Source organism: Haemaphysalis longicornis, unplaced genomic scaffold (assembly GCF_048455015.1).
Source record: "Haemaphysalis longicornis isolate Haplotype H1 unplaced genomic scaffold, Haemaphysalis longicornis Haplotype H1 scaffold_2, whole genome shotgun sequence".
In the NCBI taxonomy this organism is placed as follows: Eukaryota; Metazoa; Arthropoda; class Arachnida; order Ixodida; family Ixodidae; genus Haemaphysalis; species Haemaphysalis longicornis.
In genome coordinates this window covers 270,340,143-270,403,502 of record NW_027526295.1, presented here as the reverse complement: position 1 = coordinate 270,403,502, position 63,360 = coordinate 270,340,143, and the positions used below count along the sequence as shown (strand labels likewise).

The window sequence follows — 63,360 nt, the reverse complement described above, 5'->3', positions numbered from 1 at the left end:
GTGCTCCTCACCACGTGGGATCAACGAAACAATATTGCCCTACCTAATTTTCCAGCCCCAATACCCCCCTTGCAGCGGCCCCACTTCACTCAGTCCATCACCTCGCAACCCGTCGCACGTAGGAAGCCCAAGCTTTGACAGCAATGCTGCCGACGCCTTGCCTCAACTGAACGACCGGGTGAAATTGATGTCTACACCGACGCTAGCCACATAAACCCACGCGTCGGCACAACATGGATCAGCCCGGACAATTTATTCATCATGGGAGCCCAATATCACCGTATTCCCAATATTTCTTCAACGGACTCATCGCTATCCACAATTCTCTCGAATACTTCATGTACGATTGCCATCTCCCCATTCCCCCCAACCTTCGCATCCTAACAGGCTCATATGAAGCTGTCCAAAAACTTTGTCCCAGTTCCACCCACCCTTCTGTCCACCACATTAATCATCAAATCACTGTTCTCCAAGCATCAGGCTGCCAAGTATGAATCGACTGTACCCCCGGTCATGAACGAGCCGCTCCTGGGAACCAACAGCTCACGTGGCTGCACAGAAGGCCCTTCTCCCAATAGCCTCCGATGGACCCCCGGCGCCGCCCTTCTCGGACCACCCCTCACCCAACTGCCCTGAAGATGACCCCACTCTCGCTCCCGCAATCAGGCTTCGTAGATTCTGGTAACTGAAACAACAACACCTCAACGCACTCACCCCTTCAGGCCACCTCACCTCCTTCCCCACCCTGACCCGACCACAAGAAATCTTCTTGAACAAGTTCCTCACCAACACCTGTACGGCACCAGAGACCATTCGACAATGGTATTAACCCCAGCACGCCCCCCGATGTCCGTACTGCCACCACTCCATCGCAGCTGATCTCCACCACCTCATCTGGCACTGCCCCAAGTTTTCTCACTTTCGTACATTCACTCCCCCTCACCACGACACCTCAACTTACATGGACCAAACATCCCTCTCACGCGACACACTTTTCGAAGTCATCATTTATGCCATAAAATGCCATAAAAAGCGGCCTAGTACGGGCAATTTAGCACTGGTCTCCACGACTTCTGAAGAGGTCCCTTGAAGACGGCTTCATAAGGAATGTGTTCCGCCCTCCCCATTCCCTTCCTCCCCCCAACCTGGCCTTTGCCCTTCCTTTATAATAAAGTTTACAACAACAACAACAGTGGAGCGCGGTAAATTTAAATTGTCTTGAGCAAACCTCCAGCGTGTTATCTTGGAAGGAACGAGACGGGAGAGGAACAGCATGAGAGGTGAGCGGGAAAGAGATAGGATGCGTTCACTTGCCAAGGGCTCCAGTCGGCTATCGTCTTGCGTCGACATTTGCAACGAAAGGAGCAGATACGCGGACAATTGTTTTACTGCGGTGCCTCATGTCCCTAATCACGGAGAGCGCAACCTATTCGAAGCGCATGTCCAGTCTGCATGTCGATATCTTGATTTGGACTCGGTTGGTTGTACGGTCACGAACGTAAAACAGTGTGAAATAAGCGCCATCGGCGGACTTAAATGATTGATAGTAGACACTTCAGACGGAATGCTCCTCACTCGCTATCAGCGTTTGTTTCCAATCCATGAGTGTGGACAGTTGCTTGCAGTCACGGTGGTTCTTTCTGTGACAGTGGTGGACCGCTACGTCAAGCAATCTGCTTTGAGAAACAAGCAACGCCGTTCTTTTCATTGAGCCAGGGTGCAAAAAATACTTCGTCAGCGTGGGCGAAGTTCGTTTTCCACGCTGCAAAAGGAAGCCAACCTCTCACTGTGCCAGTATCAGGTCTAAACGAGGCGACAGTAGAATTCATTTGTACCTGACGTATTTGGATGTGACAGGGGTGATATGTTGCTACCGTCGCCGACGCCCGGAAGAGCGGCGACGAAGCGCGCAGAACCGCGTACCCGGGTAGCTCTTGCAGGCGATCGCGTACTATACGAAGATGCAGCTGCTTTTCAAGTGACCTAAACGTACTCTTTGCTTATAGACGTCACAAAAAGAAGTTTTTTTAGGGCGCGGAAAGGCGAAAAGAAGCGGAACAGAACTAAAACGCTGCACGAGCCCCTATCAGCCACGCAGCGCAAATCCCGTCAACGCTGCGGAGAAGCGGCGGCAGGCGGCGCAGGGATCGCGAAGCTCGAGGCGTATAATGACAATAGCGGGCAAATACGGTGCCATGGAAAAAAGAGAAGCTGTTTCGCAAACCGCAAATTTTCGTGTCCGCAGTTAAAAATACCAAGAAAGGGCCGAGCGCGCTCATGTAAGCGCGGGCCTCGCGGCGACCGCCAAGCAGTTAACAAAACCGAGAAATTGCCGAGCGCTCGTTTTTGCGTGCCTCGCGATGACTGCCCAGCGTCGCCGCGCACGTTCGTCAAGCCAAGCATACTCACTTACGGAGATTGGCCAAAAAAAATTTAGAGTTCACCGTATTCGCGAAAACATTAGCTGGGGAACGAGAAAGACTCCCGCGTTCGCCGTAATAATGGCAACGGTTACCAGGGACGAGGAAGACACGCTATAGCGCACGCCCCTCCAAGGCGACATCCAATGACTATTACTTCCAAAAAAACGATAGCTCACACATTTAGCAACAATGTTGAAGCATAGGTCAATGCGGCAGCAAAAAAAATTATCCCATCTTCCCGAGGGGAACACTGGGGTGATGCAAAACATCGCGGAGTTCCCTTTAATTTCTTTTGCGTTGGTTACCCACATCGCGTGAACGTTGTTGGAAACTTCGCGATGCTTCCCATCACCTCAGAGTTCCCCTCTGACAAACGGCTCTGTTAACTGGTTGGCTGATGCTGGCTGAACTTGTGTCAGCCAATCCGCTAGGACTGTCGGTACTCATCAGACGCCGGAGCGAGACTCACCCGATGAAGCAACTGAGGCAGCGGCGCGTGTACGCGGTTATATATGGCGCTGGCGTGGAGAGGGGGACGGAGGGAGAGGCGCGCACGCGCGCTATCGCGCAGCTGGCGTGGAGAGGAGGACGGAGGGAGCAGCGCACTATCGTACAGCTGGCGTGGAGAGGGGGATGAGGAGGAGAGGTGCGGACGCCAACGGACAACGGACATAGCCCCGAGCAAAAGGTGCTCTGCATCTAAAAATGCAAATTGGCTTCAATCGGGGACTTAAACCTCCGTGATAGTCGTGAAGGTTGCGTACAGCTTCCCTTCCTTCAAGCCTTACGGGTTAGTGTGAAAAAGAGTCGCCATTTTAACAAATTTACGGAAAATTTGGTGGATTCGGCGCTCGAAGAAGTGCTTGAAAACCATAAAAAACCAGCCGTGACACTCCTTTATGGCAGGAGTAGGCATTCTGTCGCCCGCGTGCCGCATGCGGCCCGCGGGTAAGGATTATGCGGCCCCCAACACGACATCAGAACCCCCTCTCTTGTCGCTTACAAGCTGAAGTCTGACATGGCAATTTTGACCTCAAATGGGGTTATATAGTAACAAAGCTAGATGGCCTCCAGTTGGCGTTGCCCCCCATCTTCACACTTCGCCAGATAACGTCCTTACTTCCTTTCTTTACACCAATAAGAAAAGCCGTCCCCTCCTCCCCCTATTTCCTCCGCCGTTGCCGTTTCGGCTTCATTACACTCGGATCTCCACCTCGCAAGGTTGCTGAGCCCTGCTTTACGGCATGAAGTTGTACCTCCTTTTAGTCGATATTTAGGTGACAAAAATGACTCTCAACGTCCACTGAAGTTAGCGGAGCATACTTTTACCTTGGAACGCTCCTTGATTTAATTCCATCTGGAATATCAATTTCCGCCGCTCAGAACGTTTGAGAGCTTTTTTTTAGTACAGAGCAATAAGAAACTTTTTGTGCTATGTCCGAGACAAATTATGATTTTGAATGGCTCTGTCAGCAATCCGTCTTTCAGGGAATGCGACGGACCTGTCCTGTATCTTCGAAATTAGCTCAGAATTAAGATTTAGAGTGGTTTCCAAGTTATCCGCTGCTGAATGCTTTCTTCTAAGAATGTGAAGTAAGCACACGAATGGGCCAAGTTAAGCTCAAATGTAGCGTGGTATAGAACAGCCTGGGTACTTTATTGGCACTCTTGTCTGCTGCAAAGCTGTGCATAACATAGAGGTGTTTGTTGTAGAAGTCTTGCACCCTTAACCGTGTTCCCAGGCGGTATTACCAGGCTCTGGTAGATGGGGCACAGTCGCTAACTGCCCCTTGACGACAACACCGATTAATCCCACGGATACAGTCCCACAACACGGACGAAGCCCATGGACAGCGCAACAGACGGCAATAGCTCCGGATAAAAAATTGAGTCTTCCTGCCCTGCAGAATTGGATGCCCAACAAGGATGCTTGGAAGAATATCACTCAATATTCACTCTTTTTATACCGATTAAAATTAGACAGCACGCGAGGATATTTTCAACTAATTCTTAGAGCTAGATTGTACACGACTTTGAAAGTTACCCTCTCTTGCAGATGACGGTTGTTGCGACCAGACTTAAGTGCCGAAATGCTCGTTCTGTGACATGTTTCTCTCGTTCCTTCTTTCTGCTACACGAGCTGCGTCTTCACGGATGGCGATGTCCCCGTGTTCGGCTGCTGGTTGTGCACGTGTTTGTAGCGTCACCTTGAAACTTTCGAGTGTCAGATGTTCACGTGTTCTTGGTCGGCATCTTTGACCTTGAGCGGGACATGCGCGGTTGTGTCGCATTCATTCCCTTCGTTGCGTGCTTTTTATTGCATTAGGAACGAATAGGGCGCACGTCGACAAAGGTCTTCACCATTGATACCCGGACACAGCGCGACAGAATAGCATAGAACGAAAGCTCATGCTGCCACCCGGCGGCGACGTTGGCCGCAATGTCGTTGCGTTCGGGCCTGTGGCGGCCTATAGTTGCTCACGGTAACCTCAGGACGAGGGGGTGGTGGCTGGGGCACGTGTGTCTCTGTCTTGGCGCGTTTGGCACGGCACGCGGATTCTCCTCGAATACAACCTGAGACAAACGCCTAGTCGCGGGATTGTGAAGCGAGAATAGTTTTAGCGGAACATGGATGCGGAGAACACCAAAAATGAACAGATATCCCTAAACACTAATCCGTGAATTTTTAAATACACTGTCTTTGCGTAATCATTTTCAGAAAATTAACTTTAACGGGACAGTCTTTCCTCAGCCATCCGACGTTGCTAATGCTTTCAGCAACTTTTTTTAGTTATCAACCCCATGCATTGACACTAGTGATCAGCAATCTTTACCATGCTCCCCACACCCGTTTTATCTGTACCCCGTTACTGCCAATGAAGTGTTCTTAACGATTTGTAACCTCAAAAATACCAGTCTTGGTTTGGATAACATTTCGATGCGTCATTAGAAACTTGTTCTCATATCGTTTCGGAAACAATAAGTATTATAACTAATGCAATTTTTAAGTCTGGCATTTTTCCTAAAAACTTAAAGAGGGCCAAGCTTGTTCCAGTGTTTAAGAAAGAGAACAAGGAGTTAATTAGCAACTATAGACCAATGTCAATCCTTTCCAGTTTGAGCAAGGTCATCGAACAGTTACTTGCTAAACGCTTAACTAAGAAAATTTAACGTAATAGGTAATTCACAGCTCGGTTTTCGTACGGACAGTTCCTCTAGCTTGGCTTTACTAACCTTATCTGGTTTTATTAAAAATCAATTGACTCAGGTAATTATGTTGGCTCAGTATTCTTAGACTTCACAAAAGCTTTCGATACCATAAATCACAAAATTTTATTTATGAAACTCGAAGCATACGGTATAGCCGGTCTAGCACTTACTCTATTAAACGATTACTTGGTTGATAGGCAATACGTGGTTGCTGCAGCTGGCTCGTTCTCCGACTATAAAACTAATAACGAAGGTGTCCTGCAGGGTTTCATTCTCGATCCCTTATTGTTAAATATTCATATCAATGACTTACCCAACTTTTTACGCCCCTAAAACTGTTTTATATATATATATATATATATATATATATATATATATATATATATATATAAATATGCTGTTTTATATATAAGTAGTTTTATATGCTGAAAATACCACAATGACATTATCAGACACATGTATAGTATCCCTAACTCATAAATTCAACGATGCTTTAACGAATGTGACTGAGTGATGCTGGAGAAATAAATAATTATTAGTCCCACTAAGACTAAATTTATGATCTTTAGAAGCAGCCAGAAAGTGTTAGGTATGTTGCCAGAATTGAAAATTGGCTCCAATCTTATCGTATCATGCGACTGCGTCGAATTTCTCGGTATAATTCTTGACACTAACCTTCAGTTCACTACTCACGTAGATCCCGTCAGAAAATAAATAGCATCTGGCATCCGTGCATTGCTCAAGGCACGACCGTTCTTTCCAAAAAGGGCTTTGTTATCATTTTACTTCGCTTTCATGCACAGTCATATCACCAATAGAATCACTGTTTGGGGTAACACATATCACACCCACCTATCATCCATTCAGCACATTCAAAAGCAAGCTATCCGTATCATTAGTAGCAGCCCTCGCCATTGAAGTGCATCACCTCTACTTCGCGAAAGTTCAGTTTTATCTGTCACAGCATTGTTCGATTATAACTTAAGCATTTTTTCAAACTACTCAAAAACAAATTATGTTTTGAATTTCTTGATGTGGCTACTTTAGTGATACATAACATAACTAGATTTGCCTTAAATAACAACTTGTTGTTACCTAAGGTAAGAGCTAATTATGGCCAGCAAACATCTCATTTTGCCGCCATTAATCTGTGGAACCGCCTATCACTTATTATTAAGTCTTCATATTTTATCACAGCTTTTAAAAAATCTGAAAAATCTTCTTCTAACCTGATATGTTTCCTGATTTTTTTGCTTCGCTGGTTTGACTTTAGTCATTTGCTTGTGCCGTAGTTTTTTGGGTTCTTTTGTAAACCGTTAGTATTTAATTGTGTATAATCATAATTTGCTTCTCGAATGCTTTTGTTATGCACATAACTTCATATTTTAGTAAACTCTATATGGAAACCATGCACTACATATTTTTCTTATTTGTTTCCTTAACTAATGTTTTATTGTACTTGTTTTTGCTTTTACTGCTGCTTCCGCATCCTTTTTCGTGTACTTCACCATCGAGGGTCCCAGTGCAGTCACTCACTTCGGGACCCTTTTCTGTAAACTTTCTTTGTAACCATTTACTTTTGATGAATAAATTTCAACTTGACTTGAAAAATAAAGGTATTTTTAGGCGCTAAAAAGTTCATTAGACCCGAAACTCAAAAGAGGCACTTGTAGGCACAATAAAGTACTGCTTAAAGTGTTTCATTTCTCTTAATACATGCTTATATGTCGAATAGGCTTGATACCGACTAAAGAAAATAGCCATTTTGCCTAAAGTTCAACTCTATGCTAATGACAACCACCATACCGAACAATAGGCGGCAGCTTCCCGATCTTCAGGCAGCCACATCTTCATAGAATGAACATCTGTGTACCATGGCGTCACAGACAATGAAGTGGTTGACAACATGGCATGATCAGCCATTGCCTTCCTCCATAGCACGTGCACTTTTACCTATCCCTATGAATGTCTACGAAGATGCTATAGTGAGGAGAATTTGTATAAAAAGCATGCCACGGACACCCATATAAAGCCCCCCAAGGCCCTACTGACTCATCCGTTCTGACATCCTGTGTGGCCTTCAAGTTCGTCTTACAAATAACGGACTGACTACGACACCACGTTTGGCAATAGACGTAGGCGGTAATGGCTTCGACGATTGGACATAAAAAGGACTGCACGGCACTGCGCCCGCAGTTCGGCAGTGGTGCACGCCTGAACAGCAACTAAATACTGCGCTTGCTCTTACAGCCCGCACCCCCGCCTGCGTTAAGATTTGTTGCAACCGGTGGACGACGCATGTGCGAGACGAGCTCGGAGCATCGCCCGCAACATCTGTGATTGTGGCAGGAAGTACGAGGCGATAACCCCTTTTTTTTGAGTACCGGGAAAAGCGAGGACAGCATGAGAAGACCAGCGCGACGGGGATTCCGTGCAGTTCGGCAGCGGTGCACGCCCGAACAGCAACTAAATACTGCGCTTGCTCTTACAGCCCGCCATCCCGCCTGCGTGAAGATTTGTAGCAACCTGTGAACTACGCATGTGCGAAACGAGCTCGTAGCATCGCCTGCAACATCTGTGATTGTGGCAGGGAGTACGAGGCAACACCCCCTTTTTTGAGGACCGGGAAAAGTGATGACGGCTTAAGAAGACCAGCGCAACGAGGATTCCGTGCAGTTCGGCAGCGGTGCACGCCCGAACAGCAACTAAATACTGCGCTTGCTCTTACAGGTAAGCAGCATACTTGAAAAATCCCATTCCCTTGTATGGTAGAGGAGTGTGCACTGCTGCCGAACGATATGCTACTGCTTTTGCTTGTACAGTTGTACTCTTGCGTGTTGCTGAAATGTCCAAAGACGCGCGTGATATGTCTAAAGCCTTTGAAGATTTCAAGCGTGAGCTCCGGCTAGAAATTAGAGGTCTAAAAGAAACGTTTGGCGGAATAGGTAATTTTACGAAGCAGCTACACGAAATACTAAAAGAGAATCGCGAACTTCGTTCACAGAACATAAAGCTGACAAATAAACTAGAAAAGCTAGAACAGTACCAACGCTCTAACAATGTTGAGATTAAGGGCATTCCTCTCGAAGGTGAACCGGTAGCTATAATCAAACAAATTGGCGTAGTCATACAGGAGGAAGTTATCGATGCCGACATTGATATTTGCCATCGTGTGCCTACTGCTCGGCACGATGAGTCAAACATAATCGTTCGGTTCATTCGTAGAACGAAGAGGAATGCCTTTCTCAGCAAAGCAAAGAAATCAATACTGGATGCAAAGAATTTCGGGTTTCAGTCTTCTTCTACGGTTTATGTGAACGAACACCTAACACGGCATGGCAAACACCTGCTCTCCCCCACAGTGCAAAAAAAAAAGAAAGAATTTGGTAGGAAATTTGTGTGGACTGCAGGAGGAAAGGTGTTTGCAAGGAAAGAAGAAGGCTCACCTGCGCTGAAAATTTTTAACATAAGCGACATTGAAAAGATGAACGAAGCAATGTAGTGTGTTGTCTTTCGCAAGCCTAGTACTGAGTTTGTGTTGTGGAAAAATGGACAGCCAGAATTATTATGTAGCTACTACGATGTGGCGACTTTTAATACATCTTTTCCATGTATGCCGAAGTTGTTCAAAATATTACACATAAATACGCGTGGCATCCGAAATAAACAGGAACAGCTTAGTGACTTGTATGCATCCATATCCCATAGCTTCAACGTTTTAATGTACAGGTGCCGTCAGAAGTAATTGGAGCACGGTAGCTGTGGCCTAACCGCACCGGAGCGTCGTGTAGCTTCACCGGCGGTAAACGAAAGGAGCACAGCACGCACGCGCACCTGCCGTCGGTGATAGCCCCACCGTACTTCTCAACCCACTTTTTTAAACGCGGCTTCGAGCATTATTCGCAGCATTCTGGTCTTGGCAATGGCGCTGACAGCAGAGGCGGTATCTGGCAGCGTCGCTCACAAACTTTTAGCGCACGCGAGCTGCTGGAGAAGCGTCTCAATCGCGGGGATCTGAAGTAACAATTTTTCGTTGCTAACATTTTTAGGTGGGTCTGCTATCAGCGCCATGGCCGAGGCCCAAGTTTCGAATAATGCTCTAAGCCGCGTTTTAAAAAGTCTGTTGGGAAGTATGGAGGGGCTATCACCGTCGGCAGGCGCGCATTCGTGTTCTGCTCCTTCTGTTTACCGCCGCTGCAGCTACACGGCGCTCCTCTGGGGTTCGGCCACAGCTCCCGTGCTCCAATTACTTCTGACGGCACCTGTACACGGAAACATGGCTAACAGAAACGGAAAAACCGCCGTATTTTCATGGTTACTCGTACAACGGCCTTGTGCGGCCAAGTGGCCGGGGCGGTGGCGTAGCCGTTTATGAACAGTCAATGAGGCATGAAGTAATTTCGGAGTTTTCAGTAATAAATTATAGCGTTGAGTGCGTGTTGGTACGTTTACAGAAAGTAATAGTGACGGTTATGTATCGACCACCTATGGGTAACAAACGAGAATTCTTTGACTATTTTGAGCGTGTACTTGCTATGTTCAGCCGATTGTCTATGCCTTTCGTCATCATGGGGGATGTCAACATAAATATCAGGTGACACTTCAGCTATAAATTTTGTTGAAATCATGCACTCATTCGCATGCAGAAACCTTGTTACGGAAGCTACGAGATTAACTGAAAAACGTGCCACCTCAATCTACATATGTTTAACGAACGTCTACTCACCTGACTGTTTTTCTGGACTGCTAACTGTTGACGTAAGCGATCATCTACCAGTTTTTTGTATGCTGCCAAATGCGCATGTCAAACATAAAACGAAAGTGGATACCTTATCTCGCAGCATCACTGCCGCAGCCCTGCAAGCACTTCGATCACATAGTCAATCAACCGATTGGGCATGCGTATTCCAGCAAAAAAAAAAAAAAAAAACCAATGCGGCATACGAGGCGTTTTCTTGATTGATTGATTGTGGGGTTTAACGCGCCGACGCAACGCAGGCGATGAGGCGCGCCGTAGTAGAGGGCTCCGGATTAATTTCGACCACCTGGGGATCTTTAACGTGCGCCGAAATCTCGTACACACGGGCGTTTTTGCTTTTCGCCTCCATCAGAAAAGCGGCCGCCGCGGCCGGGAATCGAACCCGCGACCTCGTGCTCAGCAGCGCAACGCCTTAGCCACTGAGCCACCGCGGCGGGTACGAGGAGTTTTCTGAAAAATTTATGGCGTGCTATAATCGAGCAGTTCCAATCACTTCGCGAAATCGTAAATCACAACGAGCTAGGAAGCCCTGGATTGATGGAAGGCTATTGAAAATGGTCGAGACTGTTAAGATGTTTCACGCTTTTGTTAAGTCAAGAAATTCCGGGGCCTTGTCTGAGTATAAAAAATATAGGAATAAATTGACCACAGAACTGAGGCATGCGAAGGAAGCGTGTTATGGTAAGCTGTTTACTACGATAAAAAATGACCCTAGGAAGGTCTGGGAAGAAGCGAAGAACCTAATGTCTGGGAAGGAACAACCTCCACAAATTTCCATTCAGACTAGTGCAGGTATCCTATGCGACACTGCAGCGGCCAATCAGATGAATGAGTACTTTGTGACAAGTGCGGTATACAAAAATGATAGCAATGTAGTTCCTTGTTTTGTGTCAAACGAGTTCAGCCTTGCAAACTCTGTACAACTAACCCTTGTGACATCGGATGAAGTATTCAAACTGATACAGCAGATCAAGAATAACGTAGCTGCAGGTTATGATGAGATAAAGTCGACTCCGTTAAAAAATTACGCCCACCTCCCCTCGCGGGAACCCTGGTGTGATGCGACGCTGAGGGGGTTCCAGAGTACAAGCGCAAGCGGAGAGTGACCGTCGACCAAAAGGTCGCCGGAGCGCGGCACACCGGTGATATGCGCAGCGCCGAAAGAGAGGAGATCGCGGAGAGAGAGGGCGTTGCACATGCGCACAGCGCGCGCTCCGCCGAGTGCAGCACCGCCAACCGTCGCGCTACGCCGCACGCAGCAGATGTTTGGGTGAGAGTGTGCGCTATCGCGGAGAGGGGAGGAGAGGCGCGACAGCACGGACAACGGACGCCGCGACGCAGGAGGGACAGAGCCGAGAGCAAGAGATGCTCTCAGCGTCGCATCTAATACGTAGCTGATATTATAGCCCCAATAATTGCCCACATAATCAATGCAGTGTTCGAAACTGGCATTTTCTCCGACCGCCTAAAGATAGCGCGTGTGTGTCCTGTTTTTAAAGGCGGTGATAAACGTCAGTTCACTAATTACAGGCCTATATCCGTTCCTCCGGTTGTGTCAAAAATATTTGAGAATGCAATAAACACGCGGTGGTACAAGTTCTTTAGCAAGTACAATGTGATAAATGAGGCTCAGTATGGATTTCAGAAAAATAAATCTTGTGAAAAAGCTCTGCTAAATATCAAACATGACCTCATTAAAAACATCGAACAGAGGCTATACTCTTTTGGTTTGTTCATTGATTTTAGAAAGGCATTTGATTCAGTATACCATGAAGTCTTAACGCATAAACTTAGCACGTATGGTGTGCGTGGTGTGGTTCTTGACCTAACGAAAAACTACTTACTAAACCGTCGTCAATATGTCTGCCGTCAATATGTCTGCACGAACAACACTGCATCGGCTTATGCAAACATAACTAGAGGAGTACCGCAGGGGTCAATATTCGGTCCGCTACTATTTATACTTTGCTAAATGATCTCTGTGATATCACATGTTCTCCCAAGCTAATTATGTACGCAGACGATACGAACATTTTCTTTAGCGGTGCATCTATTCTAGAATTTGAGCACCATGTTAATAACTACTCCACCAGCGGTCTGGGTGGCTTTGTGTAAACAAACTACAAACGTCAGTAAAACCAAATACATTGTATTTGCTTCTATTAATAAGCCGCGTTTATATAATTCAACCATTGTGTTTGAGGGCATAAAAATTGAACAGGTAGCCAGTCAGACGTTTTTAGGCGTATGGTTTACCGAAGGCTTGGCATGGAACACACGTATACAAAAACTAACTATGGAGCTTAGTAGAACTGCTGAGTGTTTATACAAACTCAGCCCAGTTGTACCAAAATGGCTACACATGGAGTTGTATTATGCACTGTTTTATTCGAAAATGATATATCGTATCATGGTATGGGGTACTACAACACAAACGAACTATCAAGAACTACTGGTTATGCAAAAAAGAGTCCTCTGAGCCTTCGAGCAATATCATGGCCTCATCAGGGACTTAAAAACTAAGCCACTTTTCGAAAAATACTCCATGTTAAAAATAACCCATATTATTTGAGGCTTTTACAATGGGTTCAGCAAAATTATCCTCATAGTTTTCAGAACACACCAGAAAATAAGAATTTTAAATACAACATGCGCCATCTGTACAGGAAAACCCCAACAGTGAGGACAAATCACGGTAAACAGCACGTCGAGTATCAAGTACCTGCCTTATTAAATCGTTTACATGGTCTCATAGACACCAGTCATATTCATTCTAAAACCCAAATAAAGTCCATCCTTTTATGCCATTTCATTGAATATATATAATAAAGTATGTGTACTTAAAATGCTTTACTGATTAATGTGAATTGTGTGATAAAACTGTTATGTGAACGCGTATGTTGTGTTTGTTGTGAAGTTCTACTCTGCAATTGTGCGAGTTTTTAAAAGTATATCAGTGACGTTTTTCTCTTTTTTAAGTGAAAGCCTATGTTTTCTAAGCTCTACTGTGTAATTCTGTGAATTTTTATTCTGTGTGTTATTGAGTGAAAGGCTTGAGTGTCCAATGCAGTTACGTGCAGAGGCCCTTGTCAGGCTGCAAAGCCTATAGCCTCTGCTCCAGTGCCTGTAAAGACTCAGGACAAATAAATTCTTTCTTTCATTCTTTCACCACACAACTCCGCCTGTGCACCCAGGGCCTCAAGAATCGATCCAGCATTGAACGTGCCATATGGGACGGTAGCAAGCGAGGAGAAGAAAAAAGAACACAGAAATCACATTTCATGCATTCGTATACGAAGAATGGATCAAGTCGCAAAAAAACCAAAGCGCAACTAACATTTCACGTTCTTCTGGTGTTCAAAAAAGATGTGGACCTCTTCAGATGACCTCAAGTTGTCTTTGTTGAACAAGCTGGACAACCTAAGCCGTCGTAAACACATCGTGCAATCTATATACTCGTTAACCCTTCTGGAAAGTTACTTTTAACCAAAACGACCGAAATAAGGTGGTCCATGCACGGGGCGGACTTGCAAATTGCTTAAACCCCGCCAGCTGACCAGTTTTTAATGCGTAGCATTTTTCGCCGAGTACCCCCACAGCCAGGACCACGCAACGCCCTGCATTTCCACAAAAATACAGATTTCGCGAAAGTTCAAAATGTAATCGTTAGAATAACGTAAATTGACATAATTTATTGAACAAAATTTTGGAAAACTAAAAAAATAAGAAAGTATAAAATATTTACGGGAAATGGCGAACCGTGTAACGACCTGCATTTCCAGAATAATGCAAATTTCGGAAAAGTTCCAAATATAATCGATGTAATAACGTAAATGGAGATAATTGGCCGGACAAAATTCTGAAAAACTAGAAAATGAGAACTAAGAAGGTAAGCTGGCCGAAGATGGTTACTAACTAAGGAATTCATCGTACTAGCGAACATAAAACAGAGACAAAGGTACTTCTTCTCTTCTAGGGTGTGTTTCCTCTCCTCTTTACCTTTGTCTCTGTTTAATGTTCGCTACTACGATGAATTCCTTAGTTAAAAAATGAGAACAATATTAAAAAATGACGAGAAATGGCAACACGTATACGCATGGCATTTACACAATATTGAAGATTTCACGGAAGTTGCACCGGTTATCGTTATAATAGCGTAGTTGGAGATAATTGGTCGGACAGGATTTAGAAAAAACGAAACGTTTGGCTAAAAAAAGACTCACACTTAAGACAGGCGGAATAAGAATGCTACGCATTAGGAGATAATTCTACGAATTTCTGCAGAATTTTTTCTTTGTCCCTCCCCCGCAAATTAGGCCTGTGACCACTGCCCTCAAAATAAATTCATTCATTCATTCATTCATTCATTCACTCAAAGGGTTGCTTTTAAAGCTGTTCGAAAATTTGTTTTGCAATGGCAACCATGCCGGAATATGCATGATCTGGGCAGTGAAGCGGTTGACACCCGTCGGTGTGAGCGTGTCAGGTAACTTGCGTGTCCTGGAAGGCAGAACGGGTGGCGGAAATAGGTGCATTAAGCGCCCATCTGATGCAACGACCCGCCTTTTTTAAGCGAACCATCATCACGCCATCGAAAGGGGGAGAGAGAAAGAAAAAAACTTATTTTAGAACCAATTGCAGTTCAGACTACAGCGACAGACTCCGCCTGGGACATAGTGCGGCTGGTACTCCAGTTTTTAAAGGGCACGAACCTATATAGAACTCATGCGGTGATTGGACACATGTAATTTTGTTCTGCTAGGGTGGAGCGATTGCCGGCATTCTCTGCACCGCCAGGATCGCCTACTCATTAACACCACTTCACTTCACTTCCCGCCTTTCTTTCCTACCCTTAACCATTAGTGACCGGAATGCCCTCCAAAAGCACATTGTCATTAGCACTAACCCCGGAAAATTTGCCGAGGAAGTTGAACCGTTTCAGTGTGTGTAATAAAAAAAATGGAATACTTCCGGTTGCTGCATATGCTCTATTTTTGGGCAGGCCTATTTCCTGTTTTTAGTTTGGCATTATTAGAATTGTTATAACCAGTGTGACGAACCGAAAAATATACCGGTTCGGTTACGGTTCTGGTTCAGGCGAAATCATTTGGCAAAAGCACGTTCCGAACCGGTTCGCGAACCGGTTCGATTGGTTGAATTATCACAGAAATTAGAAAAAAACAGTTAGTAGTTTAAAGCGACAGTCAAATCAAAATACAAACAGAAAATTGGCCGCGTATCTGCTCCTTTCGTTGCAAATGTCGTCAAAAGACGATAGTCTTTGTAGACATTTGCCAAGGAAATGCCCCCCTTTGCTTTCCCGCTCACCTCTCATGCTTTTCCTGTAACGTCGCGCTCATCCCAAGGAAAACACACTGAACGTTTGCTCAAGGCGATTTGAATTTACCGCGTTCCACTGCTACAGACGGGGTTCCTCGATGCCAGCGCTGCAGTACGGTGGCGACGCGCGTGAATCGAGGCAGCCGACTTCAAGGTTTATAGAACCGTGTTGCCGTGCTCCACGTGCGTTCCAAGAATAAAGTGAAACCTAGCTAGTGGAACCTTTCATTGCTGTTGCCGCGTGATTTCTCATATGCCGCCAGGAGGCGGCGGTTTTCTGCAGTAGATGTAGAATATCATTTGCTATCGAAAAACCAAGCATCCATAATTTTTTTTATTAAAGGAACACTGTAAATACCCCTTGTGTACTAATTTCCTGTCTTATGCTTGCGTAATGTATTGTTCTTGTTCAAAGAAGTTGACAAGTATGAACATATAAACCGGGCTTAGACGTTTACATTTGGCTATGAGTATATAAGACTATTGCGCAATATCAATTTTGCTTTGGCCGGGTGGATGAATCCAGTCACAGACGGACAGACAGACAGACAGACCAAAATTTGTAGGTTTAAGTAGCCCAAGAAAGACCATCGTCTTTGAAATACAAAATGCTGCGCTTCCCCAATGCCAGTAGCGCAATTACAAACCAAACTAAAAAATTACGAGATATTAGAAAAACAGATGAAGTGGAGACAATTTACCACCTACTTTCTCGCCCAGACTTTAAGTTGTCCCAGCGACTATTCATAAAGCCACCGCCAAGAATATGACGGTGGAATATATTTTCTGCCCTTTCCTTTTTTGTTGAAATCCCAATCGTCGCTATGGAATCGCCCATCACGCTAACCTTGAAGCCTTACATTTAGGCCTGCGTACTGGCGCTTTCAAAATACCAGCGCTTAATACCAATGGCGCACATTGTTTATATGTGTAACAAAACAGCAAAATGCTACAATAGGCACATAAATACTACCAATGAATTAGATTATTTGGTCACCCTGAATAATTTATTACCTGTCCCCTTATCAAATATGCTAGCCACGCTTTTGTTAAAAGTAAGCTTTAGTTAACGCTCAGTCACAGCATTATTGCTTTGACTACTGCAATTCCTTTTGCGATAGCTATACCGGACGTGTGCCTTACAATCAGTACGTCATCGCACCGCCTGACCCCCGGCCATCGTTCCGTGTGCTACATTGCCGAATATTATAACAGATTATGCTGTTACAAAGTGAAAGGGAAATTTGACGCGTGGAGCATTGAGATGAGACTTTTTTGGGTAGACGCTCTTTAATTCGTTCACAGCAGCACTCCCCTCCGGAACGAGTAGCAGTAGAAGTAATGTAGCGATTTGGGCAGTCAGTGCATCCTCCAAATTTTTAATAATACAGCGGGAGCGACGAGCGATCGGCTTGTCAGCGCCTTATCACGGTGTTTAGCAGCGGTATAGGCTAGAGTACGCGCACGCGCATAGGACTATCTGCAGCATGCGTGTCGTCTGCTACGCTGTTTCCTTGAGAGTGGTACACCCCCTGCCACTGCATCTGCATAAGTTTGTTCACAAGAAACCGTGGGTATTTGAAGCTCATGCGCATATCAAATGCGCGTTTCAGATTTCTTTCAGATCACTTGACCAGCAGAGCGTGAGGAATGCCACTGTAAAGATAAATAAAAGTAGAACAGGGCGTGTTTTTGTGCCGATTGGCATCAGGCCGCTGCGTGATATAATGCGATAAATAAAAAAAGCTTATAAAAATAAAACTTGTGTCCCACGCTGCTTGGCTACCATTGGCGGTAGTGAAAGGGTCTTGCAAGATAAACACAGGGAGTGTGTTGCCCTGAAAAGAACAGCGGAGCAGACGACGCTCCACACAGCAGATAGTTCTATGCGCGTGCACGTACTCTCGCCTATTACGCCGGTGAACTCCGTGATAAGGCGCTGATATGCCGATCGGAAGTCGCTCCCGCTATATTATTAAAAATTTGGGAGGCTGTACAAGTGCACCTTCGAAAAAAAGCAGATGTGAAAGAGACAAAACTGCAGAACAAGCAGAAAAGATTATCGGTGGGCGAATGGGACAGTGTGAAGTACCGGAGTGCCTTTCTGCACGTGTCATCTGCTTTATTATTCTTCTGCTTCCAAGACAAGGTCGAGGGCTGCAGTTTCTTGCCAAAGGATTAAGTGCGCACCTTAACAGTTTTCTGTGACATATCTGTTGTTATTTGTATCTGTAAAAAAACGTAACTTGTACAATGTACTGTCCTCAAAAACTGACCACGGAACTCACTTCCTTCGCATTGATGACACGTTTGGTTGTGAAATGCCGGGCAAAGAAAAGTATAGAGCAATATCTACGTTTTGATGCTTTTTTTACTTATTCGGTTTTACTTACTTTTCCCGTAATATTTTAAAACAACGTGATTCGGCTTTTATTTTTTGTTCTTTTCCGTGTAAACACATTAAAAAACGTGCGCATTATTTGATTCCCCATGCTATATCTCTGCTCCGAGGCGCAGCTTATGTTGCAGGCCGGCAGACTTATTTTAACCAGCTGGTGATAATAAACGTGGATCAAAATCTCATTACACGGACGTTCTCGATTTCCATCTACTTTCATTTATTCTCCAGATCAACAGCTGGACGGCCTCCTGGACTATACGCTGCGAGCTGCAGCTTGACTAGGCAGAAAAACTGACTTCAGAAAAACTGCCGTAGCTCCTGCGGTCGCACTGGTCAGGTATTAACAGTTTGCAGGTGTTGGACCATTTAAACAAAGGCTGAAATGCAAAAAGTTTGCAGACATCGGGTGTGGGCTTTCGATGTTGCGCAGTGGAGCACTCCTGCAGCCTGATTGCTCCAATGAAGTCGCAGCTAGGAAAGGGCAAAGTCGTTTTATATCCCCTACAATCTGCCGAGAATGACATTTCGTTTCGTTAGCTTGCTCTACGCTCGCGCTTCCAGCAATAACAGACTATTGCTACATTGGTGCTCATTCATTTTCCCTGTTGTTACATAGAGCGTGAGAGTGTTCAATTGTCTGGAGGGGAAAGTGCGCGAGCGGGTACGACGTTCATGGTACGTGAAAGGAAAAAAAGTCCTGAATTGCATTGACTGTGCAATATCAACAACGGAAGGTCGAACCGTTCCGGCATGAACCGGTAACCGTTCTTTCTTTTTTCGGCTCAATTCCGGTTCGGGTTCAGCGTGCTCAAAAAGTAACGGTTCGGTTTCGGGTTCAGTTTCGGCAACAACACTGGTTCAGTTTCGGGTTTCGGTTTGGTTTGGTTCCGGTTCGACACCCTGGTTATAACACATCCTCCTTGTCTTGTACCTACACATGGCTTTTGTATGCGCAGCTTCCTGTTCCAATGTACTGTTTTATGTAACCACTTTGCGGACTGTTTGCCTTCCCTTGCGGAAAGGGAAACTTATGTGAACGGTCTTTGGTTAGCAAAAGAAAAAAGTTCGGCAAATGGTTAAGCGACTAGAACTGTGCATTATGAACATTGGATGCATGCAAACAATTTCTGAGCAGTTTACCGAAATTTTGTATTCATAATGGGAAGACGAATCGCAGTTCATACGAATGCAGCTGTTATAAGAACTAACAGTACCAGTTAACTTTCCCCAGCTTGGTTGTCGCTGATTTTTTTTTAACTTTAATTAACTTTTTTACGCGGCGTTGCTGCTTCTGAGTCTGATGGTCGGCCGTAAAAATTACGTGGAGCCGAACTATATAAATTTGAGCCGTCTTCTTGTGTGGGTACAATGACAATGTATACATGCGCATGGGACGCTGCCCCCGTGGGAAACTGAATCAAGAGTGTCTGAAAGAGTGCCTCTTTGCATGCGTACTCGTGTTTGTGTGAACGTGAAAAGGTGCTCAGATAATCTAGCGACTTCGCAGGATCTTGACAACATAGACGTTATGGATTCCGGTGAAAGCTGGAGGCGCCCCTCGGAGGCGATAAGCGCCCATGGACCTGAAAGCCGGCAGTCTGTCGCAACAGAGAGAGGACCCTCAGTGGTGGCTCTGTCAACTTCATCGGCTGCTTCAGACGCTGCGGATACCATCCAAAAGAACTTCCTCGCTCAAGAGATTGAGGATCCCTATCAGGATGAATGCGCCATTGAAGCCGTAAGCAGAAACTGCTTATGGTTGAGTGTTCGCTTGCGGGATGCCGGTTCCTATTCTGCGAACACGCGTTCTCGTTTCACACGCCTACTTGCTCGTTTCCCATTGTTCGCTAAATTCGCAGGTTACGTTCACTCCTTTCTTTCAGCTCAAACATATTCTTTCCTTTTGTACTAACAAAACGAACTTTATATCGCTAGGGTTCCATGAATTCTTTATGTGCGCGAGCAAAAACTACTTGTGGAAAAGCCATTTTTATCCCAAATGCTCAGCAGAAAACGACTGTAACTTTCGTGTTGTTGAAACCTTCCCAGGAAAATTATACGTCAATTAGATGCTGAAACGACTATTTCATTACACCAAACATTTCACACGGAAATTTTAAGCGTTCCACTGTGCTGTCAATACACCGGAGTATGCGACAGGACAATAATGGCTTCGTAAGCCGTGAACAATGTCGAAATAAATGCTTCGAACAAACCGGCCGCACTACTAGTTTTCTTAAGCTTTCCCCACAAACAATATATAACAAATGGCTGGTAAGCCAACTCTATCTTTAATCCCAATTTTATTTACTTGTCACAACTGGTTAGTTGCGTGATTTTGTACGTTTGTTCGAAATCTTGTGTAACCTCGGTGTCGTGAGGTAAACAGCTTTCCTAGTCATCCAACTCATGGTTACGTAGTGTTTGCTCCATAGCTTCTCCGCAACCTTTCTCGAAAATCGCAACCTTTTCTTAGGAGCATTCGGGATGGGGTGGCCATCGCATTTTTAGTAATGTGGGCTTTGGGATGCGCAGATGTAGTGGAATAGTCACAAGCGTCTACCTTTAATGGCTGAAGTGGAGAGATTGAGAAGAAGAAAAAAAAAACTTTTTAAAGAGCCTGAAAGTGACAGTGGAACCCGAGTCTGAAAATACTCAACGCAATGTGGCTGTTCTCCAGGGGTCGGGTGCAAAGTTGCCCTGACGTGAGGCAAGTCTTACATTGGACGAACCGGACGTTGCGTCAGTGAAACGTCCGCTGAGCACCAAGAAGGATAATTTTGGAGGGGGTGTTTGTGAGCCGCAATTCATTAGAGTCAAGATTACAGAGGCAAACTGGTGCTAGACACCACATGACTTGATGAAGCATTCTGCATCTCAAATAGGGGCAATCATTGTGTGACAGTAACGGCTGGCATTTTAAGCAGGTTCGTAGTACTTTCGTGCCTTGGTGAAATTGCAGTATGAAAGTGTGCGTTATATGTGTATAAAAAGAACTTCAAAGTCAGGGCTCATCGTACGTGACATGTCTCGCCAAAAGTGGCATTTATGCTTTTAGTATGTGCGTTTGCTTCTCTCCCTGAAGTTCTTTATTACTATGCTTTCCCGCAGCAACCATTGCAGCCATTAGCGACATCTGGCGCCCTCGTTACAGCCAACGGTACATCCGAGCCTGACGACACCTTCGCGCTGTCTTTCAAAAATAAACTTTGCCGTTGGCAACGACACCTGCCATTCATAGCCAAAGCGGCGGCTGTGTTGATTTTCCACGTCTACCTGGCATTTGGAATCTCGCAAACGTGGAACACTGCACCAGACTTCTGCTCCGGCGTGAAGTTCCTCACAGCGGTCACGTGTCTTGCCTATATCGTTGCTGGGGGCTGTGCCGTGGGCATGATACTTGACTGGTTGGTCAGCAAGAATGTGATCGACGTCCGACAAGCCATTCACGACACCACCCGAAAGATAGGCAACAAGCACCGTTGGCTGTGAGTCGTAGTTACTTCCGTTAACCTACTCATTTGCTGAATAAATTATTCGTATAGGGGATAGCTGGAGCTACCATTAGAATAGTACGATCTCAATGACAGAAGGTGCTTCGCCAGTTCTACCGCTATTCTCTGAGATCACGTTCGTTCCCTTATCTGTACCGGCGTATTTCGGGCACTGAAAGCGACGGATGTTGCACCAAGCCCCTATCAGGTTTTCTGAAGTGCCGGTCGCATTTCGTTCCGTCATCTATTCGCACAGAATGCAATGCGAGTTGTATGCTGGTGTAATACCTTCGGGAGAGAATAACCAAGCGTAACCCTGGTTTGCCCTTATCTTCCAACAAAAACGTAATGGTGCACAGGGTACCGGGCCCTTTACAACGGTCTTCGCCTTAACATGGGACTTCAGACGTTCAGAGAGAGAGAGAGAGAGAACATCTTTATTGGCCGGCTAAATTAGTCGCAGATACCAGCCTCCTGTAGGGGAGGCAGCATCTATGACTGCTGGCGTTGAAGGGCCTCCATCGCGAACTGGACGGCTCCCCGTTGAGAGTCTAAGTCTTCCTTGCCCACCGCACGAGCAAGATGGGGTGGAAGCGCGTCTGTTGGGTCCGGAGTCACAGCACATGTCCATAGCATGTGCGCCATAGTAGCGCGACTAGCACTGCACAGCACACACACGTCACTCGGCTGTAGTTCGGGGTGGACGTGTTTCGCCCATACAGGGGTCCACGTCGCACGCACTTGTAATTGTCTGAACAGTACTGCCTCTTGCCTAGAGAGGTTCGAGTGAGGCCCAGGGTATCGTCTCCGAGAGTCCCGGAAGCACTTCAGTACCTCCCTGTACGTAGTAATCGGGTTGAAGTCTTCACCTTCGTTGTCGTGATCGTCCACTGGAGCGCAACGCCGGCTCGGTCTTCAGACGTTCAGAGTCGTCTCTAGGGGTACGGCCGATTAAATGCTCCGAAAAGCGGACTTTTGCGACAGCATGTAAACACAAAGGAGCAATTTCCGCATTCTGAGCGGGTAAAGACGTAATAACTAGGTGTAAAAAAGTAAGAACGTTTAGTTAGTATCCGCCGTTGTTTAAGTTCCTGTGCCTTCGATGAGTCGTTACTCCCTCGAGATTACCAAAGTTCATGTCGCGGAGGGGCAGGATATGTGTTGGGGTGTAGTAATTAAATATCTAGCCCTGCTGCATTGATGTCTATGCACATTGCATAATCCCGGAGGCTTCTCTCCTCTGTGCCATTTATCCTTCATATCTCAGTGGGCAAGTCGGAGTGCTAGATCCAAGGCAAAGAAATAGTCGCGGAAGTGGAAACATTTTTGCCTTTACGAGTTGAAGGTACTAGTAAGCTGTAATTGGTAAATTGCTGCACTACGTCATCTTTCTTTATTATTATATGTTCCTCATTTACTGCATCCCATTGGTCACAGTCACCAACTATAGTGTCAGAAGGCTGTATGACTGCTGTGGAATTAGGACGCATCATTGCGGGGATACATTATGTCGCATGTGTGATATGGACACCCTCAATGAGGGGGTCCCACAACCAGTGCGCATAAAGGCTTTTCATGCTGTGAATATTCCGTTTCTGTCGCAGGCGGCCGTGCCTATGGCTCCTGGTGTGGACGTGCCTGATCTCGCTTCTGGTATACGACTCCCTCGACGACAGCCATCGACTCATTTCGCTCTCCGGGATACTTGTGTTCATTTTCCTCGGTTTCATCTTCTCCAACAACCGCCTTCGTGTGAGCTGTTTAACATTCCTCTCCGCCAGTAGAAAACGCTCACGTCGGCACAGACTACAGCTTTTGGACACGCAGTCACCGCAGGGCGCGTGATGCCAACTATTACCACGGCTCACGCTTTGGGGTTCGAATGGTATCGTAAATGTTGTTCTTGATTTTAGAATGCTTTCTCCACTACCCTGACATGCCTGGAACGCTATGGATCCATTAGTGTTACGCCCTCAGTCAACATCAGTCAACATCACCGATGAAATTTTAAGGGTAATAGCATTAACCGGCACGTTCCGCGAAAATCCGGCGTCGGCGTTGTAAATGGCATTGCTGTAGCTAAAATGGTAGGAAAAATCCAATTGGCTGAAACGCCGACATACCCACCCACAATTCTTATCTCATTGGCTGCAACGGCAGCACGCCCATCCACAATTCCTGCATACCCACTCAGGTAGATTGGCCATTAGCGATTCGACTTAACTGGACTAGACTTATATGGATTGCTATTGTACTTAGCTCGCGATTGACAGCTATATCCAACAGCAAAGGTGAGGGCAGTTCGACCACTTTGTGATGCGGGCTGATTACCCTATTAAGGAAGCAATTAGGCTATATCATATGCATGAAGGAACGAATAAGATTATATAAAAAGTTAATTAATTATTGTTTAACTGTGTATATAATAAATAAAGACAAGGCAGATGATGACCATGCTAAGAAATTAAGAAACGAAGTAGAGTCGTACTTTTTCAGTGCGCAGCAGTTTGGCCGCCGGTACTGCAGTTTCCCGGCGGCAATGGCGACGGTCACGGGCACGGGCACGGCGACGGCGATGCAACCGAGGGAGGGACGACAGAAAAAAAAACTGCGGAGGAAAGTGTGGCGAAAGGGTTCGGGGAAGGGCAGTATGCTGTGTCCCAACACCGTGTGTCCGCACAAGACACTGGTGTGTACGACGCTTGGCGAAAGTGTGAGCGGGAGGCGTGCGCGTGACGATGATGTGCATTCACTTCCTAAGACGCAGTTCGCGGTCCCTTCCTGATATGCATTTTGCGACGCCTGCGCAGAGGCTCACCATCGCTGCCATCGAGAAAATCCGCGAGTGAGTGCTGCTTCAGCGATGATGTGCGTTGGCTTCCTAAGACACAGTTTAGCTGCGCACAAACTTCGCAGTAGGAAGTGTCGTAATCGCCAGCCAGAATTTTTATCCACGGTGGATTTGAGTCTTACGGCGCGCGTTCGCCCTGAGCACGGGCCACAAGGTTAAGCCAATATCGTATGAAAAAAATTGGCCGCGTATCTGCTCCTTTCGTTGCAAATGTCGGCGAAAGACGAGTCTTTGTCGACATTGGCAAAGTCAATACCTCCATTCACTTTCACGCTCACCTTTCATGCCGTTGCTCTCCCGTCTCGTTCCTCCCAAGATAACACTCTAGAGGTTTCCTCAAGTCGATTTAAATTTACCGCGTTCCACTCCTCCAGGCAGGGTGCCTCGATGCCAGCGCTGCCGCACGGTGGAGACGCGCGTAAATCGAGGCGCCCTACTTCAACGTTTACAGAACCACGTTGCTCTACTCCACGTGCGTTCCAAGCAGACCGTGGAACCTATCTAGTGGAACTGTTGCTGCTTTATTTCGTAAATGTCGCCAGAAGCTATCTGGTGCGGGTTACAGCAGGCGACAGCGGAGTGAATTTTTTTTCGGCAGTCGACGTAGTATTTCATTTCGCAAAAATCAAGCATCTATGATTTTTTTATAAAGGAGCACTGCAAATATCACTTACATATTAATTTGTGGTCTTATATTTGCGTAATGCCTTGTTATTGTTCAAGGATGTTGACAAGTATGAAAATTGACACCCGACTTAGACGTTCAGATTTGGCTGTGACTATTGCGCAGACTCTTGCGCAGACCTTGTATTCCTTTGGACAAGTGGCTGAATCGAGTCAGACAGACAGACAGATCAAAATTTCAGGGTTTGAGTAGCCCAAGAAAGGCCCCTGTCTTTAAGATTTAAAGGGTAAGCATGGTGGCGTTCCCGTCACGAGTAGTGGTGATCCACTGTTGTATTGTGGGGACGTAAGGAATGAAAACCGACTCCCGTGCAATACCATGGAAAGACATGGTACTAAGAAGGGCTGCAGGGAAGAGCATAGGGATTGGGTGGGGTACCGAGGGGCGATTTGTTGCTTTAGCTGAAATACCTAATAAGCTAGAACCAGGTACCCACAGGAGCCACGTGGAGGCTCTGTGCTACAAGATGTGGACACCGTAGATCTATTGAACGGTACTGCCGTCGTCTGCTGGCGGCGAGGAATATTGTAACAGAACTAACAAAAACGGAGGATTCAGGTCACGATAGATGAGTTCACCAGAGCGACAGAGCGATTGTAGGACAAAAAATGTAGAAAATCCGCATTAACAGCCCTCGTACACGTTAAAGCTGCCCGCATTTTACCCTGACTTCGGAACTACATTTTTTCTAGGTTTGTTTTGTTTCCTATGTTTTTTTTTCCTCATCTGCCGTCCACGTGGCTTGTATAGCACTGTTCAGGGATGCCACATTGCATTTTATTTATTTTTTTTCTCTCGTTTTTCTGGAAGGGATTGGACGTCGATGGCAAGATCCAATCCTTCCTCCCAATTTCAACATATACTCGCCCGGAATACTAACATAAGGATCATTCACGCACATTTTGCAATAAATAAAACTTTTCGCTCCGCAAACTTCGAAGGAAGTGACTATAGATGATGTGCGGTTTTTTATCTCCAGCGAACATGTTACAGTCTCTGAGGAGAACTTGCTGGGCTTGTTGGTTACGCGCTTGTTGGCTGCAGTTACTCTTGTGCGGGATTTTTAGCTTTAAGACGTGAGAACATGATCAGCACCCACCTAGAACACCGTTTTGCCCCTGTTTTTCATGAAAATTGTGCGTAAACGCCTGGTATGTCTTTTGTGATCATTTATAGGCCTACCAATAAATCCACGACCGACGTGTTTTAATTGTGCGCGTTCTACCTTGTACGTTTCAGGTGAACTGGTACCAGGTAATGTGGGGCCTGGTTCTCCAGTTCCTGCTCGGGCTGTGCGTGCTGCGCTGGATCCCCGGCCGGGCGGCACTGCAGTGCATCGCCGACAAAGTCACCCACTTTCTCAACTACACCAACAGCGGCACCTACTTCGTCTTCGGACACCTGGCCTCGGGATGGAACCTCACAGCTGCCCTTGGCACTCTCGCCGCACTCGCGCCGGCGGGTGACGCCGGCCACAACGATACCAACTCCACTTCCATAGGCGGCAATGGAAACATCCAATCTCTTCTTCCAATTTTTACATTTAGTGTAAGCCCCAACAATTTTTGTAAATTCTATTGTGCAAAAAAAATCGTGCCGGTTTTTTTTATTTCTTTGCGCTACATGTCGCTAGAACGCTGTCGGGATTTTCTCAAAAAAAAGAGGGGGGGGGGGGGCTTGATTTCGGGGAACGTTTAAATGTGTCCAAGTGGTCTAATTATGTAACCCTATACAGTGCTGTCCATTTTAACAAAGCACAGCCTGGGCGCCTCAGAAATTGAGTAGTATCTTTTTGTTATGGTTACATGGGGTTTGTCGAAATTGTTTTGTGGTAGTAATTTGTACAAGAGCACATAAAAAATGTGTTTCGGCCACAGCAGCATATTCGGCTCTCTACAAGGGCCAAGATGGGGCGGAGAACGGCCAAGTAAACGGTCGTGCCAGACAAGTTTTCTTTTCATTGGCATATTTCGATTAAGACGCAATCAATTTTTCCATTGTAGGGTATGTTTTACCACATAGTGATGCGGCTATAAGTGCACCAACCATTGCCTATAGCTTTCCAGAGCAGTATCTCTGCCTCTGCACCATCGCCTCCGGTCGGGCGATAGGCCACGTGCGCTATTCCTGTTCACAAGTTTCTTGCTTACAACGCCCGGGATCCCTATCGCGTTCAAGAGAAGTGCACTTCTAGCGGCTGGGGTCAGTGAGTGGTGTTCTTAGCGACTGCTGTCGTTCCTTTTGGTCACAGGCCCTGCCGGTGATGATTTTCTTCAGCTTCTTCATGAACATCCTGTACTTCTACGGCATAATGCAACGGATTGTGCTGATTGCTGGTAAATTCCTGCAGCTGACAGTTGGCACTACCGTCTGCGAGTCCGTGTCCGCAGCTGCCAACGTTGTCCTTGGAATGGTAAAAGCTTTCGCATCTTCCTCAAACCTATTAGGTACGACATGTTCCTTGATACCGACGTTCGTGTCTTACTTGTGTTGAGCTGACCACAAATTGGGCTTAACGGGGTGTTAAAGGCAAAATAAAAGTGCACTTGAAAGATTGCCACGTAAAAAAAAACAATAATACTAATTTTTGCATAAACTTCAAACAATGAGTCGGGCACTCAAGACAACATACTAGTGTCTCTAGATCAACAGGTTATACCTCTTTAAAACAAACAGTACTTTCGCGTTCAACATCCATAAAATACGGTTAAAATCAGCGAAAACGTGAGGACAACTATCCCCACAACAGGCCTTCCACAGAACTGGATGGAAGCAGTAAAAATCACGCGACGAATATTTAAACCACACCCTACAAAATACCCCAGAATCTGATTCCTCACAATGCAAGGAAAGGGTCAATCACTGCGATCAATACGATGAAATAGGTCAATGAGGTCACCCAACGTACGATTCTACCTGAAAAATGTTCTGTTAGCTTTGACATCGCGCAATGCAAGCACTACGATTGGCATTGCGCGAAGTCACTGCGTTGATCACATATTTGAGTCAAATCAGATGTCAGGACTCTTTGTTTACCAAATGTGTACAAGAGGGCACCGCGATCGTCATTCAGGTGAAAAAAAGAGGGGAACAGCGCAAAACAGGCGATGCAAAAAAAAAAAAAAAAGGAAAGCCACACAGACACTTCGTTAACCGTGAACCAACTCGCCCAAACCTCAACCATATCATTCAGGTGAATTGAGGCTAAGCAGATCAACGGGAATTTTTAAAGTGTATACACGAGTCCGCAAGTTTGTAAAAACATGAATGAAAAGTTTTTTTATTGGTATTGTGTCGCGAAATTTATGTCCCTCCTTGACGGGTTTTCTTGCCGCTCGCCATTTTTGGGCTGAGAGGAGGCGTACCGCGTAGCGAAGGGATGTTTTCGCCGCCATTGTCGCACCCGGGTCGGCTGGCCATGTGTTTCGGGGAGAGAGGTGAGCGAGAGTGCCGCGGCCTACGGAAGGCTGCGCCCCGCGAATTCTCGGAATACGCGCGGCCCGGTGGACTGTGTGCGTGGTGCAGCGCGGGGTTTGCGTGGAGAATGGGCTGAGAACTGGCGGTGGCCGGACGGACGGCCGGGACGCGGCGTCGGCCTTGAGGGCTGTGCTGGGGAGGGCGAGCGACGACGGTAGTAAACTCCGGGCCCCCGAAGATCGCCTCGAGGAGGTGAAAGCGCGCGGCCGAATGAAGTTCGCCCAAATTGCGTCGCTGATGAGCGGCGCCCCACCAGAGACGACTGACAGCCTCCGTCACCCCGACGAGACCATCAGCCGGACCGCAGCTAAGATGTGCTCCCATTCTCCACCCTTCTTCGGACACTTTCTACTTGTCTTCTCTGTTGTATTTCTCTAAGTGGACTGCACGGGCTTCTTATCCGCCTCCTTCAGTGCACCACGCTGTATGTGTTCTTCGCGGGCCTTTGTTAGCAGTTGGGGGACGCCTCCAACCCCGCCTATTGTACACTCTACTATCCCCTTCATTTACTGTCGCCTCCTTCTTGGGCTCGTAACAGCGAGTACCGTTTCATTCATTCTCATCAATGTGCTCAATGTCGGTCTCTTGGAAGCTCTGACCCCGGCGCGGTATGAACTGCAGTGTGTTATTAAGTTGTCAAACCTTCTGTCTGTCTGTTCTGAAATTCCTTTGTATGTGGATAAAGTAAATCTGCCTTGTTTTGAGACTGTTATCCCGTGCCCCGTCTCGTGACTCACGCCAGCGGCCAATCAGGCGTGGACCTATCGCGGGTTAGCAGGTCCTAACCACATCCTCTGCTTGTATCCAGGGGGGAGTTGTTTGTCGTGCCTCCCGTCCCAGACATCGGCCACTAAATTACTTCTCAAAATGTGACCTATTTTTCGGGCAATAACAATAAAAATATAAATAAAAAATGGCCGCGTATCTGCTTGCTTCGCTACCCCTATGTCCCTACAACCTTTCACTCTTCTCTCGTGGTTTCCATGAGAAATGCGACCCAGGCAGTTGCGTTAATGCAGTGGCAAACGCGCGTTTTTTTCTGAAAAGTGAAAGTTGTGCCACCAAAGTGTTGCTCGGAAAACGTTGGTGTTCTCGGCGTCTCTCCCACAGATGGGGGCCCTGATATTGGTGCGGCCGTTCCTATCTAAGGTGACGAAGTCTGAGCTTCACACTGTCATGACTGGCTGCTTCGCCACCATTTCCGGAAGCCTCATGGCCGTTTACGTGAGCTTTGGCGTGAGTTGGGCAGTCGGCACTCCGCGACAAAAGTCGTGGATCCGAGAAGCACACACCGCTTTGTTGGAAAAAGTTCTCAGAAGAGCTTGGAGGGGCTAGGAACCCTTGCCCTTGTCTGGAGGAAGAAAAGGGAGTGTGACAACTAACCTTACTTCAGTTTCCAGGGGCCTGGAAGCGTGAAAACCTCATAAATAGTCAGATTCTTTGGAAGCCCCTTGAAAGGAGAGAGGGGGCTCAAGGCAATCGATGATGATGATGATGATAATAATTGCTCTTTAGCTTAAGCACACCTTTTGCTCTATTGTTACTTTTCTGGTACTAAGAGTTCCTGCGTCAAAGCACACTGTGTTTTGTCTTGGCGTCGAAATAGCTTTTCACAGAGGTCGGGCTGGCTTTTTAACTTTCTTTATTCGGACACCGTTTGTTCTAAGAGCTTTTCATTCATTTCAAACAGCTTACGTGTCTAATGACTAAGGCTATTATTATTCTAGGAAGGGAAAGGCAATCGTACCCCCTGCGTGGCACTCAAAATGCACTTTCAAATGCCTTCAAGCGGGACACAATCGACATGCTGAACAAAATTATGCGAACGAAACAACTTAGTCCGCCGTACAGGAGAAGCAAAGACCTAATGAATATTATGTGTCACTTAAAGAAATAAGGCAAATGGTAAGTAAATGACAATTAGCCTTGGCGGATGGGGGTGTTTTGACAAATGACTTAGTCATACTGAGCCTGCGCTTTGGGCCACTACAGCCAGTTCTTTTGGGAGGGGAGGAGGGTTTTGAGGCATGGTTTGTCGAAGTATGTCAAGACCAGCAGGGCCAAACCCTTTCTTGTTGACAGCGGAGTAGGAAAGGCTAACCTCCCCCCCCCCCCTCCCTTTGGCCGCCTACTTCCGTAGCCCCTGCCCATAGAGTCACGAAAGCAAGCATTACTGTCCCCTACGATTTGTCGGAATAAGGGATGCACTCGCCCATCTGCCCGCGGAAGTGCGGCCCATGGCGGGTTAAGCATGTGTTTTGCGCCCTCTGCTTCGGAAAGCGGAATGCGAAGACAAGTAACTGTTTGTAGGTTCATTTTTTAATTTTGTCTTGTACGCTTAGCTGTGTGCCTGCGACTGTAGCAAAGACCACCCTGACTTAAGTAAGCCCGGCTGAAGCTCATAAAAAATTGATACACTACATTTTGACAGAGCGTGGGAGCGTAACCGGGCAGTAAAAAACAATGATCGGTGCCGCATGTCAAAACTCTGCGAAAGGTGTAAATGTTTTGTTGTGTTTGAGCCAACAAGATTTCTGCGCACAGCCAGTCGTAAGCTACGACAGGAAATTGTACGAAGCTTTCTTTATCGTAAAGTCGTTGCATTAGTGCATTAGTGCCCTGTTAGGAGAGGCTGACCCTAAAAAGGAGGTACACAGTCACACAGTCATTCAGTCGTCGCTTCGGTATCCCTAAATACGGATGTCCTCCACCGGGCGAGTGCCCTGAGTGTCAGCACTTACGCTCACCAATAAATGTTTCTTCTCTATCTCTCTCTCTCTCTCTCGACCAGTTTGTTCAACAATCGAGCCACTAATGGCACGGGACGCCATGTGTGCGTTGGCTATAAAAACAGGCTGCTTTGGAAAGTTGCGATAGAATTGATGTTATTTTAATAAATCAGTTTTGTAACTCCAGTTTGAGCATTTCGCTGCGGAGCGCGTGTGAAATGTACATTTTGCATGGTGCTTCCCAGTTCATCTTTGCGCTGTTATCCTGATTTGCCCTCGGGTGGCAACTGTGCGTACAGGTGAGCGCGGGTCACCTGATTGCTGCGTCCGTTATGAGCGCGCCGGCGGCGCTGGCCTACTCAAAGCTCCTCTACCCGGAGACAGAGGAAAGCAAAACCAAGTCGCAGAACATCGAGATGCCCAAGAGGTGAGCCGTACGCCTTCGATGCATTCTGCCCACTCTATTCCTCATATTAGCCAAAAGGTCACTGTTTTCTGCACAAATGTATGCAGCTGCAAGTGATAATGATCTAACGGTGCTCTTATTGGATATTTTTCATGGCGTAGAAGATAGAAAGAGTGTCTGCGGAAGAAAACGCAAGGGCGTTAATGGGACCATGCAGACAAACAAGTTTGGTGCATTCGAGAGATTGCCTCATTAGAATAACACTGACACCACTTTTAACGCAACTTTCTCTCAAATCAGCTTTGTAATTAGGAAAAAAGCGAACGGCCATGCGACCAAATAGCTCATTTTCCGAGCTAGAACCTATGACGTATTATGCGCAGCTGTGCGAATGGCTGAGGCTGGCGAAAGCAAGCGCAAGTTAGGCAGGGGCTATAAGCTTGCAGAACAAGCTATATTCATTTAAAGAGGCCATGCAGGCAAAGCGCAAGTTTGGTTCATTCGAAAGATTGCCTGGTTACAATTATACCTTTCGACGTAAACTTCGCTCAGATAAGCTACATTATTAGGAAGAAAGGGAATAGATATGCGACCCACTAGCTCATTTCCCGCTACAGAACCTACGATATCATATGTGCCAGTTCTGCGATTGGCTGAGGCCGGAAGAGCAAACTCAAATCAGGCAGGGCTTATAAGCTTGCTGAACGAGCTGTTTGCGCTGACATTAGGGCACATTCTTTTTACAGTAGTAAGAATGCTGGGGTAAACAGTGCAAGTTACGAAAGGACACGTAAATATAGAAGTACGCATGAGTACTGCTGTCGGTACTGCGCGCATTGTACTTGTTTTAGCTGCACAGCACTGCGGCGCTTTGGGGTTGTCTCAGATAAGGTCCCAGAACCTTAGTCTCAGACGATACTGGGTGATTGGAGTAAGCGACTGTGTTTTACGTGATCATATTTGTAGAGCGAACACCATATTTCACGAAAATAATATTTTCAACCTTACAAAACAAAAAAAAACGGATATAAGTACGGTCAAAAATAAATCAAAGGCAGAAAACGGCTCGCCGTGGTATGGTGGCGTCATCTGGGGCGGACCGCAGGGTTCGCCCAGTGGTTAAATGGTCAAGTACACGATGTAAAGGTCCCGGGGTCCCGGCGTCTTTTCAAACCCGCCATTTCTATCTTGCGTGGCCGCTTTTTTCGCTTACTATAGTAAAAAGCAACCCAACGAGCGTTCCTAACTAATTGAAGGCGGGCGCTGCCGGTTATTTACGTATATTTTGCCTCAAATGTACCTATAGTTTTCTTTCCTCTAAGCAACGGGGAGATGTAGGACGAGCTCCCGCGGTTCACGAGTTTCGACCACTTATGACTATAAAACCGTTTAGCTTTTGAAGCATCTGGGGCACGCCGCGACGACAGCGCTACAACGGAACGCCCTGTTGTTGTACTTTGGTAAAGCGAGCGAGCTACGACAAGAAGGCGAGCGCCTAAAGTGCTCTGCATTTAATTACTGTTACCTGGTCCGTTACCTGGCTCTGTGATGTCGTTGCCTCTTCCCAGAGTAATGCCGTGTAGTAGAAAGTGATCCCGATGCGCTTGTTTGGCATTCGTGACAACACCATGCGCAACCAGACATTTATGTTGTGCGGTGCCATACTACGCTTTGCTCAGAATTTTGCTAACTGCGAATTTCAGTTTGTATACAGAGGTTATGCATGAATAACCATCTGCAACTTCTGCTGAAATGACAGCAGTTGCAGTTTTTTTTAAATCTAGCTGGCAAAAAACACGCATGACATCCTTGCATTTGAGAAGTGCGGATTGCACCAAGCAAATGAACATGACTTTGTGCCTGGCGGACACAAATCAGCCAATGTTGTTCACACAGAAGCTCTTGAAAAAGGATCGGGTCCACACTAATATTAGTCGAAAGTTCTTATGGCGTGGCTTTTTTCCCCTGCAAAATATGGTGTCTTCCTGTTTCGCGCCAAAGGGACACTGCTGAAAATTATTACAACTGCCCATAATTATTTTATTAGGTCGAACATTAGAAAGTACACTTCAGGTTATCAAATGATATCTCCAATTTCCATGCTTTTTTACAACAAACGTGACTGAAAGTTGCGTGTTTCATTCCACCATTTCCTTAGCTTATTTAAGGGCACTGACTTCGACGTCGCTGTGGTAGGTGGGCTACGAGGCAATTAGCGGATTGCGAGTGCTTTCAACCCATTTAAATATATTTTGAACAAATAAGGCGTTGATATTACAGAAAAATAGGACAAAATGGATATGTTGAAGAACCACGTTCATAACAAAGGAGTGAAGCGTTGATGCCGTTAGTGCGCCTTCCAGGCAAATGGAGAGTGCGCCTTTCCTTTTCTGACCTTTACACGTAAACTTAGGCCGTGCAGACTGGTTCGGAACAATGAAATAAAGAGTTACGCGCGTTGAACTACACAATACGCACAAAAATGGCGGTTCTCGTCCCTCAAACTCGCACGCACTGTTGTGATTATATGCGTCTAAATTTCAAAATACTCAAGAAGGTAGACAAAGAAAACGCATGCTTGGCCTTAAAGTGCTCTGAATCGTAGTAGTAATAATAGGTAAGCTTGGCGCACTGTGCTCGCAAACTAAGTGACCTATGTAATTCTGAACCGGGTATACTGAAGATCTAACATGCTGGTTTCGGAAAAAATGATTATCACAAGCTACCAAAAGTGTATTCCAACTTGTCCATTTGGGCTCTTCTTTTGCTACGAACATGCGTAAATTAATAGCGCGAAGTTATTTTATGACGATAGCTGTTAGTTGAAGGCTACCTGAGTTTTGTGAAGTCAGCTTCACGGGTACAAATAAAACAAAGGGTACGGGTGCTCCTCTAGCACCGCTGAAGTACATGAAGTCATGGTGAAGTACCAATTGCCTAATACAGGAGGAGGAGAACGAGGAGAAGGGGGAGGATGAAGTGGAGCAAAACTTTACTAACAGTGAAGTCGAGCGGGTAAGTGGGCGGTGTCCTCAGTGCAGGACTCCGTTCGTGCGGCCTCACCTCTTCGCCCTTTCAGCTAGCCGAAGCTGCTTACTCAGGTTTGAGCTGGCAAGCTCACTCTCCCACTGCTCGTGTTGTTGGATTAGGGGTTGGACCAAGGACTGGGTTTGAGTGGCATGCCAAAAACATATGGTACAGTGTAGCTGGGCTGCCGCAGTGCCTGCACAGGGAAGTTTCCTCTGTATTAGGAAAGATTCAACACAACACATTTCCTAAAACACAGAGAGAATCTTCCGTCCACACCTTTTTAGTGCCCCTACCTGCTTAGCTTCTGGGGCACTCGACACTCACTGCCATTCCCTTTGAGAATGCCCCGCAGACCCGTACCCCCCCCCCCCCCGTTCTCTCCCCTGACCTCTGGGAGCAGATGTTGCGAGACCCGGGGGAGTGTGGCCAATTCCTGACAACTTACCGAGCCCTGGCGGTCGCGGCGGCCCTTTGGACCACCTGCACCCCTAGTACCTGATACCGAAAGACGAACCCTCCTCCTTCTTACTTTCCACCTGGGAGCCACTTGTGGGGTTACGCCATTAGTAGCGAATACCCTATAGGGCACGGTGCCTGTACCCCCGCCATTTAGAGCCGTATTTCATAGAATGCTTAACAGCGGCAAGCGTTATTTTGTTGTCGGCGAGTATGCATATTCATTCGAGTGCTGCTAATGTTAACATAAACGCATTCAGCAGCCATTGCTTTAAATTTTTGTTCTCTTCTAAGTTTACAGCAGACACGAAGAAAGCAGAATGGCAATCGCAGGCAAAAAAATGTTACCTTTGAATAGGAGCTACCGTGAACTCTCATAGGTTCACGAACTCGTAGGTACATCATGTTCTTTCAAACGCATATTTTCCTGGGGCAACTGCTTGTTAGTAGCAAATCGTTGAACAGATCTAGGGCGTGCGTATGAGTTTATTGACATACCATATGACAGAATGCATGCAGTTTAAATTCTAGGACTACCAGGAAGGTTCCCGTTCGGTTCACATTAAGCTCGAAGAAATGTCTTTTGATACTTTTCATGGGATGTAACACGGTAGCAATATGCAGCTACCATTTTAAGAGTGGTTTTTAGCTGTACTACTTTTCCGCAGTGTTAAAATGCACGCCTATTTGTCCATGCGGCCAGCGAGGAGAGCAACGTCTTGGAGGCGGCTTCAAACGGCGCCGTCATGGCGCTGGTTATGGTGGGCAACATCGTGGCCAACCTGGTGGCCTTCCTTGCCTTCATCGCCTTCCTCAACAGCATGCTGCTCTGGTTCGGCTCCATCGTGGGCCTAGACTTCCTCAGCTTGGAGGTAAGAACAACGCCTGGGCTATAAGGGAAGGTCTAAGGGGCTGCCTGCACGAGTGCGCCGTGTAAACTTGCGCTAAGTTAACTCAAAGACAAGCTAATGCGTTCCGTTAGCCTATTTATAGTTACGAAATGGTGGAAGGTATAAAATAGGGGTTTCTGGTGATACATTTATTTTTTGATACGGAAAAGCTCGTTGATCAGTGCGTCATCAACGATCGGAGCTCCTGGCACCCCGCTCCTACTTCGAATATACTGCAAGCGTAAGATTTGCATAAAATCTGAAGCGGAGGATACACACATGCAGCGGCAGGCTATAAATAGTTTACAAAACAGTGCAGTAATGTCTATAATACAAATTTGCCCCAGAAGCCGAGCCAACTGGAGAACGTTGACTCCTGGAAAAATCGTCATTGTGGTGTTTATTCGCCGACGCTACACAGCTGATGAGGTCAGCTGTAGCGGAGGGCTCCGGATTAATTTTGAACAACTAGGGATCTTAAACGCGTGCGTAAATCTCGAACACACGGGCGTTTTCGCTTTCGTCTCCACCAGAAAAGCGTCCGCCACTGCCGGGAATTGAACCCACGACCTTGGGGTCAGCCACACAACGCCATAACCACTGAGCCGCCGTGGTGGGTTCCTGAAGAAATGGGTGGACGCACCGTACAACAAAGGATACCTACCAACTAACAATTTTAAGAGGAAGCATTTATTGCTGGGGTTTGATTTGGCCCCGTATTCGAACTATAGTTCAATCATACGCCACCAGCCAATGTAAACATCCTTCATTTCCAAGGACATACATTTCAACACCCATGCGTTTGCGGTACATTGTTTCTGGAACGATATGTATCAGAAAGATGCAATATAGCAGAGGGGGGTAACCGACCACCGCGACACTACATTGCAGCTCAACGTAAGAAACCTGAGCGGTCGACCTCACCTGACCGGCGGTTTCTTAACGTACGGGGCACGGAGGATCTCCGTCTCTCCATTAAGAACAAGACTTCAGATTTTCCCACGGCTGGAAAAGAGATATTTCCTACAATTTGGCACAGTTTTTCTCCGAGGCGTTTCTATGGTTACCTAGCTTGCACAAATCGTAGTACATAATGAAAGATGGCCGTGTAGACCACACTGGGGATACGCATTGCAGCAAACTTCACTTTGCTTTAACGTTATAAACATCAAGGTGATGTTGCGTCAACGTTTTCTTGTGTTTAAATTCTTCAGCAGTCATTGGACATAAACACTTATTTGGGAGATAGTGAAGGGGCGAATTCGTATCTTTAAAAAACATCTCTTACTGGTGGTGAATGTCAAACGGTGACGTTCAGAAGTATACCGAATAACATTCTAATGTGCTGGGAACATTCCATATTTTGGTGCTGGTATGAACATCACGATCAGATGTTGCTAGCTTATTACCGTTTGTGAAGAACTCTTGCAAATACAATTTAATGTTCCTCAGAATAGCACATTCGGAGTATGTTATCTCCAGTATTTCAGAGTGTGTGGGGGTTTTTAAAGGAAAGGCAGAGACTGATGTGAAGCATTGAATCTCCTTGTTGCATTCAAAGCGAGTGCTGAATTTTATTGCGTTGATGCAGTGGATGCTGTCGAAACCTTTCACTCCTATGGCCTTTTTGATGGGTGTTCCCTGGAAGGACTGCAGAGTGGTAGCCGAACTGATCGGCATCAAGACGTTTGCCAACGAATTCATTGCTTATTCTCAGCTCGTCACCATCACCGATCAACTTGACGTGAGTCACTTTAATACACTGAACGATTTCACCATGCAATGGCTCTTACTGCGAGGTGTGGCTACTTGCAGTTTTTTCAGCTGGCGGCACTGTTCCAATAGTACTGAATAGAGTAACCACAGAGCCCTAAAATGCAATATTGCAGTAATTAGTTCAAAGAGCATAAAGTGACCAGTGCACCGGGGTCTGATAGCGGTTCTCAGGGTTCGAAAGAGATATCGCCAAAGAGCTCTGAATATTTGAATTGTATGCCGAGGGTTGCACAAAAGCTATCGCCACCCCAGAATTACCTCAGTATGTTAATGTCCTTCTGTTCTGGTTTTTCGCCCGTACACCTATGGCTACGGCAATAATAAACACGCACATATTCGGCACTTTGCAGTTTTCGGCATGGTCTGGTGCAAATTTTTCTTAGCGAAATATATTTACTGCGCTTTTTATAAGCCGGAGGGTCGTATCCATAATCAATACATCTTCGTAATACCAATGAGCTCTTAGCTAGTGTGGCTTGGTGGGTAGTTTTTTTTTCGACTCCTCCCCATATGGAAGCATTTAGCGTCAATTCTTTTTGTGGTCCAATCTACGAAGAAAATTATTTCTGCCGTATTTTACGACGACAGCTGTAAATAGGGAGGGCTATTGTTTTCGGAGGCATGCCCTCACGAGCAACAGCGTACTCGCTTACCGTTTCATCACGTAACGGTACTCTAAGACCCCTAAAGGTCAACACAGTATCGGAAGAGTTTGTCACGGAACACTGTATGGCATTTCGACAGTCTATAAAATAATTCGCCCCACGAGGCTTGCATGTTAAGATATCTGTTACTCCTTTGTAACGCTCAAGCTAATGGTCCACCAACAACGCAGGGCAACTCAAGGCAAACGCTACGGTCCCCGCAAAGTGTCGAGAACGTTCGAATAGATTGCCCAGGGCAGAGATTCCAGCTGTCTCTTAGCTTGAATTACCGCAATATGTTGCTGTAATTCTGCTCATTTTTTTTCCGTCTCCCCCAAACTGGCATTTAGAAGACCTTCTTCAGCACTCCTCGAAACATCCAGCTTCTAGAATTACCATAAAAACATCCCTTCACAATCACTGTCACCCATTGAAGTGAACAATCACATCAAACAACCGCATAAGGCCCTATGTACGCAGCGCAGAGTAGGCGCGTAAAGTTGAAAAAAGTAGTAAAATATACGCGCATGCGTAATTTCAAACATTACTTTCATAGCTCATGGCGATTACAGCCGCAGCGAAGTTCTAACTATATGGCAAGTCGTTTGGCTGCTTTATTTGCTCAATTCCATTCAGTTATTGTTGGTGTAAACATTTTTATTTGATAGGGCTACCTCCCAACACGCTGGGATTCTTGCTAAGTAGGCCGAAGGGAGGTGGATTGTAAGGGAGGGGACGAAGTCCATCCCCACAGGAGGCCTAACCAGGCAGGGTGCCCTGACCCTACGTCGCAAGCTATAGAGCAACCTCTCCGACGGCCCGAAAGTTTATTGTGACTACAGAGCGAAGAAGCTTTTTATTGTGCATGTCTTATTTTGCATAATTCAGTTGAGCTCACTTGGAGCAGTCACTGTATTTAGCTTTAAGTAAATTTAAGGCCTAGAAATATTTAGTGCTCTTGTACAAGAATAGTCACAATACTAGTGACATCCTGAAGAAAATACAGGTTCTAAAAACAGTATTTGCACCCAAAAGTCCGCGTTTAAAAATCTGCACTGTACAATGTCGTTGAGCACTGTACGCAGTTATCAAAAATTTTAATTTGAGCAGATGCGCCTCATCGCCTTACGTGAGGACAGCTACGCACCATTTTTCTTTTTTGGATGATAATTCCAGATTCACTGAGGTAAATTTCTTCACAGCAGGCGCTGGTGTGAGCACACTGTTTGTCACCGGCTTGTCTTTCCTCTTCCACAGGAGCGGTCTACAGTGATCGCGACGTATGCGTTGTGCGGATTTGCAAATGTGGGCTCCGTGGGAATAATGCTGGGCGCTATGGCAGCCATGGCACCAAGCCGGAAGGCCGAGTGTGCCTCCATGGCACTGCGTTCTCTGGTCGGCGGATCGGTCGCGTGCTTTCTGACTGCCTGCGTTGCCGGTACGTTTCTTGGTTGCTCAATTCTGTAAACACTAGCAAAAACAACTTTAGTGGAAAGCAGCCACCTGTTTGCATTAGCAACTCTGCGACTACAGCTTTGCCGGAACTTGAACACAGTAACACAGTTGACGCAGTCGATATTTTGAGCGTGTTTCTCCGTACAGTTGTCTTTGCAACTTTAAAAAAAAATCTAGCCAGGTTTGCTCAGGTTGTAACAGGCAGAAAAACACAAAATGTTTAAACAATGTAATTATGAACGGTCAATACTCAGTTTGTAGCGTGAGTGCCGTCGGAAATGTTACCTGGCGCCAGTTGCGTGGATAATGCTTGCAGAGCAGTATTAAACAGGCAACCTGCTTTTCTTTTTTCACAAAATGCGTTGACCAGAGCGTTTCTGTGAGAGAATTGATCTACCGGACAATATCGGAGCGACATGCAGAGGACATGCCGTTGGAAAAAGCAGCGCATTTATAACAATTTGAAAGTAAGCGGTGATTACAAAAGCAAAGCACGTTCACGACTACTATCATGATGGCACGGTCTGTACATATAAAAATTAAATGATTTAGCACGCAAAACGTTTTTTGGTGAATTTACGGCAAACAACAAAGTCAGAGCTGAGGGGGTAACAGTGTTCTTGACAGTCCAAATGTAGCAAAACCTCACCACCATCGTCAAAAAAAATTATGTCGAGAATAGTCGACACAAAGAAAAATTATTAAGAAAGAAATGGTCGCCATGTGCAGCCTGCAGGAGCTGCGCATGCTGGTGCGTTTGACGTGGCCGTGCTCCGAAAAGATAATAGTTAAGATGCCCCGTTGTCTCACGCCATAAGCACTTGCAGAGCAGATGGCGTTCCGGTAGCGTTGCCCACGGAACGGAAGTGAGGGCCGCAGATTTCACACTCTTAAGCAGCGCGATCAAACTGGACAAATTTTCCGTCTTGCGCGTGAAGGAAAAATATGGCAACACTGCTACGCGCTTCCACTCCTACAGCATGGTTTTTCTGGCCATGTGCTCATTATGCTTGGTTTTGAGGTTTCTGCCTAACTTCCCTTCACGTTTTCTTCACTAATTCGTGTGCAACGGTTGATCATTTTTCGAGAAATATCAGTTTTAGAGCGCAGCTTTTAAGCACCCGTTCCTGTGGTTGAGCGGCGTCGGCATAACCGAGAGAACGATAAAAGATGATGCGAGCAGTGAACATGGAAGACAGCTCGCGGAACGCAGCGGAGAATGAATGACGATAATATGGAAGAGAGCTTGAGGACGAAACCGAGGGAGGAGCGTATGGCGCAAGAAATTCACCTGTTCGGGTGCTAGGGTCATTGGAGTTAGCCGAGTGAACGGGGAGCACAGGGGAGAAAAAAAAAATAGGCAACGCTACGCCCAGCGGATAACGTATGACAGTGACAGCTAAGGGAAGGCGGAAAAAATCGAAAGAGTGTACAGCGGAAGCATAAAGAGGACAGCGGAAGAGCTTGGAGTATGGCGAAAGAGCTTCGAGCGTAGCCCTAACCCCCTTTTCCTGTGGGTAAGCGGCGTTGGCACTGCCTTCATCGAGAAGGTGTGCGGTGAACGAGTCCACCGAACCTAACTGTAAACAACCCTGCATTAGCGGTGGTCTGACTGCTGCGGCTAAGAGATGTCGCCATTAAGAGATGGCGCCATTTCTCAATCTGAATAGATGCGCGCAAATTTTGCTTAAGAGAAAACCGTAATCATCGACGAATCTTTGCCATTCTTTGTACCTTTGTCAGGTTTCGCGCTGCCGACGAATTATGTGGTATTTGAGATAATCGTGGAGCATGTATGAAGTTTCACTGGCATCTTTAACAGCATATCACGTCACTAATCACTGCCGACAATTGTAGCGATCCCTTTTTGCGTTTTATTTATTATAAAATAAGCAAAGCTGCATTTCAAGGTTTACCGTCTGATTCTCTTGCAGGAAGCCTCACCCCATGACTCGAGGAAATCAAGACAGGACGAGCTTTTTTGAAAACAGCGTGTGTCACTCTACTTACATCTCACTCGGCCTATCTGTTGTATGCGTGTTTATGCTATCACTACACCGGCAATAAAATCTGCATATTTATTTCCACAATTCTTCTTTATCGCTAACGCAACTTACTTCGTCTCCGTCATACATGAGTTCGTCGGAATTATGAAAACTTAAACTACTGTCTTTATTCGTAGACCTTTGATTCGGTATGGGCTGACTGATCTGTGACGAGCTGATCGACATTTTGTGCGGTACACACCGCTGCACAGTGCGACATTCCGTTTCCAAGACGTTGTAGGCCGGGTACCGATTATGATGATGATGATGGTGGTGGTGGTGATGAGGATGATGATAATGATTCGTAGATTACCATTTGTAAGGGAGTGACGTAGCATAGCGAACGTAGTCGTAACGCCACTGTACTATCACCTCGCCAAAAATAGAAAAAGAAGAAAAACATTTATGGAATTTTTGTGCTAGTCTGACTTCCATGTTCACATGTCCTCCGAAATTCGCTGCTCTTTTCCCACCAATATTCTAACCTTATTTTAGTAGCCTTTACTGTTGTCCGATTGACTTTTCCATTAGCCTTAGCTTCCGGAAGTCGAATGTGTACCTCACAGAGTACTGGACGGATACCTTTGCACTCTTTTACAATATGTCACATGGTTTCTGGCTCCCTGCTGCAATATGCACCCAGTTCTTCCTGTACCGGCTCGCGGATAAACGTTTTTGTCCGAAAGCAGCCCGCCCGGGCTCCACAAAGCAATGTACTATCTTTGGTATTATCAAAGAACTTTTCCCTCGTGATCTCCCGCTTCCCGATTGTGTAGATATCTAAGGACATCTTTGCGTTCAACTTCTTTTTCTAGGTTCTTGTTTTTGATTCTTTCCCCTGCTCTTCCAGGTTTCATATACTTTGTCCTGGGCCTTCTGTTCCTTTTCCTCCACTGTGTGTCCACGCTTTTCATGTAAAGACACCGTAACACTCCGACCGCCCATCTCTGGTCACCAATATTTCTAAGTCGTTCTTTAAAACATATCTTTCTCTGCGCTTCGCTCACTTCAAAGGAGACCCATCCCACGTCTCCCTGCACAGCCTCATTAGTTGTTTTACGGTGTGCTCCTAATGCCAATCGACCTACCGCCCTCTGATTTACTTCGGGCTCTGACTGAATCTCTGATTTGACACACACTACTAAGTTTGAAAATATTAGTACCGGTACCATTACACCCCTCCAGATCCTTCTCACTTCTTCATATTTTTATATCCCTATAGTGCTCTGCGCTTCATGATATGGGTGTTTCTTTTTCCTTTCATTCTCAAATGCTCTTCGTGAGTTTTAAAATTGGCCTGAACTTCGTTTATCCATATGCCCAGATATTCGTATTTCGTTACCCAGGGTATTGCTGCTTATGAACGAATACTCATTCATTACAGGCGTCGTCGTTAAAAAATTAGAACTCCCGACTTTGCTGTGCTAAACTCTAACCCTGTTCAGTGCCTTCTTCCCCACATATATCTGCGGGCCGTTGCACACACTGTTCGCTATCTGCTAGTAGTACTATGTCCTTTGCATATATCAGCCCCGGAATATGTTGTTCCACTTCCTGTTCTTTGCGGCTATAACAAATATTGAAACCTATACTGCCAAGCTTTCTTTCTAGTCTTGCCATGTACAGCTTTACAAGCAATGGCGACAGAGGACAACCCTGCTTTAAACCTCTAGTTGAGAATACCGGTTCGGTGCACTTCATTCAGGACTCATTCAAGACTCTTATTTTGCCAATATTTAAAAATAATTGTTTGAAAAGCTCACAACCGTTTTATGCGTGTACCTATACAGATATCGCCTTCGCAGTGAACCGGTGCACAGACCGTCTGCTCCAATTTTTGCGGCAGCTATTAGAGAGTTTTAGCAGTCCGTCCGTTCCGTCGTGTACATAGTTACCTGGTTGACCGGGACCTGTGTAGGCACTTGTGCATTCGTCGCGGTAGGGGGATTAGTTCCGCGGGCCTGCCTTCGCCATGTCCGTGCCTCCTCGCCCTTCCTCCTCGCCCTTGCGTACGCGCAGGCGCAGACGGGTCCCGGTTAACTCGGTAACAACGTAACCAACGGAACAGACGGACTGCTAAAACTCTATTTACTCGCTCAGTCAAGATGTCCGGGCGCTGTTAACAGATGTAGTGGGGCTGCAAAAAAGAACCGAGAAGCGAACTCTCCTTACCACAAACTAGCTTTTCTACATTGCCCGAGGGGAGAGAGGGGATAGGATGTGGAGTGACACGCATCACCGAAAACTACTGTCTCATGGCAAACTTTTGCAGGGAAGCAAGGGGAAGCGCGGTCAGTAACTTCAGCTTGATCCATTAGCTTTGGCAAGAATAATGCCAAAAAACTCCCCGTCGCAAGGCGCCGGGCGCGACCTTCGCGCAGTGGCTTTAGTGGAAAAATGCCGAGCGCACGTGAGCGTGCGCCTCGCAAGGAACGCCCAGCATCGTCTAGGCTTGCGCGTGGGCTTGCACCACATGAGGACCTCCCGCCTTCGTCGTCTTCGTCTTCGGCACGGCAGCGCTTTAGCGCACCAGTCGCTACAGAGCTCCCTTTGTAGAGCCGGAGGCCCCTGTGCTGCCCTTCTGACGTTTTTGGTCGGCTGAGCGTGGGAATTCCGGGGCGGGGTTACGTAAGTGGGCTTCACTCGGGCCCGCTGCGGCGTCTTGGCGGCCGTTAATGTCGAGGGGGACTGTCCTGTGTTGCCACTCGTCGTACCAGGAACGTGCATAGGCGGGATCTTTCTGCTCATTATCCTGCGATATCCGCTTTCAGCGTGAGGAGAGGCTAGGTCGACCCCCGGTGCCGCGGACTAGGGGCACCTTCTGCTGATAAAGTTTTCTCTCTGCTGTTTGTGCAGCCTTGCACCGCTAGTGCAAGTTGCGCCAATTTCTTTTTCGCATCACAGGCAGCGGAACCACGGGGCAAAATAATCAGGATTGGAATAAGTGAGACAATTTCCTTGAAGCAAAGTTCCGCCTGCACTATACATCTGCCCAGGAAATGTTTCGCGCATTGCCCCATCACCGTGAACACCTTAAATTAAGCAAATTGGTGCAGCTTCTACAAGGCAAGGTACATGCAGTTTCGCGAACTGCTCGAGCAGACGCGTCGCTGCGTTGCACTCGCGTACGCTATGAATGATACACACGGGAACAGAATATACAATGTACTGAATCCATAAAGGTAATCTCATTACTTTACCTCGAACAACAAAAACGCTGGCATTTATTCCAATATAAATATCTCGTATGTACATCTTATTTACAATATCGTGTTTCGCACGTCGCTGCCTGTTGACCCGTACATCTGCGTGGAAGATCTCAAGGAATCAAGCTTCCTGCAACGAAAAGAAAGAACATATCCACAGGCTTTTGTGCTGAACGCGTAATCCGCTGTACATTCAGCAATGTGCACCACCAGCGCTGTGCGCCCACTTCTCAACAGGCTGTCACACAATGTCTACCGGGAGGGTGCCACAAGGATCGGAGTACCACACGATAATGTTATTTTGTAAAACGAAACTAGGATAGAAAAGAAAAACTAAAATGGGCGCATATCTCTCTCTTTTTTTTCTGCACGCTATTACTGAACGCCTTCAATGTTCGTTAGCGGCAATAACTGGTCTTTACGTCTTGAAAAAAAAGGTAGCCCTTTTGCCGCCGTTTTGATGACGGTGCCGTACACTTGTACGCAATGATGGATGGAGTGTTGATGCCTGCCTCTGGTATTATCAAGGGCAGGAATTCCACGTTATTTAAATTCGACAGAAGACGGCGGCAACGATGGCTCTATCTGGTCAGGGAGGTTTTCAGCCACCAGGATGCGTGAATTGGAGCTGCTCTCCGATGCTCAAATTTAAACGCCAGAGGCCTATTCGGAGAACAAAAGGCTACTGGTTTGTTGACACGCATGTGATGCAGCTCACAACATATACTTGCAATACCGCCGATATGAAAGAGCTTCTTCTCTTGTTCTGGCATTCCAGTTGTCAGGTGTTCATAATTGAAAAAAACTTAATGTATGTCTTTGTTGGCGATCTCCCGTGCACAGCGCGAAGTTACGCATATCTGCGAAATTCTCTAATTTCTTGGCATTCAGCTAACAGCCGAGGCGGTAACTATTTTCTCTACGACTCGCACCCACCAGATTTAAACTTTATTTTTCAGCGTGACAGCGCCTTGTTTTACTCAGCTCGATAGGAAATACCAGGCTTCGCGACGCATTTCCTGCCTGATATTCACCAAAGTTTTTCGTGGATTGCCGTGCACTCGTCCGGGAAAGAGAAGATTTCAATTGCTGATCTTCGTCTGAAGACTTTCCCTTTTTTACAGCAAAAATATATGTTTTATGATAGAATAGGATGCATTCCCGGATTCAGGTAAGAAGATGTTCGTACGCATGTACGTGGTTATACACAGACGCACATCCTGCTGCATCACCATCGTAACTGCCCTCCAGACACGCCCTTCGAAAACTTCTGGAGCTGCATGCAAAAGCCTCCTGAAATAGGAGATAGTTGAGTTCAGTTCAACCCATTAAAGCTTAGTAATACTTGGTGTTAGGCAAGTTGGTAAGTTGGGTTATTATTTTACTAGAACTATAAACGCAAAACATTGAAAGTACAGTTGGCAGTCAGGATCCTTCGGCTGCTTAAAAGTGGTGAGTGTGTCGCACACCACCTTGTAACGACTTTTACCGTTCCTTTAAAGAGAGCAACTAATCCGAGTAATCTTTCACACCTGTGTGAAAGGAAAACCTCGTACCTGCGACGCAAGCGGTCATAAAGCAGGCGGCTGATCCCGCCGCCAGGGCGCGCAGGGAGACTTCTGCGAGGTCGCCCTTGCGTGCCGGTGCCATGGCCCCCATTGCTCCCAGCATTATTCCGATGGAGCCGAAGTTGGAGAAGCCGCAGAGCGCGTACGTCGCGATCACCACGGACCGGGGCTGCGAGAGAAGGGAGGGGAAAGCAAACGCGTTAAACAGACAGGGCTCGGCCGAGTTTGCTGCGACAGCGGTTAGTGGACACTTCGCGGTTTCACACCTTCGTCCGTTTTCCATGGCGACACAGATTGTTTTCGGCACTCTGCCAAACATTCCACGGGCCACTCATGGACAGAACGAAGCATTCAAACAAGGAAATGTATTGAGCAGTGTCGGTATAGTGTCTGAAGTACCAAAAAGTTCGGGAAATGGATAGGTTCAGAAAACAGAAAGATGCATGATTGGTAGAGCGAGACAACATGCATGGCCAGTAAAACAGTCCCCATCCCCCGCCCCCCCCCCCTTTCTCCCACCCCAGGCTATCCGGCAGTGCAGTGCAACAGACGCTTTGGTAACCCAGATTTAGGGGAAACGATGATACTCGGACGGCAAGCACATAAAACTGGTTTAAAATTTCGCGATACATTCGATGTCAAATAGCAAGGAAAAAGCCAGAGCGTTGGTGTACTATCAATGCGCCTGACAGATTCACATTAACCAAAGTGTAGCTGGTCGACCTTTTCAATTTGCTCGAGTATTTTTATATCATTCCCAAATGAATGTAATGTCATTTTCGCAAAATATTTTCCATGAAAAATAATTTGTCGATCGATCGCTGAGCTGTCTACTGCATATCCGAAATGCAAGTAATTCATAGATCGGAGGCAGAGACTGAGAAGAAGTGAGATGCCATGCGTTGGTGGGAGCTGTCTTTAATTCTTACTAACTCCCAGCGCCTACGCAAGGCCCGCACACGGCCGCTACATGTTGCGTGGACGGAGCACACAGCGGCGCGAGAGGTCGCGTGACGCTATCCCGCGGCATTCAGCGAGAACGCAGGGCGTACTACCTGAGCACAGCTCTGTGCTCGGTGAGTACACCGTCTGTCCCGCCGTCTCCGCGTGCGCTCGTAGCTCATTCGGTCCAGGTTGATCCCTGGCGCTGCCAGTGATTTATTTGTCTTTGGGAGTTTTCTGTTGACGCCGACGGTCGCTACAAAACCCTTGGCTGGTAAGGGTACAAAGCTTCGTTTTAAAAGGGTGACTGCGCAGGGACATTGCGCAATGCAAAACGACATTCACACCTAACGTGTTGTCCCTGCGCATATGCACTTTTTAGCCATATCATATGTTAGGCTTAGTCATTCGATCACCGCATTTGCACACCTGGTCATTTCAATAGCTCATCAAGCGTTGTGGTGATGACGACCTACGGGGACTGCTTAGAGAGAACGCTTTGAATTGTGCGCAGAAATTTTGTTAAAGTTGCAACATTAGCATTAAAAATGACGTTTGTTTTTATTCTATGCTAGTTATTTTACCTCTGCAGAGATCTTCACTTGTGTAGAAGATATTTATACGAATCTGAAGGGAGTCGCAATCACTGCAGTACCTCGCGGAGATACTAGCCGATGGGGCTCCTCTCTCACGCTATAAGAGCTCAAGAACATGATGATGGAATATCCTCTTGATATAATGCAAGTACATTTAGAGGAAAAACATCCACGGACAATTTCAGAACAGAATCAAGAGGCATTTTTTAAATAAGCGCCTGAACTAAAGGTTTTTCGGTTTTTTAAACTTGTGTGAATGTTGCTTCTTATGTTATATAATATTCTAAAAGATTCCTCAGACATGTAAGGAACAGCCTTGGCTAAAATGTGAAGGCTGTAACTTGAGCCCATCATGGAATACTGACCAGAAAAGTTCGGAAAAAATTGGGCGCCGAGAAAGATTTGCAATTTATAACAAAAATATGCAGTTTACTAAGAAAGGCAGGTTTTTAGAGAAATGTACGTTATGGGTACATTAAGCATAAAAATTACCTATCAGCCCTGATAAATATGTTGATAGATGTCCAGAAAATTGACCGATGCGCTGGGGAAGTAAGCGGCCGGTGTCAGCCTTGCGGCGTTCCGAGATTTCCTACAGCTAGACAAATTTCTTTCGAGGAATATATTTGCGAATCTGCACATAACATTTATAAATAAATGACAAAAATCACGTAATTTGAAGAGGTTGATGGGCCGCTTTTGCTTTAATTTTATCTGAAGTTGTGCAAATCGTGGGGCAAAAAAGTATTCTGAGAGTAAAGGAAGCACAATCTTGTTGGAATTTCCTTGATTAACAAGGCGGAGGGTTCTCTCGTTTGGATGGGGAACCTTAACGGCATTTACAGGGGATCAAGGCCCCACGTCGACTGCTGTGAACTGTCACGGTGATGCCCTTATTTTCGTTTCGTCCTCATCAGCATAGTGCCGTCGTTCCGAGTTCATGTGTTAGAAGATCTAAAACAAATTTTATCTGTCAATTTTATATGACAAACCGGTATTGATTAGTGCGAGTCCTTAGATGTTTTCTCGTCTTCGAATTCCCTGCGTGAAAATAATATTCTGCCATGTTCTAGTGTGAATACTGCGACGCTGCGAACGCACTAGTGACAAAAAGAATAAATAAAACTTACCTGGATATTTTTGGCGAGTTCAGAAAGCCGCGAATAAGCAATGAACTCGTTGGCGAAGGTCTTGATGCCGATAAGCTCTCCTACCACGCCACAGTCGTCCCAGGGCACGCCCATGGCAAATGCCAGCGGAGTAAATATTTGCCCCAGCAGCCACTGCGGTAATACAGAAAACATCTTGACAAAGAGTACAGCCGGTAAAAGGCTTGTCTATAACACAGCGTTCGTACTCTCAACCCTATCCTGCCCCACCGGAGCGGGATTTGAATAAAACTACTGCGGAATTCTGAAGACTTAGCCCTTCGCTTTTGCCTACGACATGTTTGGAACGAGTATGTTTCGGCAGTTTTCAGATGTAGCTGGTTGAAGTTGAAATCGCTGTTATAGACAAGTGTTTTACCGGCTGTACGTCGTAATCGCAATGACTCTACAGCCTGTGGGGCTACCAAGTTTACACGCAAATTAATGAAACCCTGCAACACTTTTTTCAACTTTTCTTGAAATCTTAAATGCTTGCAGAACGTAGTCACCTAACAGATTCAGTACTTAGATTAGGGGGTCGCAAAGTACCTCAGCCAGAAATTAGTGCTCTATGCCCATCAGATGATGCCCATGCCCATCTATGATAAGACTGCCACTTAAATTTGCTATGAACACAAAATACAAGTTTCGCTCATAAAAAGTATGATTTGTCCGTTTTACATCGGTACCATTTTTGTCGCAAACGTTAAACCATCGAAACAAAAGCGAAACAGTGTCGACTCCCCAGTAATTTTCTGGCGATTTCTAGGTGACGCCACAGAATATTGTTGGCTTGATTGGGGGCTGTCGACCTAAGCCACCACCAAGAACTATGACTCGGCGATTACACTGGGTCTTCCAGTTCTATTCGTCCATCACTTGAGTGGAAACGTGCAGTTACCACAGTGATTAAAATGTTTTGGCCCTGCCATGTAATACCTCACTACTCGCCACATTACGTCACTGTAACGCAAAAGCTTTTCAATATTTCTTCGGTTTTTCTTTCTTGTTAAAAACGTCTTTTGTAGCTGGACTGAAGCTGAGTGATACGCGAAAGGCTAGTTCTCTCAAATTGAGCAAATTTATGTTTTGTCTTCATGGACCCTTAAAGGAAGAGCCTTCTTCAAGCGTCAAATTAATTTTGAGACGTGAACAAACGTCATCTCCACAAAACAGAAAAACAGTTTCTTCGCACATTATAACCATGCAGCAGCATGCACAAGCCGACCTTCAGAGGTGCGGCGTCTCACCTCGAAGCTGAGAAAATCGAGAGCGACGATGGCGCCGAACCAGCCCACCATGGTGTTGAGGAAGGCGAGGAACGCGAGGAAGCCGACGAGGTTGGACACGATGTGGCCGATGATCACCATCCCCACGGTGGCGCCGTTCGACGCCGCCTCTAGCACGTTACGCTCCTCGCTGGCCACCACGGGGAAATTGAAAGGAACAAGAGCTGTTTTTGCACATTACGACACGATGAATGGTATCGTAGAAAGCTGCATTCGAGCTTTTTATTTTATTATTGTCATTATTCACTTTGTAAACGCGTTAGCGTTCAGAGGGCTCCTAAAAAAATGAAGGAAGCTCACACTAACGCGTAAGATTTGAAGGCAACGAAGATGTACGCAACCTTAAAGACCATCGCAATGGTGGAAGTCCACGATTCCAGCCGATTTTCTTCTTCTTCTCTGCCGCAACTCCATCATCGTTGCTATAAGTGTGAGCTTCCTTCATTTTTTTGGAAGTGATAATCACTAGACATCACCTTGGAGGGGCGTACGCTATGGGGTGTCTTGTACCGAACTAGTGTTGCCATGATTACAGTGAACGCTGTTTTTTTTTTGTTTTTTTTTGGGGGGGGGGGGCAATCTTTGCCAATCTTAAATGGCTAATATCCCTAGGTGAGTATGCTAGGCTTGACAAACGTGCCCCGGGGACGCTGGGCGGACGCCGCGAGGCAGATACACACGGGCGCTCCGTATTTTCTCGGTTTTTTTTTTAACTGCAAGCCGGGCGGTCGCTGCCAGGCACGCGTTCACGCGCGCGCGGCATTTTCTTGGTATTTTTCACCTCGGATGAGCCGAGACCCGATCATCCACTACATGATCAGACAACGATGCCGTTCCCCTGCCCTGTTCTCCTGCGTCTCTTCACGGGCTTTGGCTATTTCTTCATGGCGTAGGCGGGCATTGCTGTTCCGGGGAAAGTGTTCATCAAGCTCATCATCATCATTCGTGTGGGCAAGGACACATTTCCTGCATATTATGCCATCATCTTTCGTTCTCACCCCAGTCACCTACCCATTGCGGCGTCGACCGGGACGATCGCTCTCGAAGGGGGGGTGGGGTTATGTCACGGGATGAAGACGATGGAAAATTGGTGATCACCCCTTCTTCCGAGGAAGATAAAGATGTGTCTGGCGCGGCGCCGGGCTCGAGACATCCCATGGCCGACATGATGTAATTACACCATTCACCTCCTAACATCGTTCGTGTCATCTTTGCCCTGCCTGTGCGTAACAATATATGCCTCTCCAACTCTACCCACGAAAGTTGCACGTTCAACATCTTCCACACACTCCTCCTCCAAATACAGTCTCAGAAAATTAACCTGATTTCCCCAGCATTGCGCAGCAGTTCACCTCCTTCATAAACGTGACGAAAGCCTGGATTAATATATGTGATAGGCCCGCGGAACCCGTGTTGCGTTCAAAAAGTGCATGCAACCCACCTCTTGGGCATCTGGATGTTCTTTATCGTCGTCTTGCTCTCCTCCGTTTCCGGGTAGAGTAGCTTTGCAAAGGCCAACGCTGCCGGCGCGCTCATTATGGACGCCGTCATCAGGTGGGCAGGGCTTACCTACGACCGTAACGACAGACAAGGTTTATTAATAAAAGCATGTACGGGGGTGAACCATACGGAGGTGAGCCTTTATACTCAGTCTTCTGGAACAGCCTACTGCCTTACCCTCCAACAACACACCTGCCTGCACACACGGTGCTCAATGATACGGCAGAGCGACTGTGGCGCCTGGCTGCACGCAATTTACCCCACACTCTATCCCTCGCCAAACTGCCCTGAATGCGGTGCACAAGACACCATCGGTCGTCTCATATGGAAGTGGCCGGAAGACCCATTCCCCAGAATATCTACTGGCGAGCACTGAAAGAGCTCGGAAGGTCAGACTTGCGGACCCGTAAGAGTCTAATGGAACGAGCTGGCAAGGTCACCAACCAGCCGGGTCATCACACCACCCTATCCCAAGCTCTTCCTAAATGTTCTCTTTCGCTCTGTCTATTTCTGTTGTTAGGGGTTTTTCTAAGCAACTTTTTTTTCTCTAAACCTCGTGTGAGCGAATTCCCATATTAAAAATCTGCAAATAGATTTCAGCGCCTTGTTTCCGTTCTCCCTTAAATCATTACTTGTAATTCGTTGAAAAGAAGAGTGGGGTATTATACGCCTGCCTGCGACGCGTCATGTGGCAGCGAGCGGATGTGTTCATAGTCGCTGCCCTGACGTCCCCACTGAGCATGCGACGGACCGACGTTAAGCCTAACGGTACCCCTTGGGGTCTAACGTCGGGAACAGGTACCCGCAGATCGACGCACAAGGTTGGTCTTGCTTGGCAGGTCGTTCGGCTCAACGTTAAGGTCGGCGTACGTTAAGGCTCAATGTACAGATTTAAGCACTTTCTTAAGGAATTGCCCGATGACGATGACCGCTGCCGTATTAAGCTGGCCAATTTCCATTTGGCTGGGGCATTACTATACACGCGCACCATTGTTATATACTCACCAACGGAATTAACTGTGCTTTCACAATGCCCACCGATATTTTCGCAGATAAGACGTAAAGATCTTAAGTTCCTCTGAATTTTATTTCTTGTGTAGCCCTCCCTCTAGTAGTTATATGAGCGTCAATTTTTTGTGGCAGATACTTTGTAGGAATTCAAATTACTAGTGGAAAGATACAGTTGCGAAAATCTGGGGATGGTACGAACTGGCCGCACAGTACTGCAACAATTGCAACAACTTCAGCAGCTCAAGTGCCCACTCAACTTTTTTACACCCTTTTTGGCCGATAAGGGGGCAAAATACTGTCCCATGGCGCACACCTTTAGAAGGTTTCTTGGCTGAAAAAATGGTGTAAGAATAAAAATTGGCGTTAGGATGAACACCTTAAAAAGTGTGTAAGGTTGCTTAACACCCCATAGGACTGGTGTGGGCAGCGCAGCTACGCGTGCCAAAGCGGATCGGTGGAGCACGCAGCATGACCTGCAGAAACATTCCTATTTGGACCACAAATGAATTGAGCAAGAAAACTAACGAGATGCATGGGTAGACCGAGTACATACTTAGAAATACATCTGCTCTTCTTGCTTTTATAGCCAGCAGAAGAAAGTTCTACGATTGAGTCGATGGGCGTGACGCCAAAATCAAAATTTTAGCGCTAGTTTTATAATTATGGATTTTAATGCCAGCATATACAATTCAGGCTGCGGATTTGGAAAAAAAAAAACTTCTTAATCATGAAGTGCTAATGTTAAATATGTCACATGATTTAATAAATACCAAACACCTATTCCACATCATTTAAACACCCACCAAAAAGGGTGTTGATTATTTCAACACCCTTTTTCCCGCAAGGGTGAAGAGCTACAAATTAGGGTATTGGAAAACGGATTAAAACGGTGTAAAAGACCTCCAACTTTGGAGAAATTTCATAACCGTTTACATGGGTGGACTGAACACTTTCTGCAAATGGAGGGGTGTTTTGTACCTCACGATGTTTAAATCAATTTGAATTGGGATAATTTATTACCAGCGTAGCTATTTAAGCTTGTGTTAGATTCGGTGGCGTTAGCAAAAAAAAACAAGAAAGAGAACTGCAGCACCTTTAAGAGTGCATCACCGCAGATAGGGTAACAACAGTGAAGCGGGATTTCGAGCTTTCTCGGGTGTGAGCACAAGAGGCGCATGTGTATGCGCACCTCTTACTATACCATTTTAAATTTACTAGTCATTTTGCTGAAAACGCAGCAAAATGGCGCCGCTTGCACTAGTGGTGCAAGGCTGGAGAAACAGCGGAGCTAGGGTCGACCTAGCTTGTTTCCCCGTTAGATCCGCTGTCAGTGTGGGGGACACACTGGAACAGCCTTGTAAAATCCGGCTAAACTTGGTCTCAGTTTAGAGTGTGTATATATCTTCTTTTTAATTTTGAAAGTGCAAACGGACGTTTCACGTGCCGAAGCAAAAGTTGGACCATGAGATGCACCGTATACGGAAACGAGCGATCATTGCAGACGAGCAATTGTTTTTTTTTTTTTTTGCTTTTCAACATTTTTCACGAGGTGAGCAGGAGGGTTGAGGGGATGTCTTGTACTTCACAGTACAATTATACATGCATGCATGGCCTTAATCAGCCAACATCTTAACTCTTTTTCCACAACCTCTCAACACCCTACCAAAAACCAAGAGTGTGGAAGATTGATTGATGACTGATTGTAGAATTTAACGCGCCGACGCAACGCAACGAATGAGGCGCGCTGTAGTGGAGGGCTCCGGAATAATTTTGACCACCTGGGGATCTTTAACGTGCGCCGAAATCTCGTACACACGGGCGTTTTCGCTTTTCGCCTCCATCAGAAAAGCTGCCGCCGCGGCCGGGAATGGAACCCGCGACTTCGTGCTCAGCAGCGCAACGCCTTATCCACTGAGCCACCGCGGCGGGTAGAGTACGGACGTCGGTCAGTACCCTTTTGTCCACACAAAAAGAGTGTAAAGCTACGAATAAGAGTTTTGAGATTAAAAAAAGGGTGTAATCGCCTCCCAACACTCTTTTCCCACTTACGCTACACCCGTTTGGGGCAAAAAGGGTGTAAAAAAGTTTAGTGGGTGCCGTAAAATCCGACGCCGGTAACGGGCGGTGCACTCACGCCAAAACTGATGTATGCGGCCATAACGCTGCCGGCGATGGTGGAGAAGCCGCTCGTCATGACCGAGTGCAGCTCAGACTTCGTCATCTTCGAGAAGAACGGCCGTATTACCAGAGGGGCTTCACTCTGCAGCAAACAAGTAACGTCATTTCATTAAGTAGTGCGGTCTTGCTCGTTCGCACACAGCATGTTCTGAGGTCTATACGAAGCGTTTGAAGAAAATCTAAGGGCAACAAGCACAATGTTCATGGGGGTAAATAATACTGGGGGCGCAGCCAGAGGAAGTATTTCAGCGTCAAAACACACACCAAAATTTTCTGAGCACTGCATCCCCCACCCCAAATGCAGCCTTTCTTAAACCCTTGCTACTCACACACCACATCGACATATTTAGATATAAGTGCCAATTTGCTAACAATTGGTTGCTATTAAAAAAAACAGATTCAGCTATCTTATAAATATTTTACCGGCAGCATATAACACGCCCCAAAATTATTTGTGGCTACATCACTGGATCATACACATAACAACGTGCTGTTAACAATATAACATAAAATAACATAATATAACATTAAACCGCTTCACCCGATGTGGCTTACCGGCCACATTCTTGTCCGAACAAATGATATTTTTAGTACTTTAAACCTTCCTGGGCTGCTTGGAAAAACGTTGACATGTAATCATGACTTTTCGTCCACGTACGTCTGCCCCTAAATTCATCTCTTCGTGTCTTCTGGTCCCGCAACCCAAGTTAGTGCGCAGAGAGAGGGAACATGACATTGGCTCACATGGGCCGATCCCATGTTCCCGTTCAAAGGAATTCATCAGGTTTGAGCATACGAAACCAACACCACTGTTGCTCACACTAAATCGCCTTCCCTTGCAAAACACCGCCCAAAGCTTCATGCATTCAGTACCGCATTGGCTAAAGGACGATAATGCCCGTCCGTCCCACCTTTGAAGCTTCACACGAATCCGTCCCCTTATACTGATACTTTCGTTTCCCCAGGGACAGTTCTCCCATTACTCTCCAGATTTATTTTCACCGGCTGCTACTGTTTCTGAATTTTAGCATTCACAACGAATAGCAAAATAAGCACCAACAATGACAGGTTAGGCTAGCATCCACCTTTGAAACAAGAACGAACTGCAAGAATGCAATGTAGAGGCCGGTAGGTTGCCAGAATTTAACTTTGGAAAATGCGAAAGCGGAAGCTAATGACACTTAACTCCTTTTCAGTCGGCCTCGCCAGCTACGCCGCCGCTGAGGGTGGCGATGTTCTCTCTAAAACAGTAATGCGCATCGATATCATATTTCTTTGCATCCAAGCCGGCTGGAGCCTCACGCAGTCACTCTTTCATACCATTTATTTTGTACCTTCATCATGGGAGACAAAAGAAAACAAAGTTTATGATGCAAAAAAAAAAAAGATTATGCGGCCCGTTCGAGCAATAAAGGATATCTTTCTTTGGTCTCAAAGGCGATTCGGAGCATCGCATTAGATAATACAGTGTAATCTCGTTAATTCGAACTCTAAGGGGACCATAAAAATGTTCGAATTAAGCGGAGTTCGAATTAGCGGGCAGGCGCTAGAATGAATAGAAATCGCGCGACACAGCGCAGGCAGAACACAAAGAAGCCACCTCGGGACTCGTTATCGCGAATTAGACACAACTACACGTTTGTTTCGTAGATAATAATGGCATGCACCGGAGCACTGGCGCCGGTGGCGTGGCGTCCTCTGTAGAAGCGAAATAAGCTGTTGCAAGAGCGTAGCGCGCGCGCCACGCTGTTTTTTTTTATTTCTTTGTTTTTCATCTCGTAAATTTGGTTTGGTTTGGATTTTCAACGCATTGTAATCCCTCTGGACCGACTTCTTCTGTGAGGAGCGATGGAAGCCGGGGGATCATAGTTCGAATTAACCGTTCTGGATACCGACGCGTTCGAATTATCGGCAGTTTTCCCTTATTAAAATATACAGGGCTGTGCCGGAAGAAGGACGTGAGTTCGAATTAACCGAGTTCGAATTAACGAACTTTTGCTGCGTCATTACGGGTTCACTTCCTGCTTACGCACATCACGCCTACTGAGGCGATAATATTTGGATGATACAAGCGCACATTGAGTATTTATAGTATTCGCACTTCCCCAAATTACAAGTTTCCTGCGGCTTCCCTGGAGCCGGTCGCGTCGGCTTCAGATGGGGAAAATAGCGCGACCCCCTACCCACGGTGCTGGATTTAAGAAGAGCACCGCAATCTGCGCATGCACCCGTACCATGCCCAGAAAGATGTTCGCAGCTGCGGTCATAGACTCGCAGACGGTCGTGCCGATGGTCAGATGCAAGAACTTGCCGACCACGATGACCATCCACTGCATGATGCCGTAGAAGTAGAGGATGTTGACGAAGAAGCTGAAGAAGAATACCACCGGCAGCGCCTGCAAGAGAGTAGTTGGCAATAAAAAAACAATCATTCGCGTAGATGTGACAACGAACGCCAAAACACAACCTCTCTTTCCGAGGTCACTTCTCTGGCCAGCGAAAAAGCTTTTAGGGTAAAATCGCGCGTTTGTTGAAGCCTAAATTACGGACCAAACGTTAAGTTAACCTATTACGAGCGTTTTAAGCGGACGAAAATAAGACGAGGCGCACTTTTACAACCAGCATTTGCAATTGCATTTCCAAACAACTTTTACAAGCACGACGGCAGACTGATATAAAATAGCTCAATAATAATGCTGTTCACGAGATATGTAGTAGCAATAGCATTTCGAGTTTTTCCAATTTCTAAAATTGTTTGTTTGTTTTTTTGTTTGTTTGTTTGTTCCAAAGACTTCGCGCATAAGTTAGGATTGGCTGCGAATTCTAATTATGTTTGTTCAGGTATGCCATTATACCACGAAAATTTTGCTTTGCGGTTCCGATGTATTTCTTATTAGGTGTCGGTATTAATGACCAGATAAATCTTATTCTTCTGCAGCAACACCTCTTTCGTTTGCTACCCGTACTTGCCCCCCCCTCCCCCCTTCCCGCAATGTTACATCCAGGGATCCTGCTGTTCCTCTTGGAAGATTCATGTGAAATCTTACCAGAAGCCTGAAGAAAATGGTTTGAATTTTGTTGTGATTTTATAATTGGGCGATTCTACTCCGCTCCTTTTCATGTTGTGCGGAGCAGCGACAAAAACGTGCAAGTGCTTAGTGGAGTTTCCTGCCGTATGAGTTGCTGCACCGTCATGACGACGAGATCGGACACCAGCATACAAGGAATAGGGCCTGGGCAAAAGCGTGTGCTCGCGCAATGATGTTTGCCTCGCCCTCTCGTGAAATTCACGCGAGCATGTCTTACTAGAGCAGCATTATTTCGGCTCTACTGATTGGCGAAAAAAAAAGCCGCTTGGTTCAGTTTTGCAGCATTTCGGAAAAGCTTCTCACCAAGAACATGAAAACGGGTAATATGTTCTTGATGTCGTGGCTGGTGCCGTTCGTGATGTTCGCTCCCAGTTCCGGCTTTGGCACAAGGGTGACGAGGTCGCCTAGGGCGTCGGTCAGGTTGAACCCGGAAGCGAGGTGGCCGAAAACGAAGTGTGATCCCTGGTTCGTGTAGTCGAGGAAGAACTTGATCTTGTCCGACAAGCACTGGAGCGCTCCACGGCCGTGGCCCCATCGCAGGACCATCAAGCCTAGCAGGTACTGGAGGAGCAGACCCCACAGCACCTGGTTCCAGTTGATCTGAAAGCGCGGGTCGAAGCGAGACATGCAAAATGCTGTAAGGAATCCGAGAGTGTTGTCCTTCCACCCACTTCATTCAAGGTGGCAGCTATCTCATGGTATAAGTGTACAATCAGTATGAAGGGAAGTGTACGCTCGGGGCATTTATGGGCGCACATAACACATACAGCCTCCAAAATCGCCACACCTTGCGCTGTTCTCCCAGATTTTACAGCGAATCCTTACACAATGTCCTGAATGATGGCGCCTGTAGCGCGAAAACGCCGAAATAAAAGAAAAAAAATGACTGCAGAGTAGCTCAGCTAACCTTGGATATGCAAAGCAAAAGCTTGGCTTAGTCTTGTTGAGACTTGGTTTCGCTTGGTTACCCTTTGATGTCGCTGCATGGCCGACCACGGCTCAAAGCCCTTCAGTCCCATGCAACGCTTATTGAAGGAAACCCGGCGGCGTTCGCCAGGGCGAACGCGGCGTCATTCGCGGCGAACGCACCGTTCCTCTTCGCCGGGCGCGAGACGAGACACGTAGCCCGAGACGACCGAGCGGTGCATGCATGGGAGGCTGCGGGGGTGGTCGGCTGCCGATCTTCTGATCGACCGCTACCGCAGCGGCGGCGGCCGCTCATATGAGAAAAACGACTGAAAATGAGGGCTTGTGCGCAGTGCCGAAAGCGGCCCGGCGAATCACGCAATGCGCTTCGAGGGGTGTGTCGCCGGGGATGTGTACGCGGTGAAAAGGTTAACTTGCGCATCCTCCACAAAATCGCTGCACGAAAGTAGTAAAGCTTTCCTTTAAAAAGCTTCCCGTGGCGGGAATCGAACGTGCGACCCTCGCTTTATAAAGCCGGCGTCTATGCGATTGCTATATTTCGGCATGGTCGAAGCGGATTGGAAAACTCGGACGGCAACCAAGGAATCCGTCACGAGAAAGCTTCGCGTTCAACCGCTGTGGTCACCTAACAGAAGGGTGCACGATTTTTAATGCGTAGCATTCTTGCGGAGAACGCCCCGCCCCCCCCCCCCCTCCCCTAAGCCAGGACCATCTAACGTCCTGATTTTTCAAAATAAAGCAGATTTCGCGGAAGTTCCACCTTTAATCGTTATAATAGCGCAAATTGGGATAACTGTTTGAACACAATTTCAAAAAGACAAATCAGAAAAATAAAAAATAGTAAAAATGGCCCACCGTAAAAAACCCTTCCTTCGCAATCAAATACAGATTTGGTGGAAGTATCACCTGTAATCGTTATAGTATAGTAATTGAGATTATTGGTAGGACAGAATTAAAAATAAACATTTGGTTCCAAAAAACCCACAGTCCAGACAAATGGCATAAGAGTGCTACGCATTAGTACACGATTCTCTGAATTTCTGCAGATATCTTTTTTTTTTTTACTCTAATCGCATGATCAGCTTCGTCATTCCCCAATTGTACACATTTGGTCACGCTGATTTGGAGTTCAAGGGCTTTGAATGGACGCACACATGCGGCGATTTCTGAAGAGTCTAGTGGGCGCAAATCGAAAATGTCTGGTTGTCAGAAGCCTCAACAGAACTGAGTTTCCGGATATCTTAATTGAATTTTCATTCCCCCTGAGCAACTTAGGCGTTACTAGTTCTTGGTGTTTTCGCAGTGCTCAATTCCGCAGTAGCACGCCGCCTTACAGACGCGGGAAGCATTTTTTCGCAACGCAGCTATCAACGGCTAGCTCGCCTTGCGAAAAAAAATGCCGAATGAATGGCTGGCTCAAAAAGAAAATAGTATCCCACTGACATTTTATCTGAAAACGCAATAACATTTGTGCAGAACAAAACAACGAAGACAGTGCGGGAAAATGACAGCTCCCAGAAAATATTTATATTATATTATATATATATATATATATATATATATATATATATATATATATATATCGCAGAAACGGCGGAACAATAACAAAGATGCTTCTCACGTATCAGTAAGGATCTTGCCTTCATCAGAGTAGGGTTTACATCTCATTGCTGTCATGCAGACGTGGATCTCATTTCTTATGTACCTTTGCGGCAAACAGTGAGAAGGAGAAGAGGATGCTTTGAAAGGGTGGTGTACGTGTACAGCTGCAGGCTGTCTTCGAGGTGCAACAAGAGAGCGAGTACGAAAGAAAAAAAAAACGTTGTCTTAAAAATGCAGGTGTCGTGATCGCACTACGATACGGAAACTAAGCAAATTGCAGGTCACCGGTACATATGAGCTTTACGTGCAAGCAAGCACAGTGAATGTGTGCGTACAGCTCTGAACAATGTGGAATTGAAAACGAAGAAAAACATCTACGCATAGGCTAATTAACAGGAGACAGGTGTTCGCGGGTACGCTTAGGAAGTTTGCGCTTGGCGTGTGCACTCCGTGAGCAGCGTTGTAAAAAAAATTGGCTCCAATCCACGCTGTGAATGTGGTTGGAAAGCAAAGCTCAAACGACACCCACAACAAATTCCCTTGAGACGTCACTTGAATTTACACACGTGGATCTACAAAGAGTGAAACCAGAGATTCTGCGGGGGCGACGTCCCGAACGCACCAAGGGTCAGCCACAGCCGGGCTGCGAAGTGATATTTGCAGTGTTCCTTTATAAAAAAATCAAACATGCTTGAATTTGCGAAATTAAATACTTCATCAACTGCAGAAAAAGAATTAACTCCGCCGTCGCCTGCTGTCGCCCGCGCCACTATAGCTTCTGGGGTCATTTTAAGAAATCAACCGGCAACAGTTACGCAAGGTTCCACTAGGTAGGTTCCACGTTCTGCTTGCAACGCACGTGGAGTAGGGAAACGCCGTTCTATAAACGCTGAAGTAGGGCGCCTCGATTAAAGCGCGTCTTCGCCGTACGGCAGCGTTGGCATCGAGACACCCGGTTTGGAGCAGTGGAACGCGGGGAAATTTAAAATGATTTAAGCAAACCTTTGGCGCCTTTACCTTGGGAGGAGCGCGACGCAAGAGGAACAGCATGAGAGGTGAGCGGGAAAGCGAAGGGAGGCATTTACTTCGCAAAAGCCGATAAAGACTATCGTCTTTTGGCGGCATTTGCAACCAAAGGAGCAGATACGCGGCCAATTTTTTTAACTTGCGGTTATCGGCTGCCTTGAGACAAACTGTAAGCTATTTCTGTTCGAAAGCGCTCATTCATTTGTGGCTTGTTTGGTTTTCATCAGGGAGATCGGGTATTTGCGATAGCTTTTTTTTAGTTAAATAAGGGCGCTCTGCCTACGTCGCTTGTAGTATTAGCATGATGGGACTTAGCTGCAAGATTGGTGCGTGATGACCAAGCCTTATCAACGCCAGAATGCTAGCGCGGCATGCCATTCCCTTCATTGCTACCGTGGCTTGCGCAGGGAAGACCGAGGTTTTGCGATAGCTTACCTTGACTCAAATAAGGGGGCTGTGGTTACATAGCTTGTAGTAATAGCATAACTGCCCTCGGATCCAAGATGGGTGCGTAAGAAACAAGCGTTACCACGGCTCAAATCTCTCAAACATGACCAAAGCAAATCACTCGACAATATTCGTTGGTAGCCTCTGTTAGGGTACAAAATTCTTGGGACCCGCGTCAAAAAAAAAAAAGAAAGATTCTCCTGGCGTGGTCAAGTGGTTTCGCGCTTGTGTGCTGGCGTTTTGTTTTGAAAGTCCATGGTTCGAATCTTGGCGAAACCTCTTTTTTTTTTTTGCAATGGGGGTTTCATCGGCTTTTCTTTTTCAAGATAAACAAAGCGTGCCAGAGTGCCTTGCCGTTTAACCTACAAGTGACGTTCGACGGTAACCTCAGTATCAAGGCAGCCCCGAAATTTGCTTTGCTCACACTTTGAATTCATGAAGCTGTAGTCGGTACAAAAGATCAAGGTTAAATCAAGTAGCAAGTAATGTTGTGCTAAGTGCGTCTTCGTTCATCATCCTATCTTACTTTGTTCAGATTTGACGGTAATTACACAATTATATAAATGGATCAACACCCTCGCTGATGTTAACAGCAGATGAGCGATCGACGTACGTGTCTTTCGACCGATTGGGAGCAAACGTTCTGCGCTTCGGAATCCAAGAGAATCCAAGAGACCACCCAACATCAAAAAACATTTTCGTCTTCACTGTTGATTGATTGATTGTGGGGTTTGTGTGCCTTAGAAAAAAAGCAGATCTG

The 63,360-nt window shown here is 46.4% G+C and overlaps 2 protein-coding genes across 6 annotated transcripts in view; one reads left to right on the top strand and one right to left on the bottom strand.

The window, feature by feature from the left end:
• Nucleotides 1-7,825: 7,825 nt before the first annotated feature.
• Nucleotides 7,826-42,119, top strand: LOC144170705 (sodium/nucleoside cotransporter 2-like). 3 transcript variants are annotated; one of them, XM_077700656.1, is made up of 12 exons: nucleotides 7,826-8,363; nucleotides 19,641-19,871; nucleotides 21,245-21,621; nucleotides 23,232-23,379; nucleotides 26,403-26,711; nucleotides 27,415-27,576; nucleotides 29,751-29,876; nucleotides 31,669-31,796; nucleotides 35,965-36,133; nucleotides 37,743-37,895; nucleotides 39,829-40,009; nucleotides 41,961-42,119. In XM_077700656.1, exons 2-12 carry the CDS (start codon nucleotides 19,662-19,664, stop codon nucleotides 41,975-41,977), a joined length of 1,980 nt encoding a protein of 659 aa, XP_077556782.1. In that variant the 5' UTR covers nucleotides 7,826-8,363; nucleotides 19,641-19,661; the 3' UTR covers nucleotides 41,978-42,119. The 3 variants fall into 3 exon arrangements, with proteins under 3 accessions (XP_077556782.1, XP_077556784.1, XP_077556783.1); XM_077700657.1 differs by lacking the exon at nucleotides 7,826-8,363 and adding an exon at nucleotides 18,453-18,465; XM_077700658.1 differs by lacking the exons at nucleotides 19,641-19,871; nucleotides 21,245-21,621 and having other exon boundaries at nucleotides 7,828-8,363.
• Nucleotides 42,120-45,230: 3,111 nt separating this feature from the next.
• The window catches only part of LOC144170702 (putative transporter YutK), a 58,954-nt gene continuing 40,824 nt past the window's right edge, over nucleotides 45,231-63,360 (bottom strand). For 2 of the 3 annotated variants that reach the window (XM_077700650.1, XM_077700649.1), the window contains 8 exons: nucleotides 58,902-59,198; nucleotides 57,744-57,905; nucleotides 55,466-55,591; nucleotides 52,262-52,389; nucleotides 50,782-50,950; nucleotides 49,514-49,666; nucleotides 46,834-47,014; nucleotides 45,231-45,407 (listed from right to left, as the gene is read on the bottom strand). In XM_077700650.1, the coding sequence (XP_077556776.1) occupies nucleotides 45,391-45,407; nucleotides 46,834-47,014; nucleotides 49,514-49,666; nucleotides 50,782-50,950; nucleotides 52,262-52,389; nucleotides 55,466-55,591; nucleotides 57,744-57,905; nucleotides 58,902-59,198 (1,233 nt within the window). In that variant the 3' untranslated portion in view covers nucleotides 45,231-45,390. The remainder of the gene's footprint in view (nucleotides 45,408-46,833; nucleotides 47,015-49,513; nucleotides 49,667-50,781; nucleotides 50,951-52,261; nucleotides 52,390-55,465; nucleotides 55,592-57,743; nucleotides 57,906-58,901; nucleotides 59,199-63,360) is intronic. The other variant, XM_077700651.1, reaches the window with a different exon arrangement.

Excerpts from the sequence above, each read along its gene's own strand:
- LOC144170705 (XM_077700656.1), top strand. The coding sequence starts at position 19,662 with ATGGATTCCGGTGAAAGCTGGAGGCGCCCCTCGGAGGCGATAAGCGCC. Across the intron at positions 19,872-21,244 it reads ATGAATGCGCCATTGAAGCC|CAACCATTGCAGCCATTAGC; the intron begins GTAAGCAGAAAC and ends GCTTTCCCGCAG. Across the intron at positions 37,896-39,828 it reads CCATCACCGATCAACTTGAC|GAGCGGTCTACAGTGATCGC; the intron begins GTGAGTCACTTT and ends CCTCTTCCACAG.